Raw genomic sequence first — 72,089 nt, forward strand, 5'->3', positions numbered from 1 at the left:
ACCCCCGACTCCCTCCGCCACCGGATCCACCCCGACGCCGCCCCGCGCTGCCCCGACGGTCACCGGCTCCCTCCTCTCCAGTCCACCCGCCACCACCGCGCCGCGTCCCCATCGAAGTTATTCCCCCGCCTCGTCCCCGAGCAGTTTGCCACTCCCCTACATCGGCAGTGAGCCCCTCCACCTCTCTTTCCCCCTCTGGCTCCGGCGACCACCACCGCTCCCGATCGCGCATGCCCGCGTTCGCCGCGCCACCGGCCGTGCCTTGCCTCGCCGTGTTTTCCACCGCCGACCGCCACGCGAGCTCCTGCCCATTTGGCCACCGGGATCTCGCCCCCTCCCACCGACCCTGGTCGCTGGCGTCGTGTGCCCGGCACGCCCTCGCCCTCGTCACCCCAACCAAGCTGGTTAGTGGGGGGATTAACCTCCCCCCACTAACCCTTTTTTGTGTGCGAATGACAGAGGGGGCACACGAACCCCCCTCTAAAAGTGTTAAAATAAATAAATAAATAAATAAATAATTAGTTATATTAATTAAATAATCAGTTAGTTTATTAAATAGATAATTAAGGATTAATTAGACTAGTTAGTTATTTGTTAATTAGATATTTAGATTATCCTAACAGATTATGACACGTGGGTCCCCCACGATTTAATATGATAAATTAATAGTTAATCTAAACATTTAAATTGTGCCTATGACGAATGGGACCCACCGGTCAGTTTGACCTGTCAAACTCTGTTGAGTGCTGATGTCAGCATGGCATCATGCTCATGTCATAATTGCATTTAATTGAATTAATTAAATCTATTTTAATTCCAGAATATTAATAAAACTTTGGAAATTAATATAAAATAAACTGTAGCTCAGATGAAAATATTTTCAACATGAAAGTTGATCAACAGAACGAGACGAACCTGGATATGCGGTCCTTTCGTTTGTCACGCGTTTCTAGCATAGCAAATGTGGAACTTTTCCATCGTTTTCATCTGAACGGTAGTAGCCAGATACCCGGGAAATATCATCCGATATTTTTCCCGACCCATGTATGACGAATAGCACTGCGTTAGCTCATGCCTAGACCTGCATATTGCCATGTCATGCATAGTGTTTCATCCGTGTATATATTTATTGTTTCTTCCCCCCTCTTTTGACGGGTAAACCCCGAGACTGACGCTGCTCCGGTTACATCTACCCTCCCGATGACCAACCCTTTTCCGTAGAGCAACAAGGCAAGCGAAACCCCCTTGGTCATTCCTATATCGCCCATATCTTTCTCCTCCATGCTTGCCTTAGAATTTTGCTACTATTGTAATTAGTCCCTATATCTGATGCATAGCCTAATTTTTATGAACTGCTACTTTTAGTATCGCACTTTTAACTGTTTAGTATAGGTGGAGCAGTCATACCCTCTGCCCCCCTTAGTCCAGTTGCCCCGCTTTATTGTCGAGTCTTGATCCCTGATCGACGAGCCAAGATCCGACACAGCACTCACACCCCATAAGTGTACGACGCTGCAGAGCTACTATCGGGTACTAAGGGTGACACCTCGCGAAGTACTCATGATGCTACCTCTGCAGTGTAGCTAGTCGGTCGTGATTATCGAGGGTGATTCCTCCTTCACAACTCTCGGAGATGACTTTGTCGTGCAACCCCTCAAGTGTGAGACCCTCGAGGGTGATTCCTCTAAGTCCAACTTGACGGATACATCGTTCGGGATCCAACGAGGGTGATACCTCGGACCCCCTGATGTTACAACCACACAGTTACTTGACCTTGTTACTCAGAGCTTTGATGGATAAATGTTAGGCGGGTGGATTCCCGTGTTGATGTGTCGCTGAGTTAATTAAAATGTTAATGGATTTGGGTATTTGATCTGGTTTGGTCGGAGAACTTTTCGCACTAACCGGCTATGCGGGAGAAGTTATGGGTACTCCGCGCCGTGGTATCAACTGAAGCTCTTCAGACGTTACCAATGGAGCGGTGCGCCCGAGTGGTCCTGAGATGCATAGAGCTGGTATTAAGGGGTGCTAGGACTGACATCGGACTCCCTTGCATCGTGCCGGAGCGCAGAGGGCAAGTGGGCCCACGACCTCTTTGTCCTTAGGATTTAGACCGGTGGGCTGGCCTCTCTGTTGAGCTTAGGTGGGGCTGCGACATGTCGATATTTCGAGGCCGGGTATGATCCTGAAAAGTGTGTTCGACCAGAGTGTTACCGAGCGTGACGGGAAACGTGGTGCACCCGTGCAGGGATGAAAATTAACTATTCGGATAGCCGTGTCCACGGTTACATGACGACTTGGAGTTGTACCCTGATCTTATACAACTACAACTCTTACTTAACTGGAATGTTTGTTCCGGGATTGCTTCCTCGCAGGGATTCGAGGGAGAATCTCGGGGCGTGACCTAATATTAATATTGCTGGAACAATATGATTATTGGTGTTACCTTTTGTACTATCGTCTATTGCTGCAAGACCCGTGAAGATGCTAGTCTCCGATAGGATTAGGCCTTCTCTCTCTATTTCGCATTGCTGTAGTCAGTCCACATATAACCCCTTCCTTTGATACTGATGCATACTTAGCATAGTTCTGATGTCAGTCTTGCGAGTACTTTGGATGAGTACTCACCGTTGCTATTCCCCTGATTCCGTGACAGCAGACCTTCCCCTGCAACGGCACCAGGAGAATGCTGCTAGCCCTCTCCGGCAATCGAAACTAGAAGAATGTTGTTGACGGCCCACCAGCGCGTGGGATCGCAGCAGTTTTCGAGGGTAGAGTATTTGGCCCAAATTTGTTGATCGCCAAAGAGGAGGTGAGAGAATACTCTCGAGTATTAGCAGCTGAATTTATCAGATTCAATCACACCTGAAAGATTAGTATCTGCAAGCAAAGTAGTAACATCAAAGTAGTATGACAAACTCGTAAGCAATGGGTCGGTGATTTGTTTGGATGATATTCATCATGCAATAGTATAACACGGAGAGATATGTAGCTAGCTCCCGTTCGTCAATGTCATGTAGGCATGCATTCCGTGTGTCGTCATACATGCTTAGGGAAAAGAACTTGCATGACATCTATTGTCCACCCCTCCCGTGGCAGCGGGGTCCAAAAGGAAACTACGGGATATTAAGGTTCTCCTTTTAATAAAGAACCGGACCAATTCATTAGCACTTTGTGAACACATGAACTCCTCAAACTATGGTCATCACCGGGAGTGGTTTCGGTTATTGTCACCCCTAGTGACAAGCATTAAGCATGGCAAAGTAGTAGCAACATCAATCTCACAACATAGTGGATACTAGGGATCAATCCCCGTCAAAACTAACTCGATTAAATGATAGATGTCATCCTACTCAACACCGCCCAGCGAGCCTACGAATAGATTACTCACGAACGACGAAGAGCTTCATGGAATTGGAGAGGGAAGAAGGTTGATGATGACGATGGCGACGATTTCCCCTCTCCGGAGCCCAAAACGGACTCCAGATCTGCCCTCCAGATGAAGAACAAGTTGTGGCGGCGCCTTCGTGTCGCAAACGCGGCAAAATCTTCTCTCCTTGTTTTTTCTGGGACGAAAGTGAACTTATAGAGCTGAGATTGGGGGCGGCAGAGCCACGTGGGCCCCACAAGCTTTCCATCCGCCACCAGGGGGTGGCGGCTATAGGGCTTGTGGACCACTTGCCCACCCCCTCGTGTGGATCTTTGCACAGGTATTTTTCATATTTTCCAAAAATATTCGCCGTAAATTTTCAGGACGTTCTGAGAACTTTGATTTCTGCACAAAAACAACACCAAGGCAATTCTACTAAAAACAGCGTCAGTCCAGGTTAGTTCCATTCAAATCATGCAAATTAGAGTCCAAAACAAGGGCAAAAGAGTTTGGAAAAGTAGATACGATGGAGACGTATCAACTCCCCTAAGCTTAAAACGTTGTATGTCCTCAAGAAACTCAGTTGACAAACTGAGAGAGAAAGAAAAACTTTGATAAACTTTGTTTGATCTTGTTGTTGCAACTATGTCTAACTCATAACCAGAATTTCAGCAAGATCACAAGTTAACCACATAAGCAAGTGACACAAAGGTCTCACGGTAAACTAATATCAATGGCATAATCAGCTAACGAGCAAATAATAATGAGTTTCAAATACCAACACTCTAGTCAAAACAAGCATGAAGCAATATGAATAGGTGGTATCTCGCTAGCTCTTTCTGAGACCGCAAAACATAAATGCAGAGCACTTTCAAAGATCAAGGGCTGACTAAACATTGTAATTCATAGCAAAGAAGATCCAGTCATAGTCATACTCAATATCAATCAAAAGAAAAGCATAAAACTGACAGAGGTGCTCTCTAATTGGTGCTTATATAAGAGGAGGATGACTCGACAGGAAAAATAAATACAGAGGCCCTTCGCAGAGGGAAGCATTGATTTGCAGAGGTGCCAGAGCTCAAGTTTTGAAAACAGAGATAATAATTTTGGGTGGCATGCTTTCATTGTCAACGCAATGACCAAGAGTTCTCAATATCTTCCATGCTACTCATGCTATAGGTAGTCCCAAACATAAAAGTAAAGCTTTAACTCCCCCACCACCAATCGATCACACACCACGGCTAGCCGAATCCTCGGGTACCGTCCATACTAACACCAATCCGGGGGGTCTTGTTTTACAGTTCTGTTTTCGATTTAAGCGTGGAACTGGGCATTCCAATTACCGGCCCCTTTCTCGTGAATGACAGTGAATAAACACATGTCGAGGATAACACTCCTAACATGGAAGATACCATTAGCCCCCTGTCACCACATGAGCGGTTCGGGCATCCAAAACAGATTATTTCTTGAAGGTTTAGAGAGTGGCACATGCAAATTTACTTGGAACGGCAAGTAGATACCGCAAATAGGTAGGTATGGTGGACTGTCATGGGAAAACTTTTGGGTTTATGGAAGTGGATGCACAAGCAGTATTCCGCTTAGTACAAGTGAAGGCTAGCAAAAGACTGGGAAGCGACCAACTAGAGAGCGACAACAGTCATCAAGATGCAATGAGTTTGGCTAACATTGAATGCAAGCATGAACAGGATACAAATCACCATGAACACGAACATCATAGAGGCTATGTTGATTTTGTTTCAACTACATGCATGAACTTGCGCCAAGTCAAGCCACTTGAATGATTCAAAGGAGAATACAATCCTATCATACTACATCATAGTCATCTCAAAATCTATGTTGGCATTCAAGACAAACCATTACAAGATCCTAGCTAATTAAGCATGGCATCAGAAACTATGATCTCTAAGTTGTCATTGCAAACATGGTTCTCTCACAACAAAGCTGAATCTGGGTTGACAAGCTAGTCATATTTACAAAAACAAAATAGATAGAGTTCATACCATCTTTTCAGTCTCAGTCACTTCATCATATATCGTCATTATTGCCTTCCACTTGCACGATCGAACGACGTGAACAATAATAAGAGTGCTTTTGCATTGGACTAAGCTAAATCTGCAGGCAAACACAAAGGTGAAGACAAAGTAATATGTCTCTTTGAAAGCTAAACAGGTATGCATGCAAGAACCACTAAACATTGTAACCAATATCTTCTACCTTGACCCAAAGAAAAAGAAAACTATTTACATGCGAAAGCTCCCAACAAGAAAAAGAAGAAAGAAAAATCTTTTTGGATTTTCTCAAAAGGACACAAAACAAGAAAATGAAAATAAACTAGCATGGATAATACAGTGGCAAAGTGTAAACACCGGCTAACAAAGCGAAAGCATAAGCATGAATGTGAAGTCGGTGAGAACACGTACTTCTCCAAGCTTAGGCTTTTGGCCTAGTTTGGTCTACTCCCAAGGCGGGAAATAACCAGCTCCGGGATACTCCGGAGCAGACTGTGGATGCCATTGCTGTGTGAGTTCCTTTGGCTCCCACTGATAAATTGGAGTATGATACTCGACTGGCGGCTCGGGCACATGCACCTGTGGTTGGGCCAAGCCCCAATATGCGTAGATGTCCGAGGGCATAATAGTTTACCTGCCTGCGTGAAGATCGAACAAAGAAGGAGAAGGCAAAGTAAAAGTCTCTCGAGTACCCTGACTAAATACCAGGTTATAAATCATCCGCCTACTAGCATCTCTATCCAGAAAATCATGGCGAACCATGCTGTCATAATCTAGAAAATTCTCAGGGAGGAGCATATCTCCTTCCTCTCCGAGTGTAATGGGTATCTCAAAGTGTCTGGCAAGACGGGTAGCATAGATACCTCCATAGACGACACCTTTGGAATGGTTGGTGTTCAACCGCTGGGCCACTATAGCACCTAGGCTATAAGTCTTATCGTTATAAAGGCCCTTGCACAAAACCGCAAGGTCTGGAGAACTAAGTGATCCAGCCTCCCCACGACCAATCAAACATTTTCCCACTAATAGTGAGAAGTACCGAAGCACAGGAAAATGTATGCTAGCAATTCTAGCGCGAGACACTCCTCTCTCCTCTCCAACAGCAATAGTACCATTGAAATCCTCCAAGTCCCGTGGACGAGGGTCACGGATATCCCCAACATAAGGTAATTTGCATACATTGCAAAAATCCTGTAGTGTCATGCACTGGGGAACATCGTATATCATGAACTCAACCATGGGAGGATTCTTCCTCGGATAAAAGTTGAATATTTGAACGAAAATATTGGTGAGGAGGAGGTATTGTGAGCACTTATCTGCAATGAACGCAGTAAGACCTGCGTTCTCCACCAAGTAATAAAAGTCTTCATAAAGCCCAGCGGCGCGCAAAATTCATCACTTGGCCACTCGCACGCTCGAACTTCTGTGACTCGAGGGACTACGTACTTGGGGTGGTTCTTCTCATCCTCCTTGGGGTTACGGCTTGAAGAGCCTCTCAAGAACGTCCTCATCTTTTCCTTTTTCTAGCTCTGAAAAATTCTGAAATTTTTAGAGACTTTGAAAGAAAAGTGAATAAAGATTAACCCAACTTGTAGCAACTACTCCTACTAGTGCCTAGAGACCGTATCACGCGCTAAAACTACTTGGGACCAGCTAAAATCAACTTTTCTATCTCAAGAACAGGGTCACCAAGGTAGCAAGAATACGCGAAGAATAAAGCACTAGAGCAAAAACTAATTGGACCAATGGAGGAGTCACTTACCAAGGAGTAATTTCCCCAAAACGGTTCGGCGAATGGTCCTTTGAGCAAGGAGATCGAAAATCACAGCCAAATGAGCAAGAACACGGGTTTGAGCTGCGAAACAATTTTATCTGGAGGTGGAAGAAGAGGATGAGAGCTGGAATGAGTGGAGGGGGTCCCTGTGGGGCCCACAAGCATGCCAGCCGCCACCAGGGGGGTGGCGGCTACAGGGCTTGTGGCCCAGTGGTCTGGCCCCCAGGCCAGCTCTCAGGCCCAGTAATTTTCAAATATTCCAGAAAAAATCATACTAAATTTTCAAGACCATCGGAGAACTTTTATTTTCGTGGTATTTTCTCTAGGATGCTAAAACAGAAAACAGGAGAAACTAAACTAATTCTATCATTTTTCTTCTAAGCAACTGAAAATGAAACCTCAAAACAGAGGTATGTGACTCTTTGATTCATCCATTTCATGGTCATCGAAAGAAATCCGTCAATGGGGTTGATCAAGTCCTCAAGACAAAACCTTCTCGAATCACAAGAGAGAACAGAGAATTTTCGAATAGCCACTAAGTCACCTCAATGGGGATATGTATCTCCCCAACAAGAAAATCATACTTCATCTTGACACGAGGAATAGGGCATTCAAAGCTCCCAATAAGAATCGATGAAGTCTTTTCGATAGCATTGATGCAATGTACTTGATATCATTTCTTCGAAAAGTGCACTGTGTGCTCATTACCGTTGACATGGAAAGTGACATTGCCTTTGTTGCAATTTATAACAGCCCCTACAGTGTTTAAAAAGGGTCTTCCGAGGATGACAGCCATGGCATCGTCCTTGGGAATATACAAGATAACAAAGTCTGTTAAGATGGTGGTGTTAGCAACCATAACAGGCACATCCTCGCAAATGCCGATAGGGAAAGCAGTTGATTTGTCGGCCATTTGCAGAGAAATTTCAGTGGGTGTCAACTTATCCAATTCAAGTCTACGACAAAGAGAGAGCGGCATAACACAAACACCGGCTCCAAGGTCACATAAGGCAGTTCTTACGTAGTTTCCTTTAATAGAACAAGGTATAGTGGGCACTCCGGGATCACCAAGTTTCTTAGGAGTTCCACCTTTGAAAGTGTAGTTGGCAAGCATGGTGGAGATCTCAAGATCTGGTATCTTCCGTTTATTAGTCACGATATCTTTCATGTACTTGGCATACAGAGACATTTTGAGCATATCGGTTAACCGCATCTGCAGAAAGATGGGTCTTATCATCTCAACGAAGCACTCAAAATCCTCATCATCCTTTTTCTTGGATGGCTTAGGAGGAAAGGGCATAGATCTCTGAACCCATGGCTCCCTTTCTTCACCATGCTTCCTAGCAGTGAAGTCATTCTTATCATATCTCTTTGGTTGTGGGTTATCAGGATTAACCGAAGGTTCAATCTCCACATCCTCATCATTGCTAGATTGAGCATTATTATGAACATCACTGTCCATATTGTCACCAGGTTCATGTTCATCACCAGATTGTGTTTCCGCATCAGACGCAGAAATATCATTAGGTTCTTCAGGTGTGATAGTATTTGGTGAACTGGCATGTAGGTTTCTATCATCCTTCTTCTTCTCCTTAGGATGACTGGGTGTATCAGCATTGATTCCTTGAGAATTTTGATCAATTCTCTTATGATGACCTTCCGGATACAAAGGTTCCTGAGTCATTTTGCCTCCTCTTGTAATGACTCTGACAGAGTTGTCATTTAATTCATTGAGAAGGTCATTCTGAGCTTTAAGTACTTGTTCTACCTGAGTAGTAATCATAGATGCATGTTTACTCACAAGCTTCAGATCATTGACATTTCTGTCTACACAAGCACTTAAATGGCTAAGCATACGAATACTTTGTTCCAAGTGTCTGCTAACATAATCATTGAATCTCTATTGTTTGGCAACAAAGTTGTCAAATTCATCAAAGCATAGGCTAGCAGGTTTGTCGAAGGCAATATCACTCTCATCAAACCTACGCAGAGAATTCACTTCTAGTACTTGTATCGGGTTATCAAGACCATGGATCTCTTCGATAGGTGGTAGATTTTTGACATCTTCAGATCTAATGCCTTTCTCTTGCATAGATTTCTTGGCTTCTTGCATATCTTTGGGACTGAGGAATAGAATACCTCTTTTTTTCGGAGTTGGCTTAGGAGGTGGTTCGAGAATAGTCCAAACATTATCGTTGATCAAGATGTTATTCAGTAGGGTCTCAACTTGTTCTACAGTTTGTTCCCTAAAAACACAATCGGCACAACTATCTAGGTGGTCTCTAGAGGCATCGGTAAGTCCGGTATAGAGGATATCAAGTATCTCGTTCTTCTTAAGAGGGTGATCAGGCAAAGAATTTTGTATCTGGACGAGCCTACCCAAAGCTTGTGGGAGATTCTCTTCTTGGAGTTGAGCAAAGTTCTATATTTCCTCCAAGGCAGCTTGCTTCTTATGGGCAGGGAAATATTTCTCACAGAAGTAATAGACCATATCCTGGGGACTACTCACACATCCAGGAGCAAGAGAGGTGAAGCAAGCTTTAGCGTCATCCTTTAAAGAGAAAGGAAACAACTTAAGGATGTAGTAGTGGCGGATCTTCTCCTCATTAGTGAAAAGGGTGGCTATATCGTGTAGTTTGGTAAGATGGGCTACGACCGTCTCAAACTCATAACCGTGGAAAGGATCAGATTCGACTAGAGAGATTATCTTAGGATCGACAGAGAATTCATAATCCTTATCGGTGATAAAGATAGGTGAAGTGGTAAACTTCGGGTCGTATTTCATCTTAGCTTTCAGAGATATTTCCTTCCACTTGAGAAGTAATTTCTCAGCGTCATAGGCATCCTTACACGCAAGAAAGTCCTCAGCTATCTCTCCCTCCATAACGTAACCCTCAGGTATATCAGGCAATTCATATCTAGGAGAGCTAGATCTAGGAGGAGAAAAAGCAGGTTCTATCTCAATAGTATCGGCAGTTTCAGAAGCATCACGAGCATTGGCAGTAACTCTAGCAATATGAGCATCAAGGAATACCCCTAGTGGCATATCAGGCAAAGTAGTATCTCTAGCAGTATCAAGCATAACATCATCAGGCCAAATAGCATCTCTAGCATCATCAGGCAAAGCAGTATCAAGCATAGCATCTCTGGCAGTATCAAGCATAGTATCATCAGGCATAGAATCTCTAGCAGTATCAGGCAAAGCAGTATAAGGCATAGTATCAAGCATAGCATCTCTAGCAGTAGCATCATAAGCATCATCAAGCTAAGGCAACATATCAAGATTTCTAGCAGGAGGTGGTGTCGCAAACTTACTCATAACTGAAGGTGAATCAAGTGCAGAGCTAGATGGCAGTTCCTTACCTCCCCTCGTAGTTGAGGGCAAGACTTTGGTTTTTGGATCCTTCAGATTCTTCATCGTGATCAGCAGATATAAATCCCAAGTGACTCAGAGAATATAGCAATACCTCCCCGGCAACGGCGCCAGAAAAATGCTGATTCCGTGACAGCAGACCTTCCCATGCAACGGCACCAGAAGAATGCTGCTAGCACTCTCCGGCAATCGGAACTAGAAGAATGTTGTTGACGGCCCACCAGCGCATGGGATCGCATCAGTTTTCGAGGGTAGAGTATTCGACCTAAATTTGTTGATTGCCAAACAGGAGGTGAGAGAATACTCTCGAGTATTAGCAGCTGAATTTATCAGATTCAACCACACCTGAAAGATTAGTATCTGCAAGGAAAGTAGTAACAGCAAAGTAGTATGATAACAACGGTGTCAGAAACGATCTATTGACTGCAGACTATTCCTAACTGTCGTATCAATGGCGCCAAGTTGCCTCGTTGACGGAAATTGTCTGTTCCCGTCAACGACCAGCGAATCAAAATTGTAGCAGGTAGCAGCAGTGTAACGAGTAATAGCAGTGGCAAGGAACAAACACTAGTGACAACAGTAGCAAGTAGCAACAGTAGTAAGAGACAGTAGTAGCAACAGTAGCTACAGAGCAAGACAAGTAATAGCACCTGAGCAAGACAAGTAACAGCAGCAGTAGGACAAACTCGTAGGCAATGGGTCGGTGATTTGTTTGGATGATATTCATCATGCAACAGTTATAACACGGAGAGACATGTGGCTAGCTCCCGTTCGTTAATGTGATGTAGGCATGCATTCCGTGTGTCGTCATACGTGCTTAGGGAAAAGAACTTGCATGACATCTATTGTCCATCCCTCCCAGGCAACGGCGCCAGAAAAATGCTGATTCCGTGACAGCAGACCTTCCCCTGCAACGGCACCACAAGAATGCTGCTAGCACTCTCCGGCAATCGAAACTAGAAGAATGTTGTTGACGGCCCACCAACGCATGGGATCGCAGTAGTTTTCGAGGGTAGAGTATTCGACCCAAATTTGTTGATCGCCAAACAGGAGGTGAGAGAATACTTCTCGAGTATTAGCAGCTGAATTTATTAGATTCAACCACACCTGAAAGATTAGTATCTGCAAGCAAAGTAGTAACGGCAAAGTAGTATGACAAACTCGTAGGCAATGGGTCGGTGATTTGTTTGGATGATATTCATCATGCAACAGTTATAACACGGAGAGATATGTAGCTAGATCCCGTTCGTCAATGTGATGTAGGCATGCATTCCGCGTGTCATCATACGTGCTTAGGGAAAAGAACTTGCATGAGATCTATTGTCCACCCCTCCCGTCGCAGCGGGGTCCAAAAGGAAACTACGGGATATTAAGGTTCTCCTTTTAATAAAGAACCGGACCAACGCATTAGCCCTTCGTGAACACATGAACTCCTCAAACTATGGTCATCACCGGGTGTAGTTCCGGTTATTGTCAGTCCGGGGTTGCCGGATCATAACACATAGTAGGTAACTACAGCTTGCAAGATCGGATCTAAAACACACATATATTGGTGCAATATAATAATTACAGATCTGAAATCATGGCACTCGGGCCCTAGTGACAAGCATTAAGCATGGCAAAGTAGTAGCAACATCAATCTCAGAACATAGTGGATACTAGGGATCAATCCCCATCAAAACTAACTCGATTACATGATAGATCTCATCCTACTCATCACCGCCTAGCGAGCCTACGAATAGATTACTCACGAACGACGAAGAGCTTCATGGAATTGGAGAGGGAAGAAGGTTGATTATGATGATGGCGACGATTTCCTCTCTCCGGAGCCCAAAACGGACTCCAGATCTGCCCTCCAGATGAAGAATAGGTTGTGGCGGCGCCTCAATGTGCAAACGCGACGAAATCTTCTATCCTTATTTTTTCTGGGATGAAAGTGAACTTATAGAGCTGAGATTGGGGGCGGCAGAGCCACGTGGGCCTCACAAGCTTGCCATCCGCCACCAGGGGGTGGAGGCTACAGGGCTTGTGGCCCACTGGCCCACCGCCTAAGGTGGATCTTTGTGCAGGTATTTTTCATATTTTCCAAAAATATTCTCCGTAAATTTTCAGGACGTTCTGAGAACTTTGATTTTTGCATAAAAACAACACCAAGGCAATTGTGCTGAAAACAGCGTCAGTCTAGGTTAGTTCCATTCAAATCATGCAAATTAGAGTCCAAAACAGGGGCAAAAGAGTTTGGAAAAGTAGATACGATGGAGACATATCACACCCCTCCTTTTCCCCGTGATCCGTTGCTGCGACCAGATGATGGAGCCCAAGAGATGGAGTATCCCGCCGATGACAACTGCTACCCCCGATGGAGCCTGCTTCTTCTTGGAGGCCGCTGAAGACGAGGAGTAGTTAGGAGGCTCCCAGGCAGGAGGACTCGCCTCGTTCGATCGTTGTATCTTTTGTGCTAGCCTTCTCTAAGGCACCTCATGTTTAATGTTTGTACTCAGATATTTGTTGCTTCCGCTGACTCGTGTGTTTATCGAGCTTCTGTATTCTAGCCCTCGAGGCCCGTGGCTTGTAATATGAAGCTTGTATGTTTTATTTGTGTCTAGAGTTGTGTTGTGATATCTTTCCGTGAGTCCTTGAGTTTGATCGTACGCATTTGCATGTATGATTAGCGTACGATTGAATCGAGGGCGTCACATATCGGGAGGGGTGTGACGACCCAAGGGCTTCATGGGCTGTGAGAGGAGGCAGACCAGTCCCTGGTGGGCTGGCCGAAGCCTCCCCTAAGGGACCATGCGGCTGGAGTGGAGGAAAGAGTTTCCAAGTGGGAAGGAGGATTCCTAATCCTACCAGGATTGGAGGAGGACTCCTCCTCTCCTCCTTGCGGCCAAAGCAAAGGGCCAGCCCTAGGGCTCAGCCTCCTCCCTCCCTCCCCCTATATATACTAGAGGTATTGAGGGCTTTTGTAGACAGAGAAATCAGCTACATGCTCCCTCTTCCTCTAGAGCGTAGTTCTTCCTCTAGTCTAGTTCGACGGTGCTTAGGCAAAGCCCTGCTGGATTTTTTCACCACCACCACCACCACGCCACCGTGCTGGAGAAATCATCTACCTCTCCGCCCCTCTTGCTGGATCAAGCAGGCGGAGATCAACATCGAGTTGTACGTGTGTTGAACGTGGAGGTGTTGTCCGTTCGGCACTAGATCGGGATGGATCGTGATGGGATCGCGAGACGGATCGTGATGAGATTATGGGACGGCTGCGATTTGGATCATGAAGATATTCTACTACAGCAACCACGTTATATACGCTTCCATGTAACGATCTACAAGGGTATGTAGATTCACTCTCCCCTCTCGTAGATGATTATCACCGTGGATAGGTATTGCGTGTTCGTAGGATATTTTTTTGCTTCCCGTGCAAAGTTCCCCAATAGTGGCATCATGAGCTAGGTCTATGCGTTGATGACATCTCGATTAGAATACAAAGGATTTTGTGGGCGTTGATATTCAGATTGCTTCCCTCCTTAGTCTTTTCTTGATTCGTCGTATTGTTGGATTGAAGCAGCCCGAGACCAACATTACTCGAACGCTTACGAGAGACCGATTTCATCGACTAACAAGAAACTTGTTGCATAAACATGACTGGCAGGTGTCTGTTTCTTCAAATTTAGTTGAATCGGATTTGACCAAGGCGGTCCTTGGAGAAGGTTAAATAGCAACTTGCATATCACCGTTGTGGTTTTGCCTAAGTAAGATGCGATCATACTAGATACCCATACCAGCCACGTAATACATGCAACAAAAAACTAGAGGACGTCTAACTTGTTTTTGTAGGGTATGCATGTGATGTGATATGGCCAAATACATGATATGATATATTGGATGTATGAGATGATCATGTTGTAGTAGTTAAATATCGACTTGCACGTCGATGCTATGACAACCGGCAGGAGCCATAGGGTTGTCTTTAATTCTTTTGCGCTTGGATATGCTTTGCTTTATTGCTAGCTGTAGCTTTAGTAGTAACAACATAGTTAGCATGACAACCTCGATGGCAGCACAATGAGCGAGATCATGATGATGGAGATCATGGTGTGGTGCCGGTGACAATGGAGATCATGTCGGTGTTGTGGTGATGAAGATCAAGAAACGCAAGTTCATGGCCATATCATGTCACTTATGATTTGCATGTGATCTTAATCCTTTTATGCACCTTGTTTTGCTTAGACGACGGTAGCATTATAAGGTGATGATACGTCTCCATCGTATCTACTTCTCCAAACTCTTTTGCCCTTGTTTTGGACTCTAATTTGCATGATTTGAATTGAACTAACCTGGACTGACGCTGTTTTCAGCAGAATTGCCTTGGTGTTATTTTTGTGCAGAAAACAAAGTTCTCAGAACGTCCTGAAAAATTATGGGGAACATTTTTGGAAAATATGAAAAATACCTGCGCAAAGATCCACCTCAGGGGGAGGGCCAGTGTGCCACAAGCCCTGCCACCGCCATCCCCTGGTGCTGGTGGGCAAGCTTGTGGGGCCCACACGGCTCTGCCGCCCCCAACCTCAGCTCTATAAGTTCACTTTCGTCCGAGAAAAAATAGAAACAGAATATTTCGCCGCGTTTGCGATATGGAGGCGCCGCCACAACCTGTTCTTCATCTGGAGGGCAGATCCGGAGTCCGTTTTGGGCTCCGGAGAGGGGAAATCGTCGTCATCGTCATCATGAACCTTCTTCCCTCTCCAATTCCGTGAAGCTCTTCGTCGTTCGTGAGTAATCTATTCGTAGGCTCGCTGGGCGGTGATGAGTAGGATGAGATCTATCATGTAATCGAGTTAGTTTTGATGGGGATTGATCCCTAGTATCCACTATGTTCTGAGTTTGATGTTGCTACTACTTTACCATGCTTAATGTCTGTCACTAGGGCCCGAGTGCCATGATTTCAGATCTGAAATTATTATGTTGTCACCAATATATGTGTGTTTTAGATCCGATCTTGCAAGTTGTAGTTAACTACTATGTGTTATGATCCGGCAACCCCGGAGTGACAATAACCGGAACCACTCCCGGTGATGACCATAGTTTGAGGAGTTCATGTGTTCACCGAGTGCTAATGCGTTGGTCCGGTTCTTTATTAAAAGGAGAACCTTAATATCCCGTAGTTTCCTTTTGGACCCCCCTGCCACGGGAGGGATGGACAATAGATGTCATGCAAGTTCTTTTCCCTAAGCACGTATGACGACACACCGAATGCATGCCTACATCACATTGACGAATGGGAGCTAACCACATATCTCTCCGTGTTATAACTGTTGCGTGATGAATATCATCCAAACAAATCACCGACCCATTGCCTACGAGTTTGTCCTACTCCTGCTGTTACTTGTCTTGCTCTGCTGCTATTACTGTCGCTTGCTCTGTTGCTGCTTGCAACTGCTGTCACTACTACTGTTCCTTGCCACTGCTGTTACTCGCTACTTTGCTGTTACTACCATGCTTACTGATACTAATCTTTTAGGTGTGGTTGAATCTGACACATTCAGCTGCTAATACTCGAGAGTATTCTCTCACCTCCTGTTTGGCGATCAACAAATTTGGGTCGAATACTCTACCCTCGAAAACTACTGCGAACCCACGCGCTGGTGGGCCATCAACAACATTCTTCTAATTTCGTTGCTAGGGAGTGCTAGTAGCATTCTTCTGGTGCCGTTGCAGGGGAAGGTTTGTTGTCACAGAATAAGCATTCGTCTAGCTATTGCCGGAGAGTGCGAGTCAGCATTTTTCTGGCGCCGTTGCCGGGGAGGTATTGCTTATTCTCTGAGTCACTTGGGAAATATGCTGATCACTATGAAGAATCTGAAGGATCCGAAAACCAAAGTCTTGCCCTCAACAACGAGGGGAGGTAAGGAACTGCCATCTAGCTCTGCACTTGATTCATTTTAAGTTATGAGTAAGTTTGCGACATCACCTCCTGCTAGAAATCTTGATATGTCGCCTGTGCTTGATGATGCTTATGATCCTACTGCTAGAGATACTATGCTTGATACTATGCCTGATGATGCTATGCTTGATACTGCTAGAGATGTTATTCCTGATACTGCTAGAGATGCTATGCTTGATACTGCTTTGCCTGATGATGCTAGAGATGCTATTTTGCCTGATGATGCTATGCTTGATACTGCTAGAGATACTACTTTGCCTGATGTTCCACTAGGGGTATTCCCTGATGCTCATATTGCTAGAGTTACTGCCAACGCTCGTGATGCTTCTGAAACTGCCGATACTATTGAGATAGAACCTGCTTTTGCTCCTGTTAGATGTAGCTCTCCTAGATATGAATTGCCTGATATACCTGAGTGTTACGTTATGGAGGGAGAGATAGCTGAGGATTTTCTTGCGTGTAAGGATGCCTATGACGCTGAGAAATTACTTCTCAAGTGGAAGGAAAAATCTATGAAAGCTAGGATGAAATACGACCCGAAGTTTGCCACTTCACCTATCTTTATCACCGATTAGGATTATGAATTCTCTGTCGACCCTGAGATAATCGCTCTAGTCGAATCTGATCCTTTCCACGGTTATGAGTCTGAGACGGTCGTAGCCCATCTTTCCAAACTACACGATATAGCCACCCTTTTCACTAATGAGGAGAAGATCCACCACTACTATATCCTTAAGCTGTTTCCTTTCTCTCTAAAAGATGACGCTCAAGCCTGGTTCACCTCTCTTGCTCCTGGATGTGTGAGTAGTCCCCAAGATATGGTCTATTACTTCTGTGAGAAATATTTCCCTGCCCATAAGAAGCAAGCTGCCTTGCAGGAAATATACAACTTTGCTCAACTCCAAGAAGAGAGTCTCCCACAAGCTTGGGGGAGGCTCGTCCAGCTACAGAATGCTTTGCTTGATCACCCTCTTAAGAAGAACGAGATACTTGATATCCTCTATAACGGACTTATCGATGCCACTAGAGACCACCTAGATAGTTGTGCCGGTTGTGTTTTTAGGGAACGAACTGTAGAACAAGTTGAGACCCTACTGAATAACATCTTGATCAACGATAATGTTTGGACTATTCTCGAACCACCTCCTAAGCCAACTCCGAAAAAAGAGGTATTCTATTCCTCAGTCCCAAAGATATGCAAGAAGCCAAGAAATCTATGCAAGAGAAAGGCATTAGATCTGAAGATGTCAAAAATCTACCACCTATCGAAGAGATCCATGGTCTTGATAACCCGATACAAGTACTAGAAGTGAATTCTTTGCGTAGGTTTGATGAGAGTGATATTGCCTTCGACAAACCTGCTAGCCTATGCTTTGATATTACTACTCAGGTAGAACAAGTACTTAAAGCTCAGAATGACCTGCTCAATGAATTAAATGACAACTCTGTCAGATTCATTACTAGAGGAGGCAAAATGACTCAGGAAACTTTGTATCCTAAAGGTCATCCTAAGAGAATTGATCAAGATTCTCAAGGAATCAATGCTGATACACCCACTCATCCTAAGGAGAAGAAGAAGGATGATAGAAACCTACATGCCAGTTCACCAAATACTGTCACACCTGAAGAACCTAATGATATTTCTGCGTCTGCTGCAGAAACACAATCTGGTGATGAACATGAACCTGGTCACAAAATGGACAATGATGTTCATAATGATGAGGATGTGGAGACTGAACCTACGGTTAATCTTGATAACCCACAACCCAAGAGATATGATAAGAATGACTTCACTTCTAGGAAGCATGATAAAGGAGGGAGCCATGGGTTCAGAGATCTATGCACTTTCCTCCTAAGCCATCCAAGAAAAAGGATGATGAGGATTTTGAGCGCTTCGTTGAGATGATAAGACCCATCTTTCTGCAGATGCGGTTAACTGATATGCTCAAGATGTCTCCGTATGCTAAGTACATGAAGGATATCGTGACTAACAAACGGAAGATACCAGATCTTGAGATCTCCACCATGGTTGCCAATTACACTTTCAAAGGTGGAACTCCTAAGAAACTTGGTGATCCCGGAGTGCCCACTATACCTTCTTTCATTAAAGGAAACTACGTAAGAACTGCCTTATGTGACCTTGGAGCCGATGTTAGTGTTATGACGCTCTCTTTTTATCGTAGACTTGAGTTGGATAAGTTGACACCCACTGAAATTTCTCTTCAAATGGCCGACAAATCAACTGGTTTCCCTATCGGCATTTGCGAGGATGTGCCTGTTGTGGTTGCTAACACCACTATCTTAACAGACTTTGTTATCTTGGACATTCCCGAGGACGGTGCCATGGCTGTCATCCTCGGAAGACCCTTTTTAAACACTGCAGGGGCTGTTATCGATTGCAACAAAGGCAATGTCACTTTCCATGTCAATGGTAATGAGCACACAGTGCACTTTTCGAAGAAACGATATCAAGTACATTGCATCAATGCTATCAAAAAGACTTCATCGATTCTTATTGGGAGCTTTGAATGCCCTATTCCTCGTGTCAAGATGAAGTATGATTTGCTTGTTGGGGAGATACATATCTCCACTGAGGTGACTTAGTAGCTATTTGAAAAGTCTCCGTTCTCTCCTGCGATTCCAGAAGTTTTTGTCATGAGGACTTGATCAACCCCATTGACGGATTTCTTTCGATGACCATGAAATGGATGAATCAAAGAGTCACATACCTCTGTTTTGAGCTTTAATTTTCTGTTGCTTAGAAGAAAAATGATGGAATTAGTTTATCTTTTCCTGTTTTCTGTTTTAGCGTCCCGGAGAAAATACATCGAAAATAGAAGTTCTCCGATGGTCCTGAAAATTTAGTATGATTTTTTCTGGAATATTTGATTTTTTTGGGCCTGAGAGCTGGCCTGGGGGTCAGACCACTGGGCCACAAGCCCTGCCACCGCCACCCCCTGGTGGGGGAGAGCAAGCTTGTGGGGCCCACAGGGACCCCCTCCACTCATTCCAGCTCCCAGCCTCTTCTTCCACCTCCAGAAAAAATTGTTTCGCAGCTCAAACCCGTGTTCTTGCCCATTTGGCTGTGATTTTCGATCTCCTTGCTCAAAGCACCATTCTCTGAACCATTTTGGGGAAATTACTCCTTGGTAAGTGACCCCTCCATTGGTCCAATTAGTTTTTGCTCTAGTGCTTTATCTTTCGCGTATTCTTGCTACCTTGGTGACCCTGTTCTTGAGCTAGAAAGGTTGATTTTAGCTGTTTCCAAGTAGTTTTAGCGCGTGATACGGTCTCTAGGAACTAGTAGGAGTAGTTGCTACAAGTTGGGTTAATCTTTATTCACTTTTCTTTCGAATTCTCTAAAAATTTCAGAATTTTTCACATCTAGAAAAAGGAAAAGATGAAGATGTTCTTGAGAGGCTCTTCAAGCCGTAACCCCAGGGAGGATGAGAAGAACCACCCCAAGTACGTAGTCCCTCGAGTCACAGAAGTTCGAGCGTGCGAGTGGCCAAGTGATGAATTTTTGCGTGCCACTGGGCTTTATGAAGACTTTTATTACTTGGTGGAGAACGCAGGTCTTACTGCGTTCGTTGTAGATAAGTGCTCACAATACCTCCTCCTCACCAATATTTTCATTCAAAGCTTCAACTTTTATCCGAGGAAGAATCCTCCCATGGTTGAGTTCATGATATACGATGTTCCCCAGTGCATGACACTACATAATTTTTGCAATGTATGCAAATTACCTTATGTTGGGGATATCCGTGACCCTCGTCCACGGGACTTGGAGGATTTCATTGACACTATTGTTGTTGGAGAGGAGAGAGGAGTGTCTCGTGCTAGAATTGCTAGCATACATTTTCCTGTGCTTCGGTACTTCTGTTTATTTGTGGGAAAATGTTTGATTAGCTGTGGGGAGGCTGGATCACTTAGTTCTCCAGACCTTGCGGTTTTGCGCGAAGGCCTTTAAAACTATAAGACTTACAGCCTAGGTGCTATAGTGGCCCATCGGTTGAACACCAACCGTTCCAAGGGTGTCGTCTATGGAGGTATCTATGCTACCCGTCTTGCCAGACACTTTGAGATACCCATTAGATTGGGAGAGGAAGGAGAGATGCTTCTCCCTGAGAAATATCTGGATTATGACAGCATGGTTCGCCATGATTTTCTGGATAGAGATGCTAGTAGACGGATGATTTATGACCTGGTATTTAGTCAGGGTACTCGAGGGACTATTACTTTGCCTGCTCCTTCTTTGTTCGATCTTCATGCAGGCAGGTACACTATTATTCCTCGGACATCTACGCATATTGGTGCTTGGCCCAACCACAGGTGCCCGTGCTCGAGCCGCCAGTCGAGTACCAGACGCTAGTTTATCAGTGGGAGCCAGAGGAGCTCACACAGCAGTGGCATCCACAGTCTGCTCCAGAGTGTCCCGAAGCTGGTTATTTCCCACCTTGGGAGTAGACCAAGCTAGGCCAAAAGCCTAAGCTTGGGGGAGTACGTGTTCTCACTGACTTTACGTTCATGCTTATGCTTTCACTTTGTTAGCCGGTGTTCACACTTTGCCACTGTATTATCCATGCTAGTTTTTCTTTGTTTTCTTGTTTTCTTGTTTTGTGTCCTTCTGAGAAAACCCAAAAATATTTTTCTTTCTTCTTTTGCTTGTTGGGAGCTTTCCCGTGTAAATAGTTTTATTTTTCTTTGTGTCAAGGTAGAAGATATTGGTTACAATGTCTAGTGGGTCTTGCATGCATACATGTTTAGCTTTCAAAGAGCCATATTACTTTGTCTTCTCCTTTGTGTTTGCCTGCAGATTCAGCTTAGTCCAATGCACGAGCACTCTTATTATTGTTCACATCGTTCGATTGTGCAAATGAAAGGCAATAATGATATATGATGAAGTGACTGAGACTGAAAAGCTGGTATGAACTCTTTCTATTTTGTTTTTGTAAATATGACTAGCTTATCATCCCAGATTCAGCTTTGTTGTGAGAGAACCATGTTTGCAATGACAAGTTAGAGATCATAGTTTCTGATGCCATGCTTACTTAGCTAGGAGCTTATAATGGTTTGTCTTGAATGCCAACATAGATTTTGAGATGACTATGATGTAGTATGATAGGATGGTATTCTCCTTTGAATGTTTCAAGTGGCTTGACTTGGCGCATGTTCATGCATGTAGTTGAAACAAAATCAACATAGCCTCTATGATGTTCGTGTTCATGGTGATTTATATCCTGTTCATGCTTGCATTCAATGTTAGTCAAACTCATTGCATCTTGATGACTGTTGTCGATTTCTAGTTGGTCGCTTCTGAGTCTTTTGCTAGCCTTCACTTGTACTAAGTGGAATACTGCTTGTGCATCCACTTCCATAAACCCAAAAGTTTTTCCATGAGAGTCCACCATACCTACCTATTTTGCGGTATTTACGTGCCGTTCCATGTAAATTTGCATGTGCCACTCTCTAAACCTTCAAGAAATAACCTGTTTTGCATGCCCGAACCGCTCATGTGGTGACAGGGGGCTATTGGTATCTTCCATGCTAGGAGTGTTATCCTCGACATGTTTTTATTCACTTTCATTTACGAGAAAGGGGCAGGTAATTGGAATGCCCAGTTCCACGCTTAAATCGAAAACATAACTCTAAAACAAGACCCCCCCGGATTGATGTTAGTACGGACGGTACCCGAGGATTCGGCTAGCAGTGGAGTGTGATTGATTGGTGGTGGGGGAGTTGAAACTTTACTTTTCTGTTTGGGAACCGCCTATAGCATGAGTAGCATGGAAGATATTGAGAACTCTTGGTCATTGCGTTGACAATGAAAGCATGCCACCCAAAATTATTATCTCTGTTTTCAAAACTTGAGCTCTGGCACCTATGCAAATCAATGCTTCCCTCTACGAAGGGCCTGTCTATTTATTTTCCTGTCGAGTCATCCTCCTCTTATATAAGCACCAATTAGAGAGCACCTCTGTCATTTTTATGCTTTGATTTTGATTGATATTGAGCATGACTATGACTGGATCTTCGTTGCTATGAATTACAATGTTTATGTTTTCAGCCCTTGATCTTTGAAAGTGCTCTGCATTTATGTTTTGCGGTCTCACAAAGGGCTAGCGAGATACCACCTATTCATATTGCTTCATGCTTGTTTTGATTGAAGTGTTGGTATTTGAAACTCATTATTATTTGCTCGTTAGCTGATTATGCCATTGATATTAGTTTACCATGAGACCTTTGTGTCACTTGCTTATGTGGTTAACTTGTGATCTTCCTGAAATTCTGGTTATGAGATAGACATAGTTGCAAGAACAAGATCAAACAGAGTTTGTCAAAGTTTTTCTTTCTCTCTCAGTTTGTCAACTGAGTTGCTTGAGGACAATCAAGGTTTTAAGCTTGGGGGAGTTGATATGTCTCCATCGTATCTACTTTTCCAAACTCTTTTGCCCTTTTTTGGACTCTAATTTGCATGATTTAAATTGAACTAACCTAGACTGACGTTGTTTTCACCAGAATTGCCTTGGTGTTATTTTTGTGCAGAAATCAAAGTTCTCAGAACGTCCTGAAAATTTACGGGGAACATTTTTGGAAAGTATGAAAAATACGTGCGCAAAGATCCACCTGAGGGGGTGGGCCAGTGGGCCACAAGCCCTGCCACCGCCACCCCCCTGGTGGCGGTGGGCAAGCTTGTGGGGCCCACATGGCTCTGCCGCCCCAAATCTCAGCTCTATAAGTTCACTTTCGTCCCAGAAAAAATAAAAAGATAAGATTTCGTCGTGTTTGCGATACGGAGGCGCTGCCACAACCTGTTCTTCATCTCGAGGGCAGATCTGGAGTCCGTTTTGGGCTCCGGAGAGGGGAATCGTCGCCATCATCATCATCAACCTTCTTCCCTCTCCAATTCCACGAAGCTCTTTGTCGTTCGTGAGTAATCTATTCGTAGGCTTGCTGGGCGGTGATGAGTAGGATGAGATCTATCATGTAATCGAGTTAGTTTTGATGGGGATTGATCCCTAGTATCCACTATCTTCTGAGATTGATGTTGCTACTACTTTGCCATGCTTAATGCTTGTCACTAGGGCCCGAGTGCCATGATTTCAGATCTGAAATCATTATGTTGTCACCAATATATGTGTGTTTTAGATCCGATCTTGCAAATTGTAGTTACCTACTATGTGTTATGATCCGGCAACCCCAGAGTGACAATAACCGGAACCACTCCCGGTGATGACCATAGTTTGAGGAGTTCATGTGTTCACCAAGTGCTAATGCATTGGTCCGGTTCTTCATTAAAGCGAGAATCTTAATATCCCGTAGTTTCCTTTTGGACCCCGCTGCCATGGGAGGGATGGACAGTAGATGTCATGCAAATTCTTTTCCTTTAGCACGTATGACGACACACGGAATGCATGCCTACATCACATTGACGAACGGGAGCTAGCCACATATCTCTTCGTGTTATAACTGTTGCATGATGAATATCATCCAAACAAATCACCGACCCATTGCCTACGAGTTTGTCCTACTATTGCTGTTACCTGTCTTGCTCTGCTGTTGTTACTGTCGCTTGCTCTGTTGCTACTTGCTACTGCTGTCACTACTCTTGTTCCTTGCCACCGCTGTTACTCGCTACTTTGTTGTTACTACTTATCTTGCAGATACTAATCTTTCAGGTGTGGTTGAATCTGACACATTCAGCTCCTAATACTCGAGAGTATTCTCTCACCTCCTCTTTGGCGATCAACAAATTTGGGTCGAATACTCTACCCTCAAAAACTGCTGCGAACCCACGCGCTGGTGGGCCATCAACAACATTCTTCTAGTTTCGTTGCCGGGGAGTGCTAGCAACATTCTTCTAGTGCCATTGCAGGGGAAGGTTTGTTGTCACAGAATCAACATTCGTCTAGCTATTTCCAGAGAGTGCCAATCAGGTGATCCCTCACTAAAATTTCAAGATAAAATTGTGTTCTCCCTGACTGTGCATCATTGCAACAGTTCGTCGTTTCGAGACACCACGTGATGATCGGGTGTGATAAACTCAACGTTCACATACTACGTGTGCAAAACAATTGCACACGCGGAACACTCGGGTTAAACCTGACGAGCCTAGCATGTACAGACATGGACTCGAAAAACAGGAGACCGAAAGGTCGAGCATGAGTCATATAGTGAATATGATCAACATGGACATGTTCACCATTGAAGGTAAACTCAACTCACGTGATGATTGGACTTGAGTTAGTGAATTTGGATCATCTACCACTCGAATAACCAGAGGGATGTCAATTTAAGTGGGAGTTCTTAAGTAATATGATTAACTGAACTCATTACAATGAACATAGTGAAAATGTCTTTACGAATTATGTTGTAGATTGCATTGTAGCTCTACTATTTTTGATATGTTCTAGAGAAAATTTAGTTGAAAGTTGATAGTAGCAATTATGCGGACTGGGTCCGTAAACTGAGGATTGTCCTCATTGCTGCACACAAGGCTTATGTCCTTAATGCACCGCTCGGTATGCTCAATCTCGTGCGTTGCGTGTGGATGTTGCGAACATCTCACATACATGTTTTGGATAACTACATGATAATTCAGTGAGTAATGCTTAACGCCTTAGAATTGAGGCGCCGAAGACATTTTGAACGTCAAGGAACATCTGAGATGTTCCAAGATATGAAATTGGGATTTCAGACTCATGCCCGTGTGATGACCCACAAGTGTAGGGGATCTATCATAGTCCTTTTGATAAGTAAGAGTGTCGAACCCAACGAGGAGCAGAAGGATCTGACAAGTGGTTTTCAGCAAGGTAATCTCTGTACGCACTGAAATTGTCGGTAACAGATAGTTGTGTGATAAGGTGATTCGTAGCAAGTAGCAAGTAAAAATAGTAACAAAGGTGCAGGAAGATGGCCCAATCCCTTTTGTAGCAAGGGACAAGCCTGGACAAACTCTTATAGGAGGTAAAGCGCTCCCGAGGACACATGGGAATTTCTGTCAAGCTAGTTTTCATCATGTTCATATGATTCACGTTCGCTACTTTGATAGTTTGATATGTGGGTGGACCGGTGCTTGGGTGCTACCCTTACTTGGAAAAGCATACCAATTATGATTAACCCCTCTCGCAAGCATCCGCAACTACGAAAAAAGAATTAAGACAAAGTCTAACCATAGTATTTAAACTAGTGGATCCAAATCAGCCCCTTACGAAGCAACGCATAAACTAGGGTTTAAGCTTCTGTCACTCTAGCAACCCATCAACTACTTATTACTTCCCAATGCCTTCCTCTAGGCCCAAATAATGGTGAAGTGTTATGTAGTCGACGTTCACATAACACCACTAGAGGAAAAACAGCATACAACGCATCAAAATATCTAACGAATACCAAATTCACATGACTACTTATAACATGACATATCCCATGTCCTCAGGAACAAAAGTAACTAATCACAAAGCATAATTATGTTCATGACCAGAGAGGTATTGAATAGCATCAAGGATCTGAAAAAAATAATCTTCCACCGAGTAATCCAACTAGCATCAACTACAAAGAGTAATTAAGACTACTAGCAAGCTTACAAGTAGCAATCGGAGTCGCGAGACGGAGATTGGTTACAAGAGATGAACTAGGGTTTGGAGATGAGATGGTGCTGATGGAGATGTTGATGGTGATGAGTCCCCTCCGATGAGAGGAGTGTTGGTGATGACGATGGCGATGATTTCCCCCTCCGGGAGGGAAGTTTCCCTGGCAGGACGACCTTGACGGAGCTCTAGATTGGTTCTGCTCAAGTTCCACCTCGTGGCGGCAGCGATTCCTCCCGAAAGCCTCCTCTTGATTTTTTCTGGAAAGAAACCCTCCTTATAGCAAAAGAGGGGAGCCAGAGGGCCAACGGGGAGCCCACAAGCCCCCTAGGCGCGGCCAGGGGGGTAGGTCGCGCCTAGCAGGCTTGTGGCCTCCTGGTGGTTCCCCTCTGGTACTTCTTCCGCCCAGTATTTTTTATAAATTCCAAAATAATTCCTCGTTGATTTTCACGGATTTTGGAGTTGCGCAGAATAGGTATCTCAAACTTGCTCCCTTTTTAGGCCAGAATTCCAGCTGCCGGCATTCTCCCTCTTCATGTAAACCTTGTAAAATAAGAGAGAAAAGGCATAAGTATTGTACCGTGAAGTGTAATAACAGCCCATAAAGCGATAAATATGAACATAAAAGCATGATGCAAAATGGATAGCAGGTGCATTACATAAGCGAAAAGGCATACGACTGTAAGCAAAGGTAGCGAAAGGGCAGGTGAAAGTGGTTTTCTGCTGATCAGATTGTCCAACAGGTATTTGGGAGAAACCAGAATAACCATCTAGAAAGCAGAAGTGTGTGTGTTTAGACAGTCTTTCCAGCATTTGGCCGATAAAAGGCAAAGGTTAATGATCCTTCCTAGTGGCCTTATTCAATTTCCTAAAATTAGTCACCATCCTATAGCCAGCAATAATCCTCTGAGGGATCAATTCATCCCTATCATTAGGGACAATGGTAATACCTCCCTTCTTAGGGACGCAATGCACCGGACTTAGACAATCACTATGAGCAACATGATAGATAATACCTGCTTCTAGGAGCTTTAGTATTTCTTTTCTTACTACCTCTTTCATCTGAGGATTTAATCTCCATTGATGATCGACAACTGGTTTGGAATCAGGATCGGTTTTAATCTTGTGCTAGCATAGAGTGGGACTAATGCCCTTAAGATCATCAAGAGTATATCCAATAGCAGCACGGTGCTTCCTCAGAGTTTTTAGTAACTTCTTTTCTTCATGCTTCGAGAGGCTAGGACTAGTAATAATAGGATATATCTCTTTTTCATCAAGATAAGCATACTTGAGAGTAGCAGGCAATTGTTTAAGCTCGAACACAAGATCACCCTTTGGTGGGGGTGGATCTCCAAGCAGTCCAACATGCAAATTATTCTTAAGGATAGGATGTTGTTCAAAGATAGCCCTATCTATGTCATTCCTTTCATCCATATGCATATCATTTTCATGCTCAAGCAAGTATTGCTCTAAAGGATGAGTAGGAGGCACAACAATAGAAGCTAGGGCAATAATTTCATCCTTACTAGGCAACTCTTTTTCATGAGATTGTCTACCAAACTTGGAGAAATGAACTCATGTGACACAGCTTCAAAGACAACAGTGACAGTTTGCTTCTCAGAGTCAATATGAGCATTGACAGTATTGAGGAAAGGTCTGCCAAATATGATGGCACAAAAGCTATCTTGTGTGGTAGCAAGAACGAGAAAATCAATAGTATACTTCATTTTACCACACAAGACTTCAACATCTCTAACAATTCCCAAAGGGCAGATAATATCTCTATTGGCAAGTTGAATAGTGACATCAATAGGTTCCATCTCAACAGGTGCAATCTCGTCTTTAATTTCATCATATAAGGATTGAGGTATTGCACTAACACTAGCACCCACGTCACATAAACCATCATAACAATGATCTCCTATCTTAACAGAAACAACAGGCGTGCCAACAACACGCCTATGTTTGTCTCTAGCATGTGGTTTAGTAATTCTAGCAGCATCTTGACACAAGTGAATATCATGGCCATGAACATTATCGGACAGGAGATCTTTTATAATAGCAATGCTAGGTTCAACTCTAATTTGCTCAGGGGGTGTAGGTGTTCTAATGTATCCCCTACGTATCACTGTTGAAAGTTTAGAATGAACCTTTATCCTAACAGGGAAAGGTGGTTTCTCAATGTAAGCACTGGGAACAATAGGATCATTATAAGCGATGAATTTCTCTTCAACAGGATTGGGTTTAACTACATTGACTTCTAAGGGAGGATGATATTTAAACCACTTCTCTTTAGGGAGATCAATATGAGCAGCAAATGATTCACACAATGAAGCTACTATCTCAGAGTCAAGTCCATATTTAGCGCTAAAATCACAAAAAAGTATTTCTTTCGACAAAGGATTTAACGCAATCAAACTTGAAATTCATACCTTACTCCTTGCCTTCATCAAACTCCCAATCTTCAGAGTTGCGTTTAATTCTTTCCAATAAATTCCATTTGAAGTCAATATCTCTCTTCATAAAAGAACCGGTACAAGAAGTGTCAAGCATGGTGCGATTATCATGAGAAAGCCGAGCATAGAAGTTCTGAATGATAATTTGTCTCGGGAGCTCATGGTTGGGGCATGAATATAATATTGATTTAATCCTCCCCAAGGTTGAGCTATACTTTCTGTATCACGAGGCCAAAATTATAAATATAATTCCGATCACGATGTACCAAATGCATAGGATAAAACCTTTGATGAAATTACAATTTCAATCGTCGTAGTTCCATGATCCAGTATCATCACATAGGCTATACCATGTCAATGCTTTATCCCTCAAAGATAAGCGAAATACCTTCTTCTTGACCTCATCCTCGGGCAAACCTACAAGCTTAAATGAACCACAAACTTCATCTACATAGATTAGATGCAAGTCGGGATGTGATGTTCCATCTCCTGTAAACGGATTAGCCAGCAGTTTCTCAAGCATACCCGAAGGAAATTCATAGAAAATATTTTCAGTAGGTGCCGCAGGTTGAGGAGCAACTCCTTGTGCTTCCGTTCAAGGTGAAGATACCCCGGACAAGCTCCTCAAATGATTAGTTTCCATAGTAACAAGTGACAATAAATTTCAGAACACTATATAAATGTTTTCTTACCAAATTCCACTTACCAAAGGCCCTTCACTCCCCGGCAACGGCGCCAGAAAAGAGTCTTGACGACTCACAAGTGTAGGGGATCAATCGTAGTCCTTTCGATAAGTAAGAGTGTTGAACCCAACGAGGAGCAGAAGGATCTGACAAGTGGTTTTCAGCAAGGTAATCTGTGCAAGCACTGAAATTGTCGGTAACAAATAGTTGTGTGATAAGGTGATTCGTAGAAAGTAGCAAGTAAAAATAGTAACAACGGTGCCGCAAGATGGCCCAATCCCTTTTGTATCAAGGGAAAAGCCTGGACAAACTCTTATAGGACGTAAAGCGCTCCCGAGGACACATGGGAATTTCTGTCAAGCTAGTTTTCATAATGTTCATATGATTAGCGTTCGCTACTTTCATGGCTTGATATGTGGGTGGACTGGTGCTCGGGTGCTGCCCTTACTTGGACAAGCATCCCACATATGATTAACCCCTCTCGCAAGCACCCGCAACTATGAAAGAAGAATTAAGACAAAGTCTAACCATAGCATTTAAACTAGTGGATCCAAATCAGCCCCTTACGAAGCAACGCATAAACTAGGGTTTAAGCTTCTGTCACTCTAGCAACCCATCATCTACTTATTACTTCCCAATGCATTCCTCGAGGCCCAAATAATGGTGAAGTGTTATGTAGTCGACGTTGACATAACACCACTAGAGGAAAAAACAACATACAACGCATCAAAATATCAAACGAATACCAAATTCACATGACTAATTATAGCATGACTTATCCCATGTCCTCAGGAACAAAAGTGACTACTCACAAAGCATAATTATGTTTATCACCAGAGAGGTATTGAATAGCATCAAGGATCTGAACATATAATCTTACACCGAGTAATCCAACTTGCATCAACTACAAAGACTAATTAACACTACTAGCAACCTCACAAGTACCAATCGGAGTCGCAAGACGGAGATTGGTTACAAGAGATGAAATAGGGTTTGGAGATGAGATGGTGTTGATGAAGATGTTGATGGTGATGAGTGCCCTCCGATGAGAGGAGTGTTGGTGATGACGATGGCGACGATTTCCCCCTCTAGGAGGGAAGTTTCCCCGGCAGGACGACTGTGGCGGAGCTCTAGATTTGTTCTGCTCAAGTTGCGCCTCGTGGCGGCGGCAATTCCTCCCAAAAGCCTCCTCTTGATTTTTTCTGGAACGAAACCCTCCTTATAGCAAAAGAGGGAAGCCAGAGGGCCAACAGGGGGCCCACAAGCCCCCTAGGTGCGGCTAGGGGGTAGGCCGTGCCTAGCAGGCTTGTGGCCTCCTAGTGGCTCCCCTCTGGTACTTCTTCTGCCCAGTATTTTTTGTAAATTACAAAATAATTCCTCGTTGATTTTCACGGCTTTTGGAGTTGCGCAGAATAGGTATCTCAAACTTGCTCCCTTTTTAGGCCAGAATTCCAGGTGCCGACATTCTCCCTCTTCATGTAAATCTTGTAAAATAAGAGATAAAAGGCATAAGTATTGTACCGTGAAGTGTAATAACAGCCCATAAAGCGATAAATATCAACATAAAAGCATGATGCAAAATGGACGTATCACCGTGTTGAGAGGTATAAGACCTCCAACAAGATTCTTTGTCTACAAAGTAGGGGAGAAAAGCTCAATCGTTGAGCATGTGCTCTGATTGTCTGGGTACTACAATCGCTTGAATCAAGTGGGATTTGATCTTCCACATAAGATAATTATTGACATAGTTTTCCAAAGTCACCACCACCAAGCTACAGAGCTTCGTGATGAACTATAATATATCATGGATAGAGATGATGATCCTTGAGTTATCCGAGATGTTTGACACCGCGAAAGTAGAAATCAAGTAGGAGCATCAATTGTTGATGGTTAGTAAAACCACTAGTTTGAAGAAGGGCAAGGGCAAGAAGGGATACTTCATGACTGGCAAACCCGTTGCCGCTCTAGTGAAGAAACCCAAGGTTAAACCCAAACCCGAGACTAGGTGCTTCTAGTATTAGGGGAATGGTCACTAAAGCAGAACTGCCCTAATTACTTGGTAGATGAGAAGGCTGGCAAAGTCGACAAAAGTATATTGGATATACATGATATTGATGTGTACTTTACTAGTACTCCTAGTAGCACCGGGGTATTAGATACCGGTTGAGTTGCGAAGTGTTAGTAACTCGAAATAAAAGGTGTGAAATAAATGGAGACTAGCTAAAAGCGAGGTGACGATGTGTGTTGGAAGTATTTCCAAGGTTAATGTGATCACCATCACACACTCCCTCTACTTCCGAAATTAGTGTTGAACCTAAATGTTGCTTGGTGTTTGCGTTGAGCATAAACATGATTGGATCATGTTAATTGCAATAAGGTTATTCATTTAAAGATAATAATGGTTACTCTGTTTACTTGAATAACACCTACAATGGTCTTGCGCCTAAAATGAATGGCTTAGTGAATCTCGATTGTAGTGATACACATGTTCATAATTTTGTTGCCAAAAGATACAAAGTAGTAATGATTGTACCACTTACTTGTGGCACTGCCGCTTGAGTCATATTGGGATAAAACACATGCAGAAGCTCCATGTTGATGGATCTTTGGACTCACTCCTTTTTGAATCGTTTGAGACATTCGAACCATGCTTGGTGGTGTAAACGCATGAAGAAACTCCATAGGAGATGGATTGTTTGGACTCACATGATTTTGAATCACTTGAGACATGCAAATCATGCCACATGGGCAAGATGACTGAAGGCCTCGTTTTCTAGTGAGATGGAACAACAAAGTAACTTATTGGAAGTAATACATTTTGATGTACGCAGTCCAATGAGTGGTGAGGCACGCAGTGGATATCGTTATGTTCTTACTTCAAAGATGATATGAGTAGATACTAGTATATTTACTTGATGAAATACAAGTCTGAATTATTGAAAGGTTCAAGTAATTTCAGAGTGAAGTTGAAGATCGTCGTGACAAGAGGATAAAATGTCTATGAGATGATCATAGAGATGAATATCTGAGTTGCGAGTTTGGTACACATTTAAGACAATGTGGAAATTGTTTCACAATGAATGCCACCTGGAACACCATGGTGTGATGGTGTTTCCGAACGTCATAGCCGTCCCCTATTGGATTTGGTGCATACTATGATGTCTCTTTTCGAATTAGCACTATCGTTTTTGGGTTATGCATTAGAGACAAGAGCATTCACTTTAAATAGGGCACCACGTAAGTCCGCTGAGATGACACCGTATGAACTATGGTTTGGAGAAACCTAAGGTGTCGTTTCTTAAAAGTTTGGGGCTGCGATGCTTATGTGAAAAAGTTTAAGCTTCATAAGCTCGAACTCAAAGCGGATAAATGCATCTTCATAGGATACCGAAAACAATTGGGCATACCTCCTATATCAGATCCAAAAGCAAAGTGTTTGTTTCAGGAAATGGGTTCTTTCTCGAGAAATTTTTCCTCTCGAAAGAATTGAGTGGGAGGATGGTGGAACTTTATGAGGTTTTGAATCATCACTTCAATCAGAGAGTAGAAGGGCATCAGAAGTTGTTCGTGTGGCTCCTACACCAGTTGAAGTGGAAGCCAGTGATGGTGATCATGAAGTTTCAGATCAAGTTACTTCCAAACCTCGTGGGTCGACAAGGACACACACTACTCCAGAGTTGTACAGTAATCATGTCTTGGAGGTCATGTTGCTGGACAACAATGAACCTACGAGTTATGGAGAAGCGATGGTGGGCCTAGATTTCGACTAATAGCCGGAGGCTACAAAATCTGAGATAGGATCCATGAATGAATACAAAGTGTGGACTTTGGAAGAACTACTTGATGGTCGTAAGGCTGTTAGGTACAGATTAATCTTTAAAAGGAAGACAAATGATGATGGTAAATGTCACCATTAAGATAGATGGACTTGTCGCAAAGATGTTTTTGACAAGTTCAAAGAGTTGATTACGATGAGAATTTCTCACCCGTAGAGATGCTAAAGTCTGTTGGAATTATGTTAGCAGTTGCTGCATTTTCCAATTATGAAATCTTGCAGATGGATGTCAAAACATTGTTTCCTCGACGGTTTCCTTGAGGAAAGGTTGTATGAGATACAACCAGAAGGTTTTGTCGATCCTAAGGGTGCTAACAAGTATGCAAGCTCCAGCGATCCTTTTATGGACTAGAGCAAGCATCTCAGAGTTGGAATAAGTACTTTGATGAGTGATCAAAGGTTTTGGGTTTATACAAAGTTTATGAGAAACTTTTATTTCCAAGAAGTGAGTGGGAGCACTATAAAATTTCTGATTAGTATATGTGGTTGGCATATTGTTGATCGGAAATAATGCTGAATTTCTGGAAAGCATAAAGGGTTATCTCAAAGGAGTTTTTCAAAGGAAAACCTAGATTGGGCTACTTGACATTGAGCATCAAGATGTATAGAGATGGATTAAAATGCTTAATAGAACTTTCAAATGAATACATATTGTGATAATATTTTGAAAGAGTTCAAAATAGATCAGTCAAAGAAAGAGTTCTTGGTTGTGTTATAAGGTGTGAGTATCGAGTAAATACTCAAAACCCGACCACAGAAGAAGAAAGAGAAATGACGAAGGTCGTCCCCTATGCATTAGCCGTAGGCTCTATAGTATGCTATGCTGTGTACCGCACCTGATGTGTGCCTTGCCATGAATCTGCCAAAGGGGTATGAAAGTGGTCCAGGAATGGATTACTAGACATCAGTCAAAAGTTATCCGTAGTAACTAGTGGATTAAGGTATTTTTCTCGATTATGGAAGTGATAAAAGAGTTCGTCGTAAAGGGTTACATCGATGCTAGCTTTGACACTAATCCGGATAACTCTAAGTATTAAACCGAATTCGTATAGTGGAGCAGTCATTTGGAATAGTTGCAAATGGCACATGGTAGCAACATCTACAAAATGACATAGAGATTTGTAAAGCACACACGGATGTGAAAGATTCAGACCCATTGACTAAAAACCTCTCTCACAAGCAAGATATGATCAAACCCCATGGGTGTTAGATTCATCACAATCACATAGTGATGTGAACTAGATTATTGACTCTAGTGCAAGTAGTAGATTGTTGGAAATATGCCCTAGAGGCAGCATTAAATTGGTTATTATTATATTTCCTTGTTCATGATAATCGTTTATTATCCATGCTAGAATTGTATTGATTGTAAACTCAAATACATGTGTGGATACATAGACAACACACTATCCCTGGTGAGCCTCTAGTTGACTAGCTTGTTGATCGAAGTTGGTCAAGGTTTCCTGGCCATAGACAAGTGTTGTCACTTGGTAACCAGATAACATCATTACGAGAATGATGTGATGGACAAGACCCTACCTATGAACGTAGCATATGATCGTGTCAGTTTATTGCTACTGTTTTCTGCATGTCAATGTATCTGTTCCTATGACCATGAGATCATGCAACTCTCGGACACCGGAGGAATACCTTGTGTGTATCAAACGTCGCAACATTACTGGGTCACTATAGAGGTGCTCTACAGGTATCTCCAAAGGTGTCTGGTGGGTTGGCATGGATCAAGACTGGGATTTGTCATATGGGATTAACTGAATCCTTGACATAGATGTTCCATCGATAAAGATCTTTGTAGAATATGTAGGAACCAATATGGGCATCTAGGTCCTGCTATTGGTTATTGACCGGAGAATGTCCCAGGTCATGTCTACATAGTTCTCGAACCCGCAGGGTCTGCACACTTCAGGTTTGGGGACGTTTCGGTATAGTTGAGTTATAGGTTTTGGTGAACGAAGGTTGTTCGGAGTCCTGGATGAGATCCTGGATGTCACGAAGAGCTCCAGAATGGTCCTGTCATAAACATTGATATATAGGAAGTCCTGTTTTGGTCATCGGAAAAGTTATGGGCTCATCGGTAGTGTAGGGGGGTGCTGGGAGGGTACCGGGGACCACCGGGAGGGGTTTGACGACCCAAGGGCTTCATGGGCTGTGAGAGGAGGTAGACCAGCCCCTGGTGGGCTGGCCGAAGCCTTCCCTAAGGGCGCATGCGGCTGGAGTGGCGGAATAATGCAAAAAGCCAAAAGGTGGAAAGAGTTTCCAAGTGGGAACAAGGATTCCTAATCCTACTAGGATTGGAGGAGGACTCCTCCTCTCCTCTTTGCGGCCAAAGCAAAGGGCCAGCCCTAGGGCTCAACCTCCTCCCTCCCTCCTCCAATATATACTAGAGGTATTGAGGTTTTTTGTAGATACAGAAATCAGCCACATGCTCCCTCTTCCTCTAGATCGTAGCTCTTCCTCTAGTCTAGTTCGACGGTGCTTAGGCTCAGCCATGCTGGATTAGTTCACCACCACCACCACCACGCCGCTGTGCTGGATAACTCACCTACCTATTCGCCCCTCTTGCTGCATCAAGAAGGCGGAGATCGTCATCGAGTTGTACATGTGCTGCACGCGGAGGTGCCGTCCGTTCGACAATAGATCAGGATGGATCGTGATGGGATCGCGGGAGAGATCGTGATGGGATCACGGGACGGGCTGCGATTTGGATCGCGAATATGTTCCACTATATCAACCGTGTTATATACACTTCCGTTTAGCGATCTACAAGGGTATGAAGATTCACTCTCCCTTCTCGTAGATGATCATTACCATGGATAGGTATTGCGTGTGCGTAGGAAATTTCTTGTTTCCCATGCAACGTTCCCCAACAGTTCCTGCTTTGGAAAGACTTGGCTTTGTCGTTGAGAATGAGCTTGCCCCCGTTGTCTTCGCTCTTATCATAAGGACAATCTGCCAAAAAGTGACTCAGATTGCCGCAGTTGTAGCATGTACTCACTCGTTGCTTGTTCTTGGACCCACTAGAGTTGCTCTTGGAGAAGTTGGGCCTTGAGTTTCTATTGTTACCCCAAAATTGCCTTGAGGAAAGAACCATGTTATCGTGATAAGCATACATTGTGTCTTCGGGGCAACCCTCTTCCTCCTCTTCTGCTTCTTCATCCGAAATGACCTTGGCTCTCAAGGCAAAGTTGGGTGATGCTTTCTTTGACTGGACACGAGCAAGAGCATTGTCGGCGGTCTTGTTCATGATATTCATGGCAATCAACTCATCCAACACTTCACTTGAGGTCAAGGTGTGTAGATCCGGCCTTCGACGAATGACGGAGGACATGGATTTGTTGAATGTCATGATGGCCTTGAGAAACTTGTGCTTGATACAAGTGTCATCCGCATCCTTGCTCCCATGATCTTGGAGGGTAACGACAAGAGTAGTCACCCTTCGGTAGAGATCACGAGGATCCTCATCTTCTAGCATCACAAACTCATCCGCCTCATCAAGCACCACTTCAAAGTTGGACCGTTGAATCCTAGAGCTCCCCTTGTACAACACCATCATCTGCTCCCAGTAATCCTATGCACGAGTGAAGGGGTGCAAGTGAGATAGATATTCGGGAGGAACCGCAGATTGAAGGATGAACAACCCGGAATGGTTGTATTGATTGTCTGCCTCTTCTCTTAGAGTGAAGTTGTTTGGATCATGTGGGTAGAAGCCTTGTTCGATGATTCTCCAAAGATTTGTTGAGCCGTGATTCACATGAGACTTGATGCAAAAGACCCAATTAGTGAAATCACCTTTAACAAGTTTAGGAGAAGGACCAAGGTTATTAATATGCGGTGTAGGGACCGGTCCTCCATAGACCAGGGAGGAGGAACCTAGGCAAAGGCTCCCATCCCATTCTTGTCAAGAGGGTAAGAAGTACGTGTACCTCTAGCCGCTTCCTTTTCCACAAGCAACGGTTCGGGAGAATTCTTCATCCCTCAAGTAATTTTTTAAGCATGGACTTGAATTCGATCGTCATGGACGTCTTGAGCAAGGCCATAGCCTCATACAAGTAGTCACGTGTGATTGAACTCCACTCCATGGCCCCGGGCACTTCATGCTCACTCCCAGCATTGTCAACCATACTCTTCGGGTGGTGAAACTCTTAATAAAGAGACGTGGCTCTGATACCAATTGAAAGGATCAATATGGTTTACTAGAGGAGAGGGGGTGAATAGGCAACTACCAATTTTTAGCTTTTCTTAACAAATTAGGGTTAGCAACAAAAGGTTCTCTAGATAAACAGCTAGGTGAGCAACCTATATGATGCTAACCACAACAAAAACTAATGCAAGCGAGGAATACACCACAACAATAATAAGTACAATGTAATGGTAAGAGATAACCACAAGTGGAACTGGTGGAGACGAGGATGTGTTACCTAAGTTCCTTCCCTTTGACAGGAAGTACGTCTCGTTGGAGCTGTGTGGTGGCACAATGCTCCCCAAGAAGCCACTAGGGCCACCATATTCTCCTCACGCCCTCACACAATGTGAGATGCCGTGATGGCACTAGTGGTGCCCTTGAAGGCGACGACGGGACCTTTACAAACAAGATTGGGGGAATCTCCACACAAAGCTTGGAGGCTCCCAACAAGACCACGGAGCTTAACAATAATGGAATGTGGCTCCGAAGTGACCTCAACCGTCTAGGGTGCTCAAACACTCAAGAGTAACAAGATCACACAAGGGATTAGTGGGGGGAATGAAATATCTCTTGGTGGAAGTGTAGATCAGGGCCTTCTCAACCAATCCCTAGAAAAATCAACAAGTTTGACTGGCTAGGGAGAGAGATCGAGCGAGAATGAGCTTTGGAGAACAATGGAGCTTAGGGAGCTGATAGGTAACCTTCTTGGGGAAGAAGACCCCTTTATATAGTGGGGGGTACGACCGCTCCGAGGAGCGGTACTAACGATGATAGGAGAGGTACTACTGCGTGGTAGGTCCACCAACCAAGGAAGTAAAAAATTACTTTTGTGGCTACCACCGCTGAGGCTGCAGTTGTGCAATACTACCGCTGGCACGTGCGATAATACCGCTGGCACGTGCGATACTACCGCTGGCACGTGCGGTACTACCACTGGCACCTGCGGCACTACCGCTTGCGCTTTGCACACAGAGGGGGAAACAAGCAGGAGCTCCATTGAAGCAAGGGAAAGGCGGTGCAATGGAATTGATGTGCACGTCTTGATTCCACCCAAACCTTTCCGAAGAGGACCCCCTCTTAATAGTACGGCTTTCCTATGACTCAAATCCACCAAAGAGAAACGTAGAAAGCAACTGTCTATGATATACTCCGAGGGGCACCGAATCGTCTTGTGTTGAGTCATGAATTATCTGAAATGCTAAATGAACACGATTAGTCCGCACAGGCATTGTCATCAATCACCAAAACCACTTAGGGAGAAATATGACCTAACAGCGTCCACAAGGCAGGGAAGGAGGATGGCTCGGACGGCTTGTGGAGGAAGCTGTGGCTCCGAGTGGTGGCTGGCGGGAGGATCTTATTAGGATGATACCAAGGTGGGAGGGGGTCGGTCGAGGCCGGCGACTGCGAGGGGAGTTGGTGGATGGGAAAGGCTAGGGCAAGGGTTGGACAACTTAAATAGCTAGGTGGTATGGTTAGGGGATATTGGGACCCTCCGATTTCGATCGGGGGGGTCGAGAAAAATAGGCTAGGGTGTCCAGTTGAAAAACCGACGATGGTTTGGGGTATTAGAGGGTTGATCTGGACCCAGTGGTCATAGACTGGCGTTTCAGGTCCGGGGAAGTTTTTGGACTAGGTTGGGAATAGGTCGGTGCACTGCGCAGAGAGGCTAGGGTGTCCATTTGAAAACGGGCAGCCCCATATCAGTTTTTTGAACACCGAAAATGTCTCATGTTTGGCCGGCTATAGTGCCGCAATAAGTTTAACGGTTCGGGTATCAAATGAACTACGATTGCCATGAAATTTGGCACACGGCCTACCTACAATAAAATAAGACCGCACACTAACTTTCAACCCAATCCGAGAAAGTTTTATACACCCTTTTAAAAACAAATTTTTTCAATGTCGCGGGCGCGTTCGTGTGTGGTTGTTTCCGAAACGGTCAACGACATAACCGAGGCAACCGGCAACTTACGATGGATGCAAGTTTTGCAAATTGATGACAATGAAGTGCCGATGCAATCTTTATGATGCGAATGATGTGATGGTGAATGCGAGAAACAAATAAATCACTCGATGACAATAGGATAAAGGAGAATCTTATGGAGTGTTGGTTCTGGGATGTTACAAAAGCATCCTAGAATGATAATATAATAGCATGGAACAATAGAAAATATAGATACATTGGAGGCGTATCAACATCCCCAAGCTTAATTCTTGCTCGTCCACGAGTAGGTAAATGAAAAAACAAAATTTTTATGTGACATGCTACGCAACATGTAATCTTTTGCAGGTATGATCATTGAGAAATGATGAATTAACAAACATCAACATAGTAATATCCATGAACATAAGTAACATAATCATGAATGTTGAAAATATACGATCCTTAAAGAATGTTTACACCCCATTCATTTTCTCATATTAACATGGCTTGGATTCCTCTTTACCACAGAAATACAAATGTAAAGCACCAAAGTGTTAAGCGAGGTAATTGGATCGTACTTTCTAATGTGCTTCAACTTTTTATTACTCACTCAATACATGAGCGTTAACCCTAGACATAGCATATATTTGGAATAGAATATGGTGGTAGATATCAAAGGGGTAAAAAGTGGAGAAGAAAGACTCACATCAACTAGGCGTATCAACGGGCTATGAAGCTGACCATCAATGGATATCAATGCGAGGAGTATGTATTGCCATGCAGCGGATGCACTAGAGCTATAAGTGTATGAAAGCTCGAATGAAGATAAGTGGATGTGCATCCAACTTTCTTGCTCATGAAGACCTCGGGCATTTCAAGTTCTGTATTGGAAACTTCCCACTAGAATATTAAAGTGACAAAACATGGGATTATCTATATGAAAAAATGGTGTTACTTTGAAGCACAAGTGTGGAAAAAGAGGTACTAACACTGTCCCTTCTCTCTTTTCTCTCATCTATTTTTTTCTTTCTTTTTCTTTCTTTTTCTTTCTTGTTTTCTTCTTTTTTTTTCTTCTTTCATTCCATTTGTTTTATTTTTCATCTGGAGTCTCATCCCGACTTGTGGGGGAATCATTGTCTCTGTGATCCTTTCCTCAGTGATACAGTGCCCTAATAATGGAAAGCATCATACTTCTATTTACTTACAAGTCGATATGAAAACTACTAAACAATATGACTCAATATGAATGCCTCTGGTAGTGTATCAGGATGTGCAGTGATATAGTGTAACATGTATGATGGTGATGAAGTGTGGTTTTGCAACAAATACTATGTCAGCTACATGATCATATAAAGAAATATGACAATGAGTCTACTAGTCATATGATGTGACGATGAAAGTTGCATGGCAATATATCTCTGAATGGTTATGGAAATGCCATGATAGGTAGGTATGGTGGCTGTTTTGAGGAAGATAAAAGGTGGCTTATGTGCGCCAGAGCGTATCATGTCACGAGGTTTGGATGCACTGGCAATGTTCGCACCAATCCTCGAGGTGAGAATGGGCAATGCACGGTACCGGAGAGGCTAGAAAATATGAGGTGGCGAGAGTGTCTACATCCATGGATTCACATTAGTAATAAAGAACTCACATACTAATCGCAAGGTTTTATTTGGTCTCTCGGAGCAAAGTACTACTCGCATGCCCCTAGGGGGAGGTTGGCAGGAGGTTAACCATCGTGCGCCCCCAACCTAATCAACACATGATTTCAACGAGGAACAAGAATGCTCACACACTATAACCATGCCATAACCAATGTTTCGATGAACAACAAATTTATACCCTTTAACTATCATTATTTTTACTAACCAACAACCATGCACTCACACCCTTTCATATTACTACATCAATATCATTTACCCACAATTTCCCTTTTATGTGCTACACGTGATTTTGATTATGCACTCCTTGAATACCTATTATTTTTGGAGTAGTCTTATGACCCATGCAAATTACCATCACTATTTATTAACCCTCAAACAAAATTTAAGTGAAGAACGAGAGTGCAATTATTTCTACAAAATCTATACACATAAGTTAAGTACTAGAGCAATTGTTTAGCTCAAAAGATATAAGTGAACACACAAGTGTTCTAATAAATAATGATGAACATGTGTCTCTATCAAGTGGGTGCGTCCAGCAAAAAAATTATTGTGGAAAAGTAAATCAAAAGCAAACTATAATACATGACGCTCCAAGCAAAACTAATATCATGTGATGAATAAAAATATAGCTCCAAGTGACATACCGATGGATTGAGACGAAAGAGGGGATGCCTTCCGGGGCATCCCGAGGCTTAGGTGCTCGAGTCTTCATAGAATTTAACTTGAGGTGCCTTGGGCATACCAAATATTAGTCTCTTTGCCTCTCCTTATTCCTTCATCCATCGTGATAACACCCAAAACTTGAAAGCTTCAGCACACAAAACTCAACAGAAAACTCGTGAGATCCGTTAGTAGTATAGGCGGACCATAAACATTAGATACTGTTATACATTTATTCATATTTTATTTTTGCATAAGGTACTATGTTATAACTTCTCCATGACTTATACCCCCCAATATAATCCATGGCATCATCAAAACAAGGAAACTATGCAAGCAAAAAATAGAATGTGTCTAAAACAGAATAGTCTGTTGTGACAAAGACACCCTACTTATGTAACTCCGAAAATTAAGAAAAATTAGGAAAAACTGAAGAATCTGTAAAGAAATGTTATTTTTGCACTGGACATTCCAGTTAAATGAGAGAAGTTCTGCGCTGGAGGCAATTTATCTATTTTTGCACCATATCAATTCTACGTATCATTCAAATCATCCCAAAGGCTTTAATTGGAACAAACACTAATTTAAACATAGAAACACAATAATTATAGTGGGAAAATCATGTTATCTCACACAAACAAAAAAAATAACAAGAAAGATAAGATAACTATTGGGTTGCCTCCCAACTAGCGTTGTTGTTTTATGCTCCTAGCTAGGCATAATGCATAGTTTCAAGTGTTGTCATCTTTGACACTCCAGTGATAAGTAGCCCTCATGATAGATTCATAAGGTGGTTTAATTCTCTTCCTACGGAAGTGTTCCATCTCTTTCTTTAATGGGATTTGGAATCTTGTATTTCCCTCTTTCATATCAATAATTGCACCTATAGTTCATAGAAAAGGTCTCCCAAGTATTACTGGACAAGATGGGTTGCATTCAATATCAAGAACTATGAAATCTACACGCACATAATTTCTATTAACAAGTATAAGAACATCATTTATTCTTCTCAACGGTTTTTTGATAGTAGAATCCACAAGATGTAAATTGAGGGAACACTCATGTATATCGGTGAGACCAAGCACATCAGATAAAGATTTAGGTATAGTTGAAACACCAACACCAAGGTCACATAAAGCATTGCATTCATATTCTTTGAGCTTAATTTTAATAGAAGGCTTTTATCATTGCTTTTAGTATATGTCTATTAAAAGCTTTATTTTTTTCATAAGCATTGGGCGAGCTAATAATGGATTGCAACAAGGGAATACAAGCTAATAAAGATCAACTTTGATAATTAAAGTCCTTGTAATCCAAGATAATGGGACATCACTATTTAAAGTTTTGACCTCTCCAAACCAAGTTTTTATCATTAGAATCATCACCATACGAACAACCGGGATGCCTTGTAGCTAAAGTTGACTCATCTCCAGTCCCTTTATCATCTATTTTTAGATTAGTAAACAAAGATTCAATGGGAGAAGTAGCAATCATTTTAAGATTTTCATTATGACTACCAAGAGGGAAAGATTCTGGTTTAGTGCCCATCCTATTTACTACAGTGGTTTTCTTATCATATATCTTTGCTATCAACTCTTCAGTTTGCGCAAATTGTGATTAGAGACTAAACACTTCCATATTTACTTCATCAAGTTGCTCAGTAATAGCATCTAGCAAATTTGAGTGTTCCTTGATTTCAGTAGCAAAGAATTCATTTTTCTCATTTTGAGTAGTTATAAAAGTTTTCATCAAGCTTTGAATTTTAGTCATCCTTTGGTAATAGGAGATATTGTCAAATCTATATTGATACATGGTGACCAAGCAAGCAAAATAACAAGCAGAACAAGTGAACTAGCAAGCAAACGAGTAAACTAAAAAATGTAAAAATATTTGTACTTTTGATTTTTACAGCAAAAAAAATATAACAACAAATAAAAAATATAACAAGTGAATTATAACTTGTGAGAAGGTACTTGATAGTAAGTTGATGATACTCCCCGGCAACAGCGCCAAAAATCCTTCGTGATACTTGTGATCTGCGTTAGGTTTTTGCCCCGAAGAAGAGGGGATGATGCAACATCGTATAGGTAAGTATTTCCCTCAATGAGAACCAAGGTTATGAAGCCAATAGGAGGATCACACAACTTCTGTATTACATACCTACACACAAAAGAGCACACACTTGCACCCAACCCGTGCAAGATGGTTGTCAATCCCCTTGAACTCGTTATTTGAAAGCAAATGAGTAGTGTGGATGATAGCTGATAATTGTAAATTGCAACCTAAAAAGAAAACAAATAAATGTTAGCAAGGTATTGAGAGAGTTTGTAAATATATCCGTGAATAGATCCAGGGGCCATAGTGTTCGCTAGAGGCTTTTCTCTTGAAGAATGCGTCTGGTGGGGAAACAAATTAGTGTTGGGCAATTGATATAAAAGCTCACAGTTATGCAATATTTATTCACGACAATGATCATGTGTATATATGCATTACGTCCATAAACAAGTAGACCGACTCCTACGTGCATCTACTACTATTACTCCACCCATCGACCACTATCAAGCATGCATCTAGAGTATTAAGTAAAACAGAGTAATGCTTGGAGAATGGTGACATGACGTAGACACAGTAAATCCAATTAATATGAATAAACCCCATCATTTTATCCTTAGTGGCGGCAATACAAATACGTTCTTGTCCCCTACTTAGTCACTTGGATATAGAGCACCGCAAGATTCAACCCACTACAACACACCTCTCACACTAAAGATAAACCAATATAATTAGCCAAACTAAACCATTAGATTAGATAGAATTACGTAGCTATAATGATCATGCAAATAAAAACCAAATAATACTTCAAAGGAGACTCAAATCTTTTTCAAGTACAATCTGAACATAAACTGACAATTTATCAGATCCCAATAAACACACAACACAAAGTGATTACATAAGATAGATCACGAGAATCGCGGTGATCTTGGCAATGAAGACCATTAGAGCGAGAGCGAGAGAGAGAGAGAGGGACAGAGAGAAAGAAAGAGAGAGAGAGAGATTTATAGAGAGAAAGAAAGAAAGAGAGAGAGATTGGTAGAGAAAGAGAGAGAGCCATCTTGGTGTTATCTATGGACCCATAGGTCTATGGTGAACTACTCACACATCATCATGGGAGCAACAAGGTTAATGTAGAGGCCCTCCACGATCGATACCCCCTCCGACAGGGCACCAGAACAGGGATCTATATGGGAACACGGTGGAACATAGACTTGCGGTGGCGAAAAAGTATTTCGGGATTCTCTCTAGGATTTTTGAATTTACTAGAATTTATAGGACAGAGAGGGGCACCGAAGGCCAAGAGAGGTGGCCCCAAGCCATTAGGGCGCGATCACCCCCTTCCGTATGCCTTGTTGCTTTGGTGCCACCCCATGGGGCCTCCAGCCTCCTTCTAAATCTTCCAGGTCCTTATTTTGTCTAAAAAGATCGTTAGAAAGTTTTGGTGTATTTGGACTTCATTTGAAACAATATTGCTGAAAAGCGAAAAACATGCAGAAAAGATCTACTAGCACTTGGCACTGGGTTAATAGGTTATTGCTCAAAACTAATATAAAACAACAAGTAAACGCCTAAAAAGCATCCTAGAATGATAATATCATAGCATGGAACAATCTAAAATTATAGATACATTGGAGACGTATCAACACTTGATTGGATCTGTTCACGTCCCAAGGTGAGTTGGAGTTGCGGCTCCATATAGGTGAAACTGGGTTCGATCTGGGTGGTTTTCGTGGTGGTGGATACATCACTACATTGCCGAGCAGCATGGCATCGAGGACCAAAGACATGGCCGATGACCCACAAGTATAGGGGATCAATCGTATTCCTTTTGATAAGTAAAAACGTCGAACACAACGAAGAGCAGATGGAAATGACAAGCGGTTTTCAGCAAGGTATTCTTTGCAAGTGCTGTAAGTAACAATGATCGATAGTTTTGTAGCAAGATAATTCGTAACAAGTGACAACTAACAATAGTAGCAAAGGTGCATCAAGGTAGCACAAACCTTTTTGTGGCAAAGTACAAGCGTGAAAGTACTCTTATATTAAGAAAATGTTCTCGAGCACACATGTGAGTTTCTGTCTAGTCATTTCATCAATTTGAGTTGATTCGCGTTTGCTACTTTGATAATTTGATATGTGGGTGGCCGATTCTAAGGTGTTGTTCTTACTTGAACAAACAACCAACTTATGCTTATCCTCTCTCACAAGAATCCACAACTATGAAAGTAGAATTAAGATAAATCTAACCATAGCATTAAATGTGTGGATCCAAATCAACCCCTCATGAAGCAACACATAAACTCGGGTTTGAGCTTTTGTTACTCTCACAACCCATCATCTACTTGTTACTCCACAATGACTTCCCTTAGGCCCATACATGATGAAGCATCATGTAGTCGACGTTCACATGACACCACTAAGAGAAGTAACAACATACATATCATCAAAATATCAAACGAATACTAACTTTACATGATTACATATCACAAGACTTCTCCCATGTCCTAAGGAACAATAGTAACTACTCACACCTCATAACATGTTCAAGATCAAAGGTGTAGTAATAATGATCAAATATCTGAACATAATATCATCCACAAAGTAATCTATCATGCATCAACTACAATATGTAATCATCACAACTAGTAACCCACAGGTACCAATCTGAGGTTTTGAGACAAAGATTGAATACAAGATATGACCTGGGGTTGGAGATGAGATGGTGCTTGTGAAGATGTTGATGAAGATTGGTCCTTCGATAAAGGAGGAAGTGTTGGTGGTGATGATGGCTTCAATTTCACCCTCCCGGAGAGCAAAAGGGCCTCTACCCAGGTTTGTGCCACGAGATGTGGCGCTTCTCCCCGAAGGTTTTCTTATGATATTTTTTGGTTAAAACACACCATAGAGGAGAACAAGGGGGTCGGGAGACCTACAAGGGACCCATAAGCCATCAGGGCACGCTTAGGGGGATGGGCGCGCCCTGTTGGCTTGTGGCCAGCAGGTGCCCCCTGGTATAATTTTGGCCCAATAATTCCTAAATATTCCATAAAATTCTCCATGAAGTTTCACGTCATTTGGAGTCTGGTGATTTTTGGCTTTTTTCTTGGTTTCCCGGTCCATAATTCCAGCTTCCACATATTTCCCTCTTTGTGATATACCTTGCATATTCATAGAGAAAGGGCATAGGAATTATATGATAATAGGGAATAATGGTCAAGAATAACACAAATATCAATAAGGAATCATGATGCAAAATGGACGGATCAACTACCCCAAGCTTAGACCTTGCTTGTCCTCAAGCGAAATCCGAGCTCGAAAATAAGTGCCACATGATTTGAGAGGGAGAAGTCGATAAAACAAATACAGACATGAGAGCATCTTGAATAATAGCATAACAACAAGTATTTTATCATATATCTCCTCATAAACAAGTAACAATTCATTCACAATTATTGGAGTATGAAGCATAAACCTAATTAACAATCAACAAACTATGTTCTCGGTCATTGGGAAAATCAGAATTCATAATATTTCACAAGAGAATCTATGTAAGAGCTTTCTTATTGGCAAGTTCACATACTCAACTATAATTTAATCGTCTACGATTGCTCACAGCGCAAGTGATATTATTGGGGCCCATGTTTTCATAGGACACAGAAAGATAGGGGTTAAGTGATTTTCCACCCAACTCATTTACCTCAAGGATAATGTCAACAATAATAAATCATGATGATCTACATCCACCTGGATATATAAGTCCTAATCTTTCCCCAACACATGATGCTTGCCACTGTAGAGTTAATAGGTAGGAAGAGGAATAAACTTTATTGAGTCTCGCACTGGAGTGAAAACATAAAAGTAAAAGATAGGCCCTTCGCAGAGGGAAGTAGTGGTTGTCATCCGCATGAGATAAGCATATGATATTTTCTATTTCTTCAATTGCCATCCTAAGATGATGGGTGCATACAAGTAAAGGACACAAATTGAACTAATATTTATTATATCACTCGCACACTCGATTGCAAGGGTATATAGAACTCAAAGCAAAAATTCTAAGCAAAGAAAATATCAAATTTTATTTCCCTAAATCACGAAATATCTAAGAATTAAACTAATATAGATGTTAATGGTAGAAGTGATGGTGATACGATATCGGGGCACCCCCCCAATCTTGGAACAAGCTAAGGGTGGTGCCCATACCCATGTACTCAAGCGTCCTTCTTGGGTGATGGTGGTGTTGAGGTAGTAGGTTTGTTCTCCGTGAAAGTTAGCAGGGTAGCCTCTAACTCCCTCATCTCATGAAATAGGCGTTGAATCATTCAGTGTTATTTTGTACTTCCACCATGAAATGTTTATTTTTTGGCCACCAAGAGCTTTTTCCTGCATCACGTTCACTTGGACGATAGATATCCCAATTGGATGGTATGTGCAAGCGAGAAATACTCTCCACTCCATAATTGTGAATCAAATTATGAAATTTATTTGCATGTAACCTGCCAAAGGGCCTCCTCGTGGTGGATTCACCTTGTGCTTCTTGAGCTAGCTGGGTTCTCCTCCCCATTGGCGGGCAAGGATTCAGAGAAGAGGATATGCGAGCTAGCATTCCACGTCGTGAGGCCGGGGGTGCATTTCCATGGAGTCCCCACATTCTTCTCCCGAGATAACTTCTTGAGAGCCTTGTTATTCAAGTTCCATTTGTAACAACCATGTTTTTTTCCTCGATGTTGTTGCAGAAGGACGAAGACATAGCTCCACGCCTTTGGCAATCTATCAAAAAAGAGCTTGACACAAGAACACATAAGAAACTCGCAATGCGGTGTCCAAAACATACGGGAGTATATATAATGATTTTTTGCAGGTCAGAATACATGCTCGGGAAGAAAACGGAGTGTGGAGGGCACACGAGGGCCGCACAAGCCATCAGGGCATGGCGAGGGGGGTGGGCACACCCTGTTGGCTTGTGTCTCCCTCGTGGGTCCCCCTCACTCCTTTTTATTTTTGGATTTTTTCTAAAATACCAAAACCAACAAAACATATTTTTTGGATTTTTTAGAGTCGGTTTTCTTACCGTATCACGTACCTACTCCCTTTTCAGATTTCTAGAGTGTTCCAGGAGGTTTCTCTTATGTGCTCCTCGAGTGTTATCACTTGGATAATATTAGTTTCAACATTAATGGGTGTATCAGAGATGTAATGCTTAATTCTTTGCCCATTTACCACTCTCGGATTTTTGCCTTTTAAGTTATTGATCTTTATAGAATCGCAGCAATAGACCTCCTCGACAATATATGGGCCTTCCCATTTGGGGAGGACTTTACGTGCAAAGAATCTCAAACGAGAATTGTACAAAACCACTAGGTCTCCTACATTGAAGTCTCGTTTTTGGGTCCTCTTGTAATGCCATCTTGAAACTTCCTCTTTAAATAACTTGGCATTTTCATAGGCTTGTGTCCTTCATTCATCTAGTGAGCTAGTATCAATAATCTCTTATCACCGGCAAGTTTAAAGTCATAATTAAGTTATTTAATTGCCCAATAATCTTTATGTTATATCTTAGGAGGTAAATGACAAGTTTTTCCTTAGACCATTCTATATGGGGACATCCCCATTGGATTTTTATATGAAGTTCTATAAGCCCATAAAGCATCATCAAGTTTTTTAAACCAATTCTTTCTAGACCTATTACCAGTTTTTTGCCAAATAAATTTTATTTTTGATTTGCTCAACTCAACTTGGCCAATAGACTAAGGATGATAAGGTGATGCAATTCTATGGTTAACATCATATTTAGCTAGAAGTTTACGAAAAGCACCATGAATAAAATTTGAACCACCGCGAGTCATTAAATATCGAGGGACTCCAAACCTCGGGAGAAGGATGTCCTTAAGCATTTTAATAGAGGTGTTATGATCATCACTATTAGTTAGAATAGCTTTTACCCACTTAGTAACGTAATCAACAACAACTAAAATATGAGTATACCATTAGAAGAAGGAAAAGTTCCCATAAAATCAAAGCCCCAAACACCAAATGGTTCAATAGAAAGTGAATAATTCATAGGCAATTCCTGACGTCTACCAATGTTACAAAGTCTTTGACATCCATCACATGAAGGGATATAATTACAAGCATCTTTAAAAAGAGTATGCCAATAGAAACATGATTGTAATACCTTGTGGGAAGTTCTGTCACCAACATGGTGTCCTCCACACGCCTCGGAGTGACACTTCCTTAGGATCTATTCCTGTTCATGCTCAGGTACACAACACCTAATAACACCATTGACTCCTTCTTTATAAAGATGTGGGTCATTCCAAAACTAATGTCACAAATAGTAAAATATTTTTTTTGTTTTGTTGATAGGTGAAGCTAGGCGGAATATATTTAGCAATAATGTAATTAGAATAATCCGCATACCAAGGAGTACTACGTGAAGTATTTATAACACCAAGTTGATCATCACGAAAATTATCATCAATAGGAAGTGGGTTATCAAAAACATTTTCCATCCTAGACAACTTATCTACTACAGGGTTTTGTGCTCTCTTCGTATCAACTATGTGCAAGTCAAATTCTTGGAGAAAAAGGACCCATCTAATAAGTCTAGGTTTAGCATCTTTCTTTTCCATAAGGTATTTAATAGCAGCATGATCAGTGTGAATAGTTACTTCAGTATCAATGATGTATGGTCCAAACTTATCACATGCAAGCACAACTGTTCTTTTTCAGTAGTAGAATAATTTCTTTGGGCAATATCTAGGGTCTTACTAGCATAATGAATAACATTAAATTTCTTGTCTACCCTTTGCCCTAGAACAACACCAACAACATAATCACTAGCAGCACACATGATTTCAAATGGTTAGTTCCAATCAGGTGGTTGAACAATAGGTGAATAAATTAAGGCTTTATTAAGTATTTCAAAGGCTTATACACAATCATCATAAAAAACAAAAGGAATATATTTTTGAAGGAGATTAGTTAGTGGCCTAGAAATCTTTGAGAAATATTTAATGAAACCCTATAGAAACCAGCATGACCAAGGAAACTTCTTATACCTTTGATATCTCTTGGGCAAGGCATCTTCTGTGTTGTATCAACTTTGGCTTTATCCACCTTAATACCACGTAATTTTTTTGTGCCCAAGCACTTCACCTTCATTCACCATAAAGTGACACTTCTCTGAATTCAAGACAAGATGGGTTTGTTCACATCCCTACAAAACTCCATCAAGGTTGCTCAAGCAATCATCAAATGAAGTCCCATAAACGGAAAAATCATCCATGAAGAGCTCAAGAATCTTTTCGCAAAAGTCAGAGAATATAGTAGTCATACATCTTTGAAAGGTAGCAGGTGTATTGCATAGACCAAAAGGCATCCGCCTATAAGCATAAGTTCTAGAAGGGCAAGTGAAGGTAGTTTTCTCTTGGCCCTCTTTTGACACACGTATTTGAGAGAATCCAAAATATCCATCAAGAAAACAAAAGTGTGTGTGCGTGGATAATCTTTCTAACATTTGATCAATAAAAGGCAAGGGGAAATGATCTTTGCTAGTAGCTTTATTCAATTCCCTAAAATCAATTACCATCCTATAACTAGTTACTATTATTTGTGGAATAAGTTCATTTTATCATTAGGAACAACAATTATACATCCTTCCTTAGGAACACAATGAACATGACTTACCCATCTACTATCAGCAATAGGATAAATTATACCTACCTCCAGAAGCTTTAGTATCTTAGACCTTACCACTTCCTTCATCTTAGGGTTCAGACGACGCTGATGATCAATGGCATGTTTAGCATCTGGTTCCATATTAATTTTGTGCTAACATAGAGTGGGTCTTATGCCCTTAAGATCATCTAGAGTATATCCAATAGCAGCCCTATGCTTCTTTAGTGTTTCACGTAATCTCTTTTCTTCACGCTCTGAAAGGTTAACACTGATAATAACATGATACATCTTATTTTCATCAAGATAAGCATATTTCAAAGTATCAGGTAATGTCTTTAGCTCAAACATGGGATATCCCTTGGGTGGGGGAGGATCCCCTAAAATATAAACTAGTAAGTTGTGTTTAAGAATAGGTGTTTGTCTAAGAAATATACCATCTTTTTCATTCCTTCCATTCATATGCATATCATTTTCATGGTCTAGCAAATATTGTTCTAACGGATTAGTAGGAGGTACGAAAATAGAAGCAAGACCAATTATTTCATCCTTATTAGGCAATTCTTTTTCATGTGGTTGTCTATTAAACTTGGAGAAATTAAATTCATGAGACATATCACCAAAGCTTACTTTAACCTTCTGTGTAGCACAATAAATTTCAGCATTAACAATATTCAAGAAAGGGCTACCTAGTACAATGGGACAAAAGTTATGTTGTTCTGGACCAAGTACTAGGAAATCAGTGGGGTATTTGACTTTTCCACAGAAGACTTCAACATATCTAACAATCCCAAGTGGTGAAATAGTATCAGAGTTTGCAAGTTTAATAGTGACATCAATATCTTCAATCTTAGATGGAGCTATATCATGCATAATTTCTAGATAGAGTGTAAAGGTATAGCACTAACACTAGCACAATATCACAAAAGCCATGGTAGCAATTATCTCCAATTTTAACTGAAACGACATGCATGCCTACAATTGGTTTATTTTTATCGAGTTCACCTCTCTTATTTCTAATAGGTTTTGTAGTTCTAGCATCTTCATCATAGACATAAATAACCTCGCCATCAACATTATCAACTAGGATATCTTTAACCATATAAACTTTAGGCTCAACATTTGTTCGTTCAGAAGGTTTCGGTGTCCTAACATGACTTTTATTAACCACTTTTGTAGCTTTATCATGTTACCTAATCCTAACGAGAAAAGGAGGGTTCTCAATGTAAGTAGTAGGAACAATTGGATCAACATGGCTAACAATTATTTCTTCCTTCTTAATTTGAATAGTTCCTCAAATGATTTTTCAACGGGAGGATGGTATTTAAACCACTTCTCCCTCGAAAGATCAACATGGGTAGCAAAAGATTCAAAGAAAGTAGCTACTATCTCAGTGTGAAGACCATATTTATTGCTAAACTCATGGAAATCATTACTTTCCATAAAAGATTTAACACAATCAAAATTAAGATTTATACCTGACTCTTTACCATCAAGTTCCCAATCTTCAAGTTGCGTTTAATCCTTTCTAGAAGATCCCATTTAAATTCAATATTATCCTTCATATAGGAACCAGTAGCACAAGAATCGGGTAATGGTTGATCATCATGAGAAAGCCGAGCATAATTTTTTTGTATACTCATTTCGGCCGAGAGATCATGTTTGGGGCAAGTGTGCATCATATATTTAAGCCTACCTCAAGATTGAGCGATACTCTCTCCTTCACGAGACCACCAATTATAACTAAAGTTCTGATCACGATGAACTTGATGCATAGGATAAAACTTCTAATGAAATTCCAACTTCTAGCGATTCGAGTCCCATCATACAATATCATCCAATAGACTGTACCAAATTAATGCTTTTACCTCCAAATATAAAGGGAAAACTTTGTTCTTAACTTTGTTTCCAGGTAGACCTGAAAGCTTAAACAATCCTCAAATCTCATCGACATATATCAAATGGTAATCAGGATGAGTTGAACCATTGTAAGGATTAGCCAACAGTTTCTCTACCATACCCGAAGGAATTTCATAATAAATATTTTTAGTAGGTTCAGTAGGTTGACAAAAAACTTTGTCAACTTCTGTTCGAGTTGAAGATGCCATGAACAAGCCAATCAAAGGGTGACCGTTCATAGTGACAAGCAACAGTAATTTTCAGCATGTACCAAAAAACATTTCATACCAATTTCCACTTACCAAAGTCACTTCACACCCCGACAACAGCGCCAGAAAAGATTCTTGATGACCCACAGGTATAGGGGATCAATAATATTCCTTTTGATAAGTAAGAGTTTCGAACCCCACGAGGAGCAGAAGGAAATGACAAGTGGTTTTCACCAAGGTATTTTGTGCAAGTGATGTAAGTAACACTGATAGATAGTTTTGTAGCAAGATAATTCGTAACAAGTGGAAAGTAACAATAGTAGAAAAGGTGTAGAAAGGTAGCCCAATCCTTTTTGCAGTAAAGGACAAGCCAGAAACTACTCTTATATTAAGCAAGCGCTCCGAGGGAACATGGGAATTTCGGTCTAGTCATGTTCATTATGTTGAGTTGATTCAGGTTCCCTTCTTTGATAATTTGATATGTGGATGGACCGGTGCTAAGGTGTTGTTCTTTATTGAACAAACAACCAACTTATGATTACCCTCTCTTGCAAGCATCTGCAACGACGGAAGAAGAATTAAGATAAACCTAACCATAGCATTAAACGTGTCGATCCAAATCAGCCCCTCATGAAGCAACGCATAAACTCGGATTTAAGCTTGTGTCACTCTCGCAACCCATCATCTACTTATTACTACACAACGACTTCCCTTAGGCCTATAACATGGTGAAGTGCCATGTAGTCCATGTTCACATGACACAACTAAGAGAAGTAACGACAAACATATCATCAAAATATCAAACGAATACTAACTTTACATGATTACTTATAACAAGACTTCCCCCATGTCCTAAGGAACAATAGTAACTACTCACACCTCAACAACATGTTCAAGATAATAGATGTAATAATAATAATAAAGGATATGAGCATTATATCTTCCACCAAGTAATCCAACAAGCGTCGACTATAAGAGGTAATCAACACAACTAGCAACGCACATGTACCAATGTAACACCCTGTGTTTAGCTTTCCTCATTAATTAACTTATTTCAAAAATTAGGACCAATTAAAAAAATTGTGAATTCTTGTGATGCTTGAAGTGACTATTGCTTGCTTGCTTGCTTGCTTGTGTGCTTGTGTTTGATTCTCAATATTTCCTGTAACTCTCCACTCTCACCTCCTTAGCCCAATACTCCTATCTAATGATCATGCCATGTGTTTAGGACCAGAATCTATTTTTACCAAATATTATTTTCACCAAAAAGCATTTCTTTAAGTTAAGCTTTCAAACCCCCTGAGATGGGATTTGTACTACAAGTCCTGAAATTAGGGAATTTATTTTGCACCAATTATTTTATTTAAAACCCATTATCAAAATGACTTCCCAAAGAAACAATATTTTTATTTTAAAGGTTATTTTACTATTTTATTTAAATGCCTTTCTGTGAGGCCAGAAATGGTCTCTTATGAAGGAAAGTTATTTTTATTGCTTTCAAAATATTTGAGAAAATTTAGGAAAACTCAGTGGGCATATATATTCCATATATATCTATTTCAACACATGATCATATTCAAAATATTGGGCAAACCCCTTCAAAGCCCTTCCTGCCTATTTCAACATTTTGGAATATTTCCATAAGAAATATTCTCAATAAATTCCTGTAAAATTCTAGCATGTCACCTATGATATATGTGATGATCTTGCCAAGTTTCATCTCAATCCACGATGATTTTATCCCCCTAATTATTATAAAACCCTATATGTCCAGATCCAAATTTGAGTAACTCTACATTGCCAAGTGTCTCCAACTGTGCTCCAATTTGGTGGACATGTTCTGATACTCCAATAATGCATCCACACCAAGTGGTACATTATGGAGAATGGAAGAACTTGTCCCAAGCCCCTCAAAACCCTCTTTGTTAATTTCTGACTTTGGATAACTTTACATTATAAAGTTTCTCCGATTGACCCCTAACTTTTTGGGCATGCTTCAATGCTCAAATAATGTCCCCACACGAAATATTGGATTTGTGGTAATTGATTTGGATAGTTTTGTAAGCAGAAAGCCATTTCTGCCCATTTCATGGTTTTTCCAAGTCTACATTGGAAACCTTGTCCACCAAATTCCAAATTTGGTGTACAACCTTATTTTCATCTATTATTTGATCTTGTTAAGTTTCATATCAATTGAAGTCCATCTTGTTGCTTTGACACTCATCAAACACCTTGTGCGCACTCACTAAATTGGCTTCTTTGACCCCTTCCACTCTTACCCTTGAGCTCAACTTTCTACCACAGCCTCCCCTAGTTACCATTTCACTTCCAGTAGCTTTTCCATGGCCTCTGGTCAATTATTGGAGAGAGTCCCCTTGTAGCTACTTCTTATTTTACCCTTGGAATCATCATTTTTACTCCTCTTGACCCACTTATGCTTAAGCCAAAGCCCCATCTCTTTCCAGAGGGTCCCTAGCATCCCAAGGCATCATTTCAAACCAAGATATGGTATGCTCATGTGGGGGAAAATGAGCAGCACATCTACAAGTTGATTTATGGCTGAATTGTAGCTTTGTACAACAAGTACTAGCTACCCTTCATTGCTTGAACTCAAACTTGGCAGTGTTGTAGTCCTTGCATAGCTAACATCGCGAGACATATTTCCCCCAAGACTCCCCATTTGAGACCCACTTGCATTAGGTGTAAGTTTGTTGTTACAAACTTAACTTCAGTCAAAGGCCATTCAAACCAACTCCACTAGAGACCAAACTACTCACTCACCCTCCTGATAACATGCCCCACATCTGAGACACCTTTGACTGGTCAAGGTGCTGGTGTAGGCACATGTTGCTATGGTGACCACCACCCTGGCATGCAGCAACGGTGCTCTGCACCTTGAGCTCTCACTACAGCTCGGGTCCATCCATGCCCCGTGTCCCAGCGTGCCAGGACGCTCCCCTTGACCACTCCAAGCCATCCCCGACGCCCAAAAAGGGCCAAATATCCCCTGGCACGCATGCTCTCGTTGTGCATCGAATCTCCAAAGAGCTCCCGAGCTCTCTCACAATCCCCCTCTCTTATCTCCTCTTCCCCGAACCCTCTGGCTCCCACTCAACTCCTCCTCCCTGCTAGCAATCTCCTCAGCTCCTTCTCCTCCTCTCGAGTTGTCTCCCCTCCTCCATGGCCAGATATGGCCGAAGCTCTCTCGCCGAGAGCAGCTCCGGATCGAGAAACTAGGGCTCCCCCTCGCCCCTGGGCTCTCCGGTGAATCCACCCCGTCATCGCGCATCCCCCTCGGCGCCCCCATCTCCTCCCTAGACGCTGCACTCCCGAGGCTCGTGAGGGTCAGCTGCCTCCCTCATGGTCACCCCAGCCGGCGCCGCTGCAGCCCCTCCCTGCCGGTGCGTAGGGCGTGGATGGATGCGGCGCGGCCGCCCAAGCTCTTCGGTGTGCCGGGATTCGCTGGAGGTGGTTCATGCCGCCAGGCGCAAGTGCCGGCACGCGAGTGGCTCGCCTCCCCCTGGTCGTCCTCTGCCCGCGCGAGGTAGGGGACTTACCTGGCGGGTGGGGCCCGCTTGTCAGCGGCAGCCAGGGTCGGGCTCAGCCCCGTAAGTGGAGGCGCACCGCCATCTTTCTACCTCCCTGCTTGAAAGGCGCATTTCCGAAAGTGTGCCAGCAGCGTCTCAGCGCCCACGCCGTCGGGCCGGCCCAGTGGCTATACTGCGCCCTGTGTGTCATTTAAACCTTAAGCAATTCCATCTGTTTTCTCTCTTTTCTTTTTCTGATAAGACTCATAAATCCATAGAAAAATCATTCGAATCCCAAATATGATGATTCAAATTTCTGCAGGTCCCTAAAAATCATGGCCTATCCAGATCTGTGCATTGCACATTTTTCCAAGCAACTTTTATGTTGCATTATTATTCAAATATAGATTTAAATGCTCGTAGCCCACCTTTCAAAATTCCTACAACATTCAAATCAACTCCAAATGGAGTGAATCCATATTCCAGAGCCATCAAATATCATACCCTATTTTTAGATCCTTGGTTAACATTTTTATCTAGAATATTTCTGCTGCTATAAATAAATAGGTCCCTTTTTCTATTTATCTAGTATTGGAAAATCCCTAGAATATGCATTTCAACTCCAATTCAAGTGAAAGAACTTCCCAAATATTCCTAAAATTATTCTTTATTAAATGAGTGCCTCCACTCATTTTCATCATGATATTTTCTATAGGCTTCTTCAAGGACCACCTATTCCTCCTTTCATCCATTCAAAAATCCTTGATGGTCCAACTCTCCTCTAGCAAGCTTCAGGTATTTTTCTTATGACCAGAGAGATCCAAGAAAAATATAACTCCTATTTATGTAGCACTTTTGTTTCTGCTTGTTGTGTAGCCTACTGTGTTTGTTTCTGACGATAGTAGACGGAGTACTCGGAGTTGGATCGGAAGACCTCGAAGACCCCGAGAACTTATGAGAGCAAAGGCAAGCAGCCCTTTGACCATGATTGAGCATATGTTATATTGCATGCTAGTATAGCAAAAATTTCTGTCCCATGTGATCATAAGTATAGGTAAATCATTGAAGTGATGTTACCGATGGCTCCTCCAGAGCAATTGCATCTTGAGCATGACCCTACCACCTATGAGGGTCATGCTAATATCATGTTGACAAGTAAATCTAGAATAGTGGTAGCATGAGCATGATGATGGTATAAAATCAAATGTTTATAAAACCCCCGTCGGGTGCCACTAATGCCTGAGGGTGATGATGAGTTAGGTGGCCACTTTTGGAGAAGAGGTGCACCGGGTGTATTTTGGTGTGAGTGGTTTCGGAAATGAGAATATATTTATGATGTGTCGACTGTCCCAACCTTAGATGCGCGACCACGTTTCCCCTTTATGGGATGGGGCTTTGTTGATTACTCTGGTCGGTGCTAGGAAAGAGCCACATTACTAGTGGTGGGAGTGATGTGTGGCACTCTCATGATGGGGTCGTGCCAGGTAGGGCGGCTATGTCGTTTTTATGTGTTCCAGGCACACCGTTGGTCCCCGCACGGTTGCTACTGTCAAGAGTCGGTGCTCGTAAGACGTACAACATGTGGCTGGGTACCAATCGAGTGGGCCTCTTTGTCTAGTATCGTCAGGGGAAAGGCATTGATCAGGTACTTACCTCGGGTATGCTATATACCGCGAGTCATGGACGACATGGAAGTTTCCTGGATCTCGTGGGTATATTGTACAACCTCTGCAGAGTGTAAAACTATTCGAATAGCCGTGTCCACGGTCAAGGACAATTGGGTAGTGTTGCTTAAACTACGTCTAGTCGTTTCTGCATAAACCAAGTGTGTGTGAGTGTGTGGTGAAATGGTGTTATTATGAAAGAGTTCATATGACCAAGTTTGGTGACTTGGCATATCGGGTGAACCCGGAGTGTTTAGCCCTTAATAGATATATTGATATCTTTAACCTGTTCTTCTAAATACCATCTAGCTTATGTTGCACATCCATGATCATGTTTATTTATAGTTAAACTGCTATCCACTAATACCGCATAATACTTGTTCCCATACCAACTGCATTATCCATATCATGGGTTGTTTTCGAGTACATTAAAAGTACTCATTAGCTTGCCACTGGTTATTTCATTGACCAGGTATGAGAGAACAGGATTTGGTGAAGAGTAACTTGGTGACTTTCTTGCGAGCTAGGACGCTTCCCAGTCACAATGCATGTAGTTTAAGGCTGATAGCATGGGTTCACGCTTTTGACCAATATTTCCGCTATTGGTCAAGTTTGGTGTGTTGGCCCTCAAGGCCCTATATATGTAAGACTTGACCGATATGGTCACTTATTGTATCAAATGGTATGTATGGAGTTAAGACTCTTGTTATTCAGTTTTTGTGTGTTCGGTGAGCATTGATCTCTGGGATCACTATGCACGTTCATTCGGGGGTCTCGACTCGTAAGTCGGGGTCCCCACAACCAGTCTGAGGTTTTGAGACAAAGGTTGAATACAAGAGATGAACTAGGGTTGGAGGTGATATGGTGCCGGTGAATATGTTGATGAATATTGGTCCTCCACGAAGGAGGAAGTGTTGGTGATGATGATGGCTTGGATTTGCCCCTCCCGGAGGGAAGTTTCCCCGACAGAATCTGTGTGCCAGAGAGAAAAATGGCCTCTTCCCAGGTTTCCACCTCGACACGGGGCCGCTTCATTCCGAAAGGTTGCTTATGCTTTTTTTATAGGTAAAAACACACCATGTAGGAGAAGAAGGGGTCGGGAGACCCGCAGGGGGGCCACAAGCCACTAGGCTGTGCCCAGGGGGTTTGGCGCACCCAATTGGCTTGTCACGAGTAGGTGGCCCCCCTATGGTATGTTTTTCACCCAATAACTCTTAAATATTCCATAAAAATTCTCCATGAAGTTTCAAGTCATTTGGTGTCGTGATTTTTGTGTCTTTTTCTTGGTTTCCCGGTCCAAAATTCAAGTTGCCAAACATTTCCCTCTTTGTGATGTACCTTGCATATTCAGAGAGAAAGGGCATAAGACTTGTATGATAATACGAAATAATGGACAAGAATAACATGAATATAAATAAGGAATCATGATGCAAAATGGTCGTATCAATGGCGTCACGCGAGGGTGCACAATGACGACCGTCGGGAGTCACGGACTTGTGCTCCCCTCGGTCCACTGGGACTGACTGGGGTCATAGGGGTGGGGTTGTTGGAAATATGCCCTAGATTCAATAATAAATTGGTTATTATTATATTTTCTTGTTCATGCTAAATGTTTATTATCCATGCTAGAATTGTATTGAATCGATATGTAAACAACATTGTCTCCATAGTGAGCCTTAGTCTATAGGTTCCTTAGACCATGACATTGTGCAACTCCTTGACATTAGAGGAATACTTAGTCTATATCCAAACGTCATTTTGTAACTCGGTGATCATAAAGGTGATCTATATGTATGTCCGATGGTGTCTATTGGGTTGGCACGGATCGAGACTATGATTTGTCACTCCGTGTGATGAAGATATATGTCTAGGCCGTGTCGATATTGCAGCATCACAAGAAACCTGCAATCATGTGACTAATGAGGAAAGAGACTTGTCGGTAACAAGACTGAATAGGTATGGAGATAAGGACGATCAAATCTCCAGCAAGTAACATATGGCTGGACAAAGGGAATTGCATACTGGATTAACCGAATCCTTGACATCATGTTTCGACCAAAAAAAACCTTCGCAGAATATGTAGGAACCACTATGAGCATCGAGGTACCGCTATTGGTTATTGGCTGGAGAGGTATCTCAGTCATGTCTACATGATTCTCGAACTCGTATGGTCCACGAGCTTAACGCTCAATGACGTAGAGTAATATTGGTATATGTACGTTGGTGATCGAATGTTTTTCAGTCTCGAATGAGATCCTAGAAGTCACGAGGAGTTTTGTAATGGTCCAAATGTAAATACTTATATATGGAAAGTCATATTTTGGCTATCGGAAAGGTTTAAGGTTGTGTCGGTATTGTACCAGGAATCTTTTGGAAGGTTCCGGAGGGTTCTAGAGGGGGCCATGAGTCCACGGAAGGGTCCCTCCAACCCCTAGGGCATGCATGGGCTGTAGGGGGTGTGCCCTGACCTTATTGATCCAGGGGAACCAGCCCCACAAGGCCCATGCGCCAAGGGAGGGGAACCCTAGTGGGGAGGAGGGACACCTGCCTTGGAGGGAAGTTCCCTCTTGTAGGAGAGTATAGTGATGTCAGCCCTCCCCACACCCCTACATATAGTGGAGGCGCAAAGAGGGCTGAGGCACACCAAGTCCTTCCCCTCCCTTGGGCATCCCCTCTCCTGTCTTACCGATTTCTCCTCGGTATCGTCTCGACAGTGCTTGATGAATCCGTATCGGCACCACACCACTACCATCACCACCATGCTGACATGATGCTTGTGAACCCATCTATTTCTCCACCCACGCTTGCTAGATCAAGGAGGAAGAGACATAACAAAGCCGCATGTGTGTTGAACATGGAGGCTCCGTATGTTGGCTATGGATGGGATTGAATCGTGACGAGTATGACTACATCAACTACCTATGATACATTTCCACTTAACAGTCTATGAGGGTACGTAGACACAGTTTCCACTGTCGTGCTATCCATCTCCAAAGATAGATCTTGGGTGTTTGTAGGATTTTTTTCCATGCTTCTTTCCCCAACAATGGCATTATCAGCTAGGTCCATTCGTAGATGATATGCATGAGTAGAACACAAAGAAGTTGTGGGCGTTGATGCTCAGATTCCTTACCTCTATTTGTCTTATTCGGATTTGGGATGAAGAGGCCCAGACCATCCTTACTTTTCCTCGTACAAGAGAATGGTTCCACTGACAAACATGCAACTTGTATTGCATAAAAGTGGCTGACGAGTGTCTGCCTCTCCTACTTTAGTTTAATTCGAGTTGACAATAGTTGTCTTTGTACAAGGTTATAATGAAACTTGATTATAATCGTTGTGCCTTTGCATAGGTAAGAATGGTTCTCGCAAGTTGCCCATACCAGCCACGTCAAATTTGCAACAACAAAGTAGAGGACGTGTAACTTGTTTTTGCACGGCATATTGTCATTTGATATTTCCAAGATATGATTTGATATATGTTGACATATGAGATGATCATCTTTTGTAACAGTTTTCACGACTTGTGGGTTGGTGACTACGACAAGTGGCAGGAGCCATAGGGTTGTCTTTTATTTATTGTATGGCCTGCGTGTCAATCAATAAACGCTATGTAATTGCTTTAATTTATCACTAAGCGTTAGCACTAGTTGTAGAATAAATAGACGGTGGAGAGAACCACATGATGACACGATGATGGAGACAATGGTTATGGAGATTGTGGTGTCATGCCGGCGATGATGGAGATCATTTTGGTGCTTTGAAGATGGAAATCAATAGCACAAGATGATGACGACCATATCATGTCACATGTATATTGATTGCATGTGATGTTTATCATTTATGCATCTTATTTTCCTTAGGACAACGTTCGCACTATAAGATGATCCCTTCACTTAATTTCAAGCAAAATATGTTCTTCCTAATTCTGCACCGTTGCGAAAAATATTCATTTCGAAGCACCATGTGATGATTGGATGTGATAGACACTTCATTCGCATATAAAAGGTGAAAGCCAGTTTTACACATGCAGAATACTTGGGTTAAACATGATGAGCCTGACATGTACACATGCAGATACTTGGGTTAAAATGGAGGACCAAAAGGTCAAACATGAGTCATATAGTAGGTATAATTGATACTTGTGATCTGCATTGGGTTTTCCATGAAGAGGAACGGGTTATCGCAGCACAATGTGGGTAAGTATTTCCCTCAGTTATGAAACCAAGGTGTATCGAACCAATAGGAATATCAACCACAACCGTATTCAGCGGTTGCACACAAAAGAACAAACAACTTGCACCGAACGCGCGCAAGAAGGTTATGAATCCTCTTGTGTTCTTATTTGCAAGCAAGTGAGGTGTGTAGATAATTGTAGATAGCAAGATAAAATAAAAACAAGTAAATGGCAGCATGGTATTGAAGGTTTTATCAATATATTGTGAATAGACCCGGGGGATATAGTTTTCCCTAATGGCATCTCTCATGAAAAATAGCATACGCTGGGTAAACAAAATATTGTTGGGCAATTGAGATAAAAGCGAATAGTTATGCGATATTGATGGCAATGATCATGTGTATATAGGCATCACGTCCACAAACAAATAGTCTGACTCTTGCCTGCACCTATTATTATTACTCCACTCATCGACCGCTATCTAGCATGCATCTAGAGTATTAAGTAAAACACAACAATGCATGGAGAACAATGGCATGATGTAGACAAAGTAAACTCAAGCAATATGAATAAACCACATCGTTTAATCCTTAGTAGCAGCAACACAAAGATACATCTTGTCCCCTTCCGCCAATGGGGTTTAGAAATTCACCCGTTTGAACCTACCAAAGCACACCCCTCTCACCGAAGAAATATCGATATAGTTGGCCAAACTATTTCAATAGATCGGAGAAAATTACAAAGCTATCATAATCATGCACATAAGAATCATATAAGTATTCAGAGGAGACTCAAATACTTATCGTCAATAATCTTAACATAAATCCACAATTCATCAGATCCCAACAAATGCCCGGCGCAAAAGGAATTACAATTTGTGGATCAAAGCAAAGATGTGATGATCATTGTATTGAAGATCAAAGAAAGAAGGATTGCCATCTAGGTACCGGTCATGGACCCATAGGTCTGTGGTGAACTAGTCAGACATCATTGTGAGGACAGCAAGCTTGATGAAGAGGCCCTTGATAACCCGCAAGTATAGGAGCTCGCGGCAATCTTCACTGGTAGTATTTCACCCTAATTTATTGGTTCGACACAAGAGGAGCCAAAGAATATTTATTGCCCATAACAGTTGAGTTGTCAATTCAACTGCACCTTGGATATCTCTCTGCAACATGGATTTAGTAGCACAACAAATGATAGTAGTAACAGTAAGAGTGATAACAGCAATTTTCGTAACAGTAGTAATGGTAGTAAAAGTAGCAATTGGGTAGCAGGTGTGACAGTAGTAACAACAATAGTAATTTAGCAAGATTTTGTATGTGTAAAGCATAGGCACATGGATCAGTGATGGATAATGATTTAGATGACATTGATCATGTAACAGTTACACACTAGGGCGACAAAGAACTAGCTCCAATTCAGCAATGTAATGTAGGCATGTATTCCGTATATAGTCATACGTGCTTGCCATAAGAACTTGCAGGACATATTTTGTCCTACCCTCCCATGGCAGCGGGGTCCTCTTGGAAACTAAGGGATATTAAGGCCTCCTTTTAATAGAGAACCGGAACAAAGCAATAACACATGGTGAATACATGAGCTCCTCAAACTACGATAATCACCGGAAAGAATTCCAATTATTGTCACCGTGGGGTATGCAGATCAAGACACGTAATAGGTAACTACAACTTGCAAGATAGGATCAAAATTACTCTTATATTCATGAAAACATAATAGGTTCAGATCTGATATGATGGCACTGGGGCCCTAGTGACAAGCAATAAGCATAGCAAAGTCATAATAACATCAACCTGAGAACATAGTGGATAGTAGGGATCAAGCCCTATAAAACTTAACTCGATTACATGATCAAGCTCATCCAATCCCACCATTGTGTAGCAAGCCTAAAAAGGAATTACTCACTCCTGGTGGTGAGCATCATGGCGGTGTTGATGAAGAAGGGTTGGTGATGACGACGACAATGAATCCCCCTCTCCGAAGCCCCAAATGGACTCCAGATCAGCCCTCCGGAGGAAGAACAGGAGGTGGCGGCGGCTCCATCTCATGAAACGCGATGAGAACTTCTCTCTAATTTTTTCTCCGAAGATGTGATTTAATAGGACTGGAATTAGGGTCGGATGAGTCACGTGGCCCCTGGTAGCGTTTCTCCGATAGGTCTTCGCTCCATAAATCGTTATAAATGCCAAAAATAGTTCACAAAAAGTTCCATTTGATTATGAGAACTTTTATTTCTGCACAAAAAAACACCAAGGTAGATGTGCTGAAAAAAACGTGAGTTCGGGTTACTTTTACTCAAATCATGCAAGTTAGAGGCCAAAACCACAACAAAAGTGTTTAAAAAAGTAGATACGTTGGATACGTATCAGCTCCCCAAGCTTAACTCAATGCATTTGCTCAAGCAATTTAGTTGATAAACTGAATGTGATAAAGAAAACTTTTACAAACTCTTTTGTTCTCGTGGTTATACATATGCTTAGCTACTGTTTAGGTTTTCAACATAAATCATAAATAAACACATCCATGGTAATAATTTAAGCATCATATCCAATCATGGCAATACATAACCAACTAGTAAGCAATAATAAGATATCTCACATGTCAACAGTTTGTCAAAACAATCACGATATAATATGGTGACATGGTATCTCGCTAGCCCTTTCTGAGACCACAAAACATAAATGCACAAAACCTTTGAGATTCTAGCAGTGACTAAATATTATAATTCAGAATAGAAAAGGTCCTAGTCATACTCATATCCCACATTGGCTAGACTCAATGCATAAAAACTACAAGAGTGCTCTCCAATCTGGTGGTGTAAGTAAGAGGGTGATGACTCAACATAAAAGTAAATATACAGGCCCTTCGCAGATGGATGCATTGATTTAAATAGGTGCGAGTGCTCAAATTTTTAAAGCAAGATTAAAAATATAATTTTGAGTGGTGTTCTTTACTATCAACGTTACTACAAAGGATTGTAGTATCTTCCATGCTAAACTCACCATTGGTGGTTCCCAAACAGAATTGTTAAGTTTTACTCCTATACACCATCCTTACACAACCATGGCTAGCCGAATTCATGGGTGCCCTCCAACATATCAACTTTCCCAAGGATTTTCATTTTAATTCAATTTTTGATTAAGCAGGACTCTTCATCCTTGTTACCTACCTCTCTCGTGCAATGATGGCGAATAAATGACCATCATGAGAGTAACTTACTTAGCATGGAAGATACCGATTGCCCCGTCGCTCCATGAGCGGTATGAGTGCACAAAACAGATGTTTGTTTGAATATTCGGAAACTTGCACTAAGAGTTGGCCATTGATACATTGATACATGGCATAAACAGAACCTTAATTTAATGAAGTAACTGACTTGTTTTACTTATTAAAATAAAAATCTAAAAAATCCAAACTTTAACCTGTTATTGTTCTAAGTTCAAAAGTCTAGTAAAGTAAAAAATATGTTTTATGTATCCTTAAATCATCTCAGGTTAAATGTTAAATGGGGTTTTTATGTCTCATAAAAATTGTCTGTTATGTGAGAATCTGAAGAAACTAATGCTGTATGGAGAAATGATAACCCACAAGTATAGGGGATCGCAACAGTTTTCGAGGGTAGAGTATTCAACCCAATTTATTGATTCGACTCAAGGGGAAGCGAAAGAATATTGTCAAGTATTAGCAGTTGAGTTGTCAATTCAACCACACCTGAAAGATTTAGTATCTGCAGCAAAGTATCAGTAGCAAAGTAGGGTGATAGCAGCAGTAGCAACAGTAACCAGTAGCAGCAAAGTAACAGCAGTAGCAACAGAGTAACAGCAGTAGCAACAGAGTAACAGTAGCAGCAGTGACAGGAGTAGCGGCAAAGTAAAGTAGCAAGGACCAGTAGTAAAAGACTCGTAGGCATTGGATCGGTGATGGATGATTATGCCGGATGTGATTCATCATGCAACAGTTATAACATGGAGAGATAAGTAACTAGCTCCGGAGCCCAGAACGGACTCCAGATCTGCCCTCCAGATGAAGAACAGGAGGTGGCGGCGCCTCCGTATTGTAAAACGCGATGAACTCTTCTCCTTGATATTTTTCCGGGTGAGACGGACTAAATAGAGCTGAGATTGGAGGCGGTGGATCAACGTGGACCCCACAAGCCTGCTAGGCGCGGCCAGGGGGGCCCGCGCCTGGTGGGCTTGTGGGCTCACAGCTCCACCCCTCCAGTTGATTCTTGCGCCAGTATTTTTCATTAATTCTAGAAAAATTCTCCGTAAATTTTCAGGTCATTCCGAGAACTTTTATTTCTATGCAAAAACAACACCATGGCAATTCTGCTGAAAACAGCGTTAGTCCGGGTTAGTTCCATTCAAATCATGCAAATTAGAGTCCAAAACAAGGGCAAAAGAGTTCGGAAAAGTAGATACGACGGAGGCGTATCAACTCCCCCAAGTTTAAAGCCTTTCTTGTCCCCAAGCAATTCAGTTGACAAACTGAAACAGACAAAAGAAAAACTTTGACGAACCTTGTTTGATCTTGTTGTTGCAACTATGTCTAACTCTTATCCAGAATTTCAGCAAGATCACAAGCAAACCACATAAGCAAATGACATCTAGGTCTCACGATAAACTCATATCAATTGCATAATCAAGTAGCGAGCAAATAATAACAAGTTTCAAATGTCAACACTTCAATCAAAACAATCATGGAGCAGTATGAACAGATGGTATCTCACTAGCTCTCTCTGAGAACGCAAAACATAAATGCAGAGCACCTTCAAAGACCAAGGGCTGACTAAACATTGTAATTCATGGCAAAGAAGACCCAGTCACAGTCATACTCAACACAGTTAAAAAGCAAAGCATAAAAATGACAGAGGTGCTCTCTAATTGGTGCTTTTGTAAGAGGAGGATGACTCAATAGGAACATAAATAGACAGGCCCTTCACAGAGGGAAGCATTGATTTGCAGAGGTGCCAAAGCTCAAGCTTTGAAAACAGAGATAATAATTTTGGGTGGCATGCTTTCATTGTCAACGCAATGACTAAGAGTTCTCAACATCTTCCACGCTACACATGCTATAGGCGGTTCCCAAACAGAAAAGTAAAGTTGCGAGTCCCCAACCACCAATCAATCACACTCCACGGCTAGCCGAATCCTCGGGTATCGTCCATACCAACATCAATCCTGGGGGAGTTTTGTTTGCAATTATCTTTTTGATTTGAGCATGGAACTGGGAATTCCAATTACTGGCCCCTTTCTCGTGAATGATAGTGAATAAACACATATCGAGGATAACACGTCTAGCATGGAAGATACTAATAGCCCCCTGTCACCTCATGAGCGGTTCGGGCATGCAAAACATATTATTTCTTGAAGGTTTAGAGAGTGGCACATGCAAATTTACTTGGAACGGCAGGTAGATACTGCACATAGGTAGGTATGGTGGACTCATATGGAACAACTTTGGGTTTATGGAAGTGGATGCACAAGCAGTATTCCCGCTTAGTACAAGCGAAGTCTAGCAAAAGACTGGGAAGCGACCAACTAGAGAGCGACAACAGTCATCAAAATGCATTGAGATTAACTAACATTGAGTGCAAGCATGAGTAGGACATAAATCACCATGAACATGAATATCATAGAGGCTATCTTGATTTTGTTTCAACTACATGCGTGAACATGCGCCAAGTCTAGCCACTTGAATTACTCAAAGGAGGATACCATCCTATCATACTACATCGTAGTCATCTCAACATTCATGTTGGCATCAAGACAAACCATTATAAGCTCCTAGCGAATTAAGCATGGCATCAGAAACTGTGATCTCTAAGTTGTCATTGCAAACATGTTTCTCTCACAACAAAGCTGGACTAGGAACAGTGAGCTAGTCATATTTACAAAAATAAAATAGATCGAGTTCATACCAGCTTTTCTAGGCTCAGTCACTTCATCATATATCGTCATTATTGCCTTTCACTTGCACGACCGAATGATGTGGACAATAATAAGAGTGCTCATGCATTGGACTAAAGCTGGAATCTGCAGGCAAACACAAAGGAGAAGACAAAGTAATATGGCTCTATGATAGCTAAACAGGTATGCATGCGAGAGCCACTAAACATTGTAACCATTATCTTCTACCTTGACCCAAAGAAAAAGAAAACTATTTACACGGGAAAGCTCCCAACAAACAAAAGAAGAAAAAGAAAATCTTTTTGGGTTTTCTCAAACTAGACAGACACACGAAAAGAAAACGAGAAAAAGAAAATAAACTAGCATGGATGTTACAGTGGCAAAGTGTGAACACCGACGAACAAAGTGAAAGCATAAGGAAGAATGTAAAGTCGGTGAGAAACACATACTCCCCCAAGCTTAGGCTTTTGGCCTAAGTTGGTCTACTCCCAAGGAGGGAAATAACCAGCTCCGGGGTACTCCGGAGTGGACTGAGGATGCCACTGTTGTGTGAGCTCCTGTGGCTCCCAGTGATAAACTGTCGTCTGGTACTCGACTGGTGGCTCGGGCACGGGCACCTGTGGTTGGGCTAAGCCCCAATATGCGTAGATATCCGAGGGCATAATAATGTACCTGCCTGCATGAAGATTGAACAAAGAAAGCAAGCAAAGTAATAGTCTCACGAGTACCCTGACTAAATACCAGGTTATAAGTCATCCTTCTATTTATATCTCTATCAAGAAAGTCATGGCGAACCATGCTATCATAATCTAGATATCTCTCGGGAAGAAGAATCTCTTCTTCCTCGCCTAGTCTAATGGGTATCTCAAAGTGTCTAGCAAGACGAGTAGCATAGATACCCCCATAGACAACGCCTATAGAACGGTTCGTGTTCAACAGTGGAGCTACTATAGCGCCCAAGCTATAAGTTTGGTCATTCTAAAGGGCTTCACGCAAGACCGCAAGATCTGGGGAGCTAAGGGACCCAGCTTTCCCATGGCCAATCAAACATTTTTCTACAAATAGTGAGAAGTACCGAAGCACTGGAAAATGTATGCTAGCATCTCTAGCACAAGACACTCCTCTCTCCTCTCCTGCAGCAATAGTATCGATGAAAGCTTCCAAGTCCCGTGGACGAGGTTCATGAATATCCCCAACAAAAGGCAATTTCCAAACATTGCAAAAATCCTGGAGTGACATGCGCTGAAGGATATCATAAAGTTTGAACTCAACCATGGGAGGATTCTTCCTCGGATAGAAGTTAAAGCTTTTGTACGAAGATATTAGTGAGGAGGAGGTATTGCAGACACTTATCTTCAATGAAGGCAGTAAGGCATGCATTCTCCACCAAGTGATAAAAGTCCTCATAAAGTCCGGCGGCGCGTAAGAACACATCGCTTGGCCACTCGCACGCTCGAACTTCTGCGACTCGAGGGACCGGATACTTGGGCTTATTCTCACTTCCATCATCCTTGGGGTCACGGCTTGACGAGCCCCTTAAGAACCTCCTCATATTTTCCCTTTTCTTTCTCTCAAAATTTCTGAAATTTTTAGTGACTCCAAGGAGAAGTGAACAAGGCTCAACAAAACTCATAGCAACTACTCCCACAAATTCCTAGAATCCATATTACGCATCAAAACTACTTTGGACCAGCTAAAATTAGCATGCAAAGCTCAAGAACAGGGTCACCAAGGTAGCAAAAATACGCGAAGTATAAGGCACTAGAGCAAAAACTAATTGGACCAATGGAGGAGTCACTTACCAAGGAGTAATTTCCCCAAAACAGTTCGGAGAATGGTGCTTTGAGTAAGGAGATCGAAAATCCCAACAAGAGGAGCAAGAACACGGGTTTGAGCTACGAAACAATTTTTTCTAGAGGTAGGAGAAGCAGATGAGAGCTAGAATGAGTGGAGGGGGTGCATGTGGGCCCCACAAGCCATGTAGGCGCGGCCAGGGGGGTGCCCACGCCTCCAGGGCTTGTGGCCCACTAGTGCAGCCCCTAGACTAGCTCTTCGTCTCAATATTTTTCAAAACTTCCAGAAACAATCATACTTGATTTTCACGGCATTCAGAGAACTTTTATTTTTGGGGTACCTTTCTACGGGACGCTAAAAGCAGAAAACAGGGAAAACTAAACTAAATCTATCATTTTTCTTCTAAGCAACCGAAGATGAAAGCTTGGAACAGAGGTTTGTGACTCCTCGATTCATCCATCTCATGGTCATCGAAAGAAACCCGTCAATGAGGTTGATCAAGTCTTCTTGACAAACTTTTTCGAATCGCAAAAGAAGACGGAGAATTTTCGAATAGTCACTAGGTTACCTCAATGGGGATGTGTATCTCCCCAACAGGCAAATCATACTTCATCTTAACAGGAGGAATAGGGCATTCAAAGCTCCCAATAAGAATCGATGAAGTTTTTTCGATAGCATTGATGCAATGTACTCGATATTGTTTCTTTGGGAAGTGCACCGTATGGTCATTACCGTTGACATGGAAAGTGACATTGCCTTTGTTGCAATCTATAACAACCCCTGCAGTGTTTAAAAAGGGTCTTCCAAGGATGACCGCCATGGCATCGTCCTCGGGAATATCCAGAATAACAAAGTCTGTTAAGATAGTGACGTTAGCAACCATGATACGTCCATTTTGCATCATGTTTTCATGTTGATATTTATCGCTTCTTTGGATGTTATTTCACTTCACGGTACAATTCTTATGCCTTTTCTCTCTTATTTTGCAAGGTTTACATGAAGAGTGAGAATGCCGGCAAGTGGAATTCTGGCCTGAAAGTGGAGCAAAGTTGAGATACCTATTATGCGCAACTCCAAACGCCGTAAAAATCAACGAGGATTTTTTTGCCGGATTTATAAAAAATACTGGGCCGAAGAAGTGTCAGAGGGGCGCCAGGGGTTGGCCACAAGCCTGCACGACGCGACCACCCCGGTAGGCCGCGCCATGAGGGCTTGTGGGCAGCCTGCTGGCCCACTTGCCCCCCCTCTTCTGCTATATGAAGGGTTTCGTCTGGAAAAAAAATCAAGGAGGAGCTTTTTCGTGGTTTCGCCGCCGCCACGAGGCGGAACTTGAGCATAACCAATCTAGAGCTCCGGCAGGACGATCCTGCCGGGGAAACTTCCCTCCCGGAGGGGGAAATTGTCGCCACCGTCATCACCAACACTCCTCTCATCGGAGGGTACTCGTCACCATCAACATCTTCATCAGCACCATCTCATCTCCAAACCCTAGTTCATCACTTGTAACCAAGCTCCGTCTCGCGACTCCGATTGGTACTTGTAAGGTTGCTAGTAGTGTTGATTACTCTTTGTAGTTGATGCTAGTTGGATTACTTCGTGGAAGAGTTTATGTTCAGATCCTTGATGCTACTCATTACCCCTCTGGTCATGAATATGATT

The sequence above is a fragment of the Hordeum vulgare genome, chromosome 7H (assembly GCF_904849725.1).
Source record: "Hordeum vulgare subsp. vulgare chromosome 7H, MorexV3_pseudomolecules_assembly, whole genome shotgun sequence".
NCBI lineage: Eukaryota > Viridiplantae > Streptophyta > Magnoliopsida > Poales > Poaceae > Hordeum > Hordeum vulgare.